Genomic DNA, 72,089 nt, shown 5'->3' on the forward strand with positions numbered 1-72,089 from the left:
AGATGAAGCTAGAGATGCCTGAATGGCTACACCATACAAAACCTTCTAAGCCACGTTAGAGTTTGGTCTTCATTTAGGAGCACTGAAAGCCACTGAAAGATTTTAATTGTGAGATGTGAAGTGTGTCCAACTCTGCCTTTTGAAGGAAACTTCTCTTTGGAGTATGGCTCAGCGCACACGGGAGAGCAGAGGAAAGGCCATGGTGGTGATCCTGGCACGAGATGGTGAGAGCAAGGGTGATACTGATTTCTTGTCTCTGCAGTTGGGTGCATGGTGGTGCCACCCACGCAGATGGAAAGCGGTGAAACAGAAGCACGCTGAATTTTGATCAACTTTGTGGTTTCTGTAAGAGTTTGAAAAAGAGAAGTGAGAATTTGGGGACCTAAGCCATGCCATTCGTCTCGTTGCTACAATAATTATCTCATGAGTTGGACCAGATGAATTCTGGGTCTTTGGAACCTTGGCATTTCATGAGACTATGCTACCTGAGAGTTGAGGTAGACGTGGAAGAGTTGCTGCATCTTTCTGCTTGTGTCTCTTTGTGCTACTAACGGAAATAGAATTTTTCTTTGGCTGGACTTTGAGACTTATCTCCTGTGGTATTGTTCAGTTTTATTTTAATTTTTTTAACGCCTCACCAGAGGACATTTTTCCATTGTTTTTAGAGAGAGCAGAAGGGAGAGAAGAAGGGAGAGAGAAAAAAATCCATGCAAGAGAGAAGCATCAGAGTTGCCTCCTGTATGTGCCCAAGCTGAGGGTTGGTGGCTGCCCAGGAATCTTACCATCCAACTGGGGATCCCATGAGCCATGCCTGGATGAGATCAAACCCACAACCATGTGCTTGATCAGAATTGAACCTGCAACCCTGTGGTTACAGGATGGCACTCCAACCAACTGAGCCACCTGGCTAGGGCGCATATGCTGACCATTACAGATGAGCTGGCAAAAGTAAATTTTGACTGACTTTTCAGCCTGTTGCAGCTTCTTGAGAAATGTGTTTGGGCTGCACAATGTGAGGATATCCTAGATTCCACACAGAGGAAAGAAAAAAATGTAAAAACAAACATTTGTTGAGGACCAGCTCTGGGTCTGACACTGTGCTAGGATCCAGGGCACAATGATAAATGAAACACTCCTGGCCTTAGGAGCCTCACAGTAATTGGGAGAGATGTAAACATGCAATTTCATTGTAATGAGGGTTCAGAGAGGTGAGGAAGCCAGTGTAAATGGCCAATCCTGACATCCAGAAGGGCCCCTGGGTCAACTGTGTTACTTATCAAAGAATTTCAGATCAAGAGGAATGCAAGAGATGAAACACAGAAACCCAGAATAGCAGGAGCTGTATAAGGAACTATAAGTATTTGGTCTAGTTCAAGTATGAGACTGAGCAGGAGAAAGACAAGGCTGAGAAAGCAGAGAGGGTCATGTAGAGCCAGGTACACTGTGACAAGGAGCTCAGACTTGACCCTGTAGACCAGTCCGTAATGCTGAGAGTACAGCTGGATGCAGGACCACTTAACATTGTTGTGGCAAAAAGGGGTGGAGGAAAGGTGATGGTGAAAAAGATGGTATTTTTCTCTTGTTTCTCTTTTTTAAATTAACTTAAAAAAAATACATACATGTAGTTTTTTGAAATCTTGCAACACAAACTCTGATCCTTTGCTCAGATTGTCCCCACTTTCGGCCTTATTTCCCAGAAACAATTATGTTCAACAATTTTAACTATTTCTTTCAGAACTTACTGCCACATTTCTAAATAATATGCTTATACTGAAATATCTTTATTTCTCCATTTTCATGATGAGAGTGTAGCACTCTTGAGCCAGCCTGCCTGTTTTAGGGCCCTGACTTTGAATAAACTGTGTGTTCTTGGGCCAAGCACTTAACCTCTCTGTGTCTTAGTTTTTCATTCCATAAAACGAGGGTAACTGTGTCATAGGAATTAATTTTTAGAAAAGAGCCTGACATGTGAAAATCTGTAAAGTAAATTAGTGATAGAAAATGTTATTTTTTTACTTCCTGGGATGGTGGGTGAGAATCTAGCCCTACAACACCCCTGTGGCCACCTGCCCGCCCCAACTACACCCCTCCCATGTGCTGCTGCCCATGCACAGTTGCATCACAATTTTTGGATAAATGAAGTCAGCATTTCTATTATTATGACTATATGCAGGTTATCACTGCTGAACCAAATATATACTACATTCATATTTCCTTTCTTTATTTTATTTTTTTTTTGTTTTTAATAGAGTTAGCAGTTTCCTAATGTCCCTACAATTCTAATTTCTGCTCCAAGATGGACTGGTGTTCTTTAACTTGGTGCACATCAGTCGTCCTGGGACTTCTCCAGTGTCAGGCCCCAACTCCTGAATCACACAAGCCTCTTTCTAGGCCTCTCTCATTTTACCAGAGCACATTCTTGAGAAACTTTCTAAAATGAAAAGAATAATTGATTAATCATTTTAGTCTCTACACTTGAAAATGGTCTCTGTGGTATCTTTTATGGACCAAAGGTATGTCTTCCCACCAAATTCATAAGTTGAAGTCCCTTCTCCCAATGAAGCTATATTTGCAGTAAAAAAGTAATTAATGTTGAACTTCCAGGCAAGAAGGAGGTGTAGGTAAACACACTTTGCCTCTGCGCACAACTACAGAAATTGCAACTAGACTACAAAACAAGTATCACCCCGATTCATCTGAAAATTGAGCTGTATGGAAGTCCAACAACTAAGGATTTAAAGAAGCCACATTCATCCAGACAGGTAGGAGGGATGGAGACACAAAGATGCTCAGAGAAGCAGAGTGGCATGGAGAGGCAGTGGAACAGCTGGCCCCACATTCATATGTGGTAGATCAAAATTGGGAGGGGTACCTTGGGAGAGAATGATCCCAGCCTTAGACCAGACCACACAGTGCAGGGTTCCAGTGCTAAGAAGGTTAACTCCCCATAACTTCTACCTGTAAAAACTAGTGGGGGTAGGGGCAGCAGAAGAAACTGCGGGATTCTAAAGGGACTCCTCTTAAAGGGCCCTCAATGGACTTAGGACTCATGCAGACCCAACCCTTCTGGGATTTAGCACCAGGGCAACCACTGGAAGGACACCAGTGGCCTACAGGGAAAAAGTGAAGTGTAAGTGCCAGGAGACAGCTTCCTCCTGGGCAATCTCCAGAGGCCAGGCAGTGGCATTGTCCTCTCTTTGAGCCCTCCCCCACATAGAGCCACAAAGTGGTGAAATGGGTTGCCTTGTCCAGGGTGAATACCTGAGGCTCTGCTCTGTCCAACTTACAGGCGCCTTTTCTACATCAGGCTGTGCTGCTAAGACAGGGAGTCAAAGCAGCCCTACCTCATACACAGAAACAATCACAGTGAGGCTGCCAAATTGAGGAGACAAAGAAACATGGTCCAAATGAAATAACAACAAAACTCCAGGAAAAGGACTAAATGAAATGGAGATAAGCAAACTATCAGATGCAGACTTTAAAACACTGGTTATCAGGATGTTTAAGGAAATCATTGGGTATGGCAACCACACAAAAAAGACCCAGGCAGAAATGAAGTTTGCATTAAGTGAAATAAAGAAAAATCTACAGAGAACCAACAGTGGAGGGGATGAAGCTGAGAATCAAATCAATGATTTGGAACATAAGGAGGAAAAAAGCATTCAATTAGAACAGCAAGAAGAAAAAATAATTTTAAAAAATGAGGATAAAATAAGAAATGTCTGGGACCATCATCTGAATCATAGGGGTGCCAGAAGGAGAAGAGGAAGAGCAAGAAATTGAAAACTTACTTGAAAAAATAATGAAATAAAACTTCCCTAATTAAAATGCCAAAGGTTAAACATAAAAAACCTTAAAAGCATCAAGAGAAAAGCAGAGAGTTACCTACAAAGGGGTTCCCATAAGACTGTCAGCTGATTCCTCAAAAGATGTTTTGCAGGCTAGAAGGGAAGGCAAGAAGTATTCAGTCATGAAAAGCAAGGACCTACATCCAAGATTACTCTATCCAGCAGAGCTATCATTTAGAATGGAAGGGCAGATAAAGTGCTTCACAGACAATGTAAAACTAAAGGAGTTCATCATCACCAAGCCATAATTATATGAAATGTTAAAGGGACTTATCTAAGAAAATGAAGGTTATAACTATGAACATTAAAGTGGCAATGAATTCACACTTATTAACAACTGAATCTAAAAAACAAATTAAGCAAACAAGCCAAACAAGAACAGAATCATAGATATGGAGATCATTTGGAGGGTTATCGGCAGGGAGGGGGAAGGGAAAAATGGGGGAAGAGGCGCTGGGATTAAGAGGTACAAATTGAGCCCTGGCTGGTGCAGCTCAGTGGATTGAGCTTTGGCCTGCAAAGCAAAGAGGTACAAATTGGTAGGTACAAAACAGACAGGGGGATGTTAAAAGCAGTATAGGAAATGGAGAAGCCAAATAACTTCCATGCATGCCCCGTGGAAATGAATTAAGGGGGGCATTGCTAGAGGGAATGGGGGGTACCAAGTGGAGGGAGGCAAAGGGAGAAAATTGGGATGACTGTAATAGCATGATCAATAAAATAATATTTTAAAAAGTACTTAATATTAATAGGGTCATAAGGGTGGGGCCCTGATCCCATAGGATTAGTATCCTCATAAAAGAGACACCAGAGAGCTCACTTGTCCCCCCTTCCTCTGTGCATGCACAGAGAAGAGATCATATGAGCACTCAGAGAAATGGCAGCCATCTGCAATCCCAGGGACAGCTGTCACCAGACACCAAGCCTGCTAGCACCTTGATCTTGGACTTCTAGTCTCCAGAATCGTGAAAAAGTAAAATACAGTTCTGTTATTTAAGCCACAAACTCTAAGGCATTTTATGATGGCAACCTGACTAGACTAATAAGTTGGCAAATACAGAATTCTAGTTTGAATATCACTGTCTTTCTGAATTTAGAAGACGGGAGGATTTGATTCCCACATCTGTGTTTTTTTCTGTTTGGAAGCTTTTTTTTTTTTTTAAATATATTTATTGATTATGCTATTACAGTTGTCCCATTTCCCCCCCACTCCACTCCATCCTGCCCACCCCCCTCCCTCCCACATTCCCCGCCTATAGTTCAAAGCTTTTAAGGACATCTTTGACTCCCCGGTGCTCTGACGTTCTGCAACAATGTGGCTCTGGCACTTGCGCTTTTCATTGATTCATCACGCCGGGCACTTGGTAGTTCTTTTTGATCTGGAGACTATTGACTTGAAGTTCTGGACATTTTTCCCCATATCATTTCTTTGGCAATTTTGTTGTCTCCATTTTCTTTGTTCCCCGTTTCTGGGAACTTTATTTATCACATGTAAGAACTTAGAGATTGATTCTCTAATTTTAGTTTTGAAAATCATTTCTCTGCTTTCCTCCATATCTGTATTTTTATTCAAGTTTCTGGAAGCTGTTAATTTTAATTAAAAGGCTTCTACTAAGTTTCTAAATTCCAGGTACTATATTTTTAATTTCTAAAAGATCTTTCATGTCCTCTGACTTTTTTTTCTCACAGTATCTCGGGTTTGTTTTATAAGTACATTGTTTCAATTAGAAGTTGTTTTTCCCCCCTTTGCTTAATGTTCCTTCTGCTCTTCTGTTCCACACATTGTCTCTGCTTCCTTTTTCTACTTGTTTATTTTGGTCTCTATCCTGCAGTCCTGCAGGCTGGAGCCTTTTCTCAAGGGGCTGCTGATCTGAAGACCCAAGCACTGAACAATAGTTTGGAGGATCTGAGTGAGGAGGACAAAAGGGTGAGCTGCTGATGGTGGGCATCACCGTGGGGCAGTTGGGCTTTAAGCCAGCTTTTTTTATTGGGATATTCCTAAACGGGAGAGTCTGAAGTCTTTTCTCCGGGGCTGTTCAGTATTTTGTTTTGTTTTTAAAGAAGAGTCCCATGGTCTCCTGTTTGGGAGACTTGGCTGCTGGCATCCAGGGAGTAAACTGGGTGGGGGTGTGTCTCACAATTCTGTACACAGATTTTTAGTTCATTCCTCTGTGTGAGCTCAGGCCACTGATTCCAGGGGATCCAATTCAAAGCCTCTTTGAACCGCCCTATGGGATGAACCTCCACGTTCCCATAGGGTGGGTGGGGCTCAGGAGAGGGGGCTGTCCACTGATTCTCCATTATCTCTCTGCAACACCTTCCCTGTTAACTCCCTTAGCTCTGCTGAGTTGGCGACCAGCTCTTCAACTCAGTTTTCACCTTCAGAACAACAACAACACCACCACCAACAACTGGTTGAAGTCTCTTTTTTTTTTGTATCCTCTTCTGTCCTCACATGTTAATACTTTTTTTATTCCTTCATTGCTATTTTAGGGAAGTTTGGGGAGGAAGAGGAGATAAATACATGTTATAATTCTGTAATATGTAACTTGAAACCTCTACTTTTTTCCATTTTAAGATATAGAATCTATATGAGCAAATAAAAAAAGATTATAGCCTATGTAATAATTGTTAATTATCAGAATGGGATAACTTCTTATTCATATGAATCAGTTACCAAAAACAAACCAAAAAGAGAAATACAGGATTTTCCTTCCAATCTTCCAATTATACCACTATAAAAGATATTCTATTAATCAGACACTGTTATCACAATATATTTCTAGATAGTGTCAACAGGGAATAAATTCGAAGAAACAAATCCACCTTTAAAAATTGCTTTAAATTTTCTAAAGATGAGCTCTTCGGTATCTGATGTGGCAAATTCTCATGATCACTTTAGGCTATTGGGAGTTTATCTGAGACAAGTCATTTTTATCAGTGTGATGGATTCTAATCATATACATTTCCTCTGTTTGATATATGGTGGTGTACTTTCCGTCTAGGGCCGGGCTTGAGCAGCATTTTTGTTGGCATGTGAAGTGAGATGCTTCTCTGGTGACTCTGGAAAGTGGCAAAGGAGCTGGGGTTGCTGTAAGAAGTGCATGGTTCCTATGATGCAGCTCTGGATAAAAGCAAGAAATTAGCCATCACCCGCCCCAAAGGAGCCTGGCGACTCAGAGTGTGCACAGCCATCGTTCTGATTGAAGTGGCAAGAAGAAGGTAAAAGAGCTCCTATTTGGTATCTGAGTACCAGGGAAGGAAAATAGAAAGGAAAAAGCTTTCAGCACCTCAAGAGCAGTTAACAAATCCTGAAAGGGAAGGAGAAGTGAGCAAAACTGCACTGCCTGAAAGTTTTACTGAGAGAAAGGAGCAAAGAGCTTTCTACACAGGATAAAAATGGTGTTCTTGGGTTTCAGAAAAGAAAATAATGTGAGTAATAATGATAAGGTAAAGATAATAAGGTATGAGCCAATTTCTATTAAAATTCACAAATTTTTATAGAAAGCTGTACATAGCATTCAGTATTTTAATGAAATAGAGTGGATATTAAAAAGGAACTGTAGTTTTAAAATATAGCCACTATGGGGGGGCAAGTCCATTGTAATATTTCATAAGAAAAAATTCTGATCTTGAGGAGGAACACTAGGTATTTTCAGTGAGGAAGAAGTGGACAAGCTAATACTGTCTCGCAAAGACTTGAGTAAGTCAATTCCAGAACAAACTGCTGATGGGGTTTGACTGACAGAATTTGCCAAGAGCAAATTGAGCAAAAAGGCAGGAGGAGGAAAACGTTTTCCTCCTCCGATCAACAGATAAATCCTCCAGGAATGAATCCTCATAATAACAGTGCCCTTGGTAAATTATTTTCATTAGTAAGGGGGAAAAGCCCATCTATTGATTTTTTTAAAGGGCAATACTTAGTTATCAGGGGGCTCAAAAATTCATCTGTTTAATCCAGAGATATTGTGAATAAGAAGAGTAAGTTAGAGAATGAGGAAATCCTATGAAACCAACTGGTTTAATGATATTTTTATTATATGGCTAGTATGAGAAAAATGTATCATTATAGAGAGTTCTAAGACTATAGTAAAAACCATTTATTCTCCATTCCAACACCCCTCCCCGCACCCTCAATTAATTGATACTTCTCTATTTCTAGAGAGCAATGCTAATCGAGGTTTGTTAAAAAGATCTGGAGGTATAGTAAGTTCTCAAAGTGTCCCCAAAAGGGGTGAGTGGGGTTCTGTACAGTTTCAGAATTAGGAATATTTTATAGTTGGGAGTCCTTGCATCTCTGTTCCTGGGAAATAGTGCAGTTAGTTGAAACAATGTAAGTCAATTCTGACTTGACTTATAAACAGTGGTGTAATGCAACCATTCAAAGATCCTATGTTCCAGCTTTCCAGAAATGACTTCCAACACCATATTTAGTGAACTATAAATGATATGCGTAGACAGGGGGAAGCTTTCTAAAGTACATTCAGTGGCCCGAGGAACAAGATTACAAGGTGCCCAATCACCTGATCACATCTCAGGGCGTAGAACACACTACTAAATGTCTACCTTCATAATTCCTGCTTATTTTTCTGGCAGCAAAGCAGAAGATGAAAGAAGAGCTCCTTCAGGGCAACTAAATGGAAGGGCTCCTTCAGAAGGAGAGTCTACTTTTCTTTAAAGGGATTTAATGGAAGATAGGGGACCTTTTTGTGTCCTTTCTATAAAACAAATATAGGTGTTTATTGTCCTATCATTTTTCAGGATCTTCTCCCGTTTTTCTCTCCTTCCCTCCTCTCTTTCTCTCTGGCTTATTTTCTTTCTTCTTCCTCTTCCTCTTCCTCTCCTTCTCCTTCTTCTTCTTTAAAGAATTGCCCTCAGTGAGTATGAGTATGTTCCACTTATGCTAAGTAAGGAAACACCCCAAAACGTAGTGACTTAACAACAGAAAGGCAATTGAAGTAACTTAGGTAGACCACTGGACCAGAAGCCTGAGGTCTTGAGTTCAAAGGCTGGTCGTGGCTCATGATATATTAATTCCCGTGAACAAGTCTATTCACCTCTCTGAGGATTTGCTTTGCCAAATCAGGGTCCTCTGAAGCCTCCCCTGGCTCTTAAATGGTTTTATTCTATAGCTGCCTCTACACTCCAAGCCTTTTGGTGATCAAGTGGTTGAGCCCACTGATTTTTCAAAACAGGTCTCCCTCCTCCTTGAGTGCTGTCCTACTGGGCAATGTGAGACATACCTCCCTACTGTGACCCAGTCCTAGGGGGCACTGGGTATTTGATCCTTTGATCTGCTACCACATGTGTACAAAGGCCAAATGCCTTGAACAATGGTCACATGCAGAACTGCAGAGTCTCACAGATGGAAGGGGTTATAGAGACCCATAGTGCTGAGTTTGACCCTAAATCCATAGACCAAAAAGTCCTAAGTTCTACATCTTTTCTTCAGATCAAAGATTGCAACAACACCTTGGGCACTGATTTTTTCCCCCCACTTTTAGCAGCTTTATTTAAATATCGAATAAAATGTGAGGGTATAAAATTTTAAACAAATCTTATATCACTTCTAATAAAAATTGCCCTTGAAAGGAACCTCTTTAGGATGCTAAATACTTATTCAGAGGAGGTTTCGTTTATTCAAAATGTTTGTAAGCATCTATCTTTTGAATTGCTTTCAGAACTTTTTAACAAATTATCCCCCCCCCCTTTTTTTAAACCTGCTTGTTCATTGGTGTCTCCTTTTTCCCTTTTTGGGAGCATCACCCTGTTAGCCCTCTTAGCCCCTCCCTACCACTCTGGTTCTGCCACAGAAGCCTACAGCTTTGTTGTGTTAGCAAAGGTCCGAGTGACCCAGGAAGAGACTCAGAGGGCCTCGCGGAAGTACGGTGTTGACTAAGAATGAAGTCAAGGGGAGAGTTTCATTAAGCAAATAAAACCCATGGTCTTGGGAGGGTTTATTTCAAAATGTTGATTTCTACTTTAAATATTGTAAACACTGGTGCAACTGCCTTCTAGAAATGGGAAACATTTAATAAGGTGTTCATTCAGCAACAGTTCTAGGTGTTGGGTATACGTTAGTGAACAACATGGGGGGGGGTGTCCCTGCTCTTATTGAGGGAAGAAAGACAATAAATAATTCAAAAGAAAATATCAAATGCAGTTAAGTAGTAAGGAAAGAATGAAAACTGAGATGTTGTCATAGGGGGCAACCGAGTGGTAGCTTTGGATTTGGTACAGGGAAAGCCTCACTGAGGACGGGAACATGAACTGAGATCTGCCTGAGAAGTGGCCCAGGTGCATATCCAAGGGTAGACATCCCAGTGGTGGGAGCAGCTGGTCCAATGACTCTCATACAAGAACAGATAGAATGACAAAGTGAAAGGAGCACAATGCAAGGGAGCTGAGAAGGGCAGACAGAGGCCAAATCAGTAAGGCATGGAAACTTAGAGTAAGGAGTGTGTGCAATGATAGCCTGACATGTTCTGGCTTATACGTGAAAGTCACAGGAACTTGGAAGCAACAAAGGTGTCCTTCAATAGGTGAATGGATAAACAAACTGTGGTACATCCATACAATGGAATATTATCCACAGATAAAAAGGAATGAGCTATGAAGTCACCAAAACACACAAAGGAAATGTACATGCAATTACTATGTGGAAGAAGCCAAGCTGAAAGGCATTCTGGAAAAGGCAAAACTATGGAGACAGTGAAAAGATCGGTGGTTGCCAGGGGCTCGGGGAGCCAGGGATGAGTAGGTGGAGTACAGGGAATTTTAGAACAGTAAAATTATTCCGTATGGTGCTGTGATGGTGGATACATGCCATTATACATTTATCAAAACCCACAGACTTTACAGGTAACCCTTAATGTAAACTATGGGCTTCAGTTAATAATGTGTCATTATTGGTTCATCAATTATAACATATGAATACAAGATGTTAATAATAGAGGAAGAGGAGGGATGGTGATGAGAATTCTTCCTCTAGGGATCTTCTGTACTTTCCCCTCAATTTTTCTGTAAACCTAAAATTCTTTTTTAAAAAGTCTGTTAATTAAAAAAAGTTTAGGTCACTGGAGCTGATATTAAAAACTGGATTGTGGAGAGAGAAGAGTGGCTGCAGGGAGATCTGTTTGGAGGCTACTCCCGCAGCCCAGATGAAACATGCGGCCTGGTCTCTGGGGCGAAGAGGGAAGAGGGAGGGGATGGGGAGAATGGGCAGATTTAGAGCATGTTTTGGAAATCGATTAAACAAACTTACTGATGGTGTGGATATGATAGCAGAAGAAAGATATAACTTGGAGCATAGGCAAGTGGGTGAGTGGTCCTACAGTTCATTGAGATGGGGAAAGGCGAGAAACGCTTACTAAACATGCCCATGCAGATGTGGAGTGGGTGGGTGCTTGGATGCACAAACCTGGAATTCTGGAGTGAGGTCAAGGCTGGAGATAGAGATGAGAGAATCATCAGAATCTGGAAGGTGTGCAATGGCACAGGAAGGATAAAATCAACTAGAAAGCGGGTGCCAATGAAGTGAAGCAAGTACCGTCTGCTAGGCAATTCAACATCAGATGGACGTGAGGGCAGAGAGGAATTGGCAGAAGCAGCTGAGAGGGAGCATCAGGAGGTACAGGAATCCAGGGGAGTGTGGAGGCAAAAAGGCAAGAGAAGAGTTGTTCACGAAGTAAAGGATTATATCTAGATTCAGCTCTCCATGGGGCACAAATATGAATTTACAATGGATGGAACATTCCTTCAAATCTCAGACTGTCCACCTGTCCCCAGGTCAGTCCCTCATCAGCCGAGGGACTAAAATGCATCTTTTCTGTGAATGCAGGCCTTGCCCTTGGGTCCTCACAATTAGTTTTCCTCTTCTGGGAATCACACAAGCATATCACTCTAGACCAGGGGTTGGAAAAGTACAGCTTGTGGACCAACGTGGCCCACCGTCTGTTCTCATACAGCTCACAAGTTAAGAAGTTTTAAGATTTTTAATGGTTGAAAAAAAATCAGAGAAAAGATATTTTGTGACATGTGAAAATTATAAAAATTCAAATTTCAATGCCTATAAATAAAGTTTTATGAAAACATAGCCATGCTCGTTTGATTGCTTGTTTTCTGTGGCTGTGTTACAATGGCAGAGTTGACTAGTTGTGACAGAGACTGTATGGTCTGCGAAAATCTTTACCACTTGTCAGTTTACAGAAGTTTCCTGACCACTGGTTTGGAACACAAAATCTACGTTACCAGGTGCAGAGGAATGGCAGGACAGAAGCTTATCCATCCTCACTATGGATTCTACTGGACACAGCTTAACCTGAAGTCTTTTTTTCTTCACCACATTGCATGTTCCCTTGGAGTACTCTTAGGCCCATTTCATTCCAACATGACTTCTGAATTTCTGCCTTTAGCTGCGGCATCTCCAGAGTTTCTCCTTCTATGTCCAACTGCCTACTGAATTAATCACTTGATTAATCCTTAAACTCACCGTGTTAAAATGGAAAGAACTACCTTCCTCTGAATACTTATTTAAGTGGTATTATAAAGAAATATATTTGGTGCAGAGCTCCTATCACTCAGGTCCTATTCCCTGAGTGATAGGAGCATCTTTTCTCATTTATAATGAGCCCCCTTAATCATTATTGAGTTTATGCTAACAAGGTGAGTCATGGTGGGACATGGGATAGTTTCGGGAGAAGGGCTGGCCATAGGAGAAAGCACGAGATTTGAGATCTAGACCTTTCAGCACCACCCAGCCCACCCAGGACTGGATGCTGAGTGGCTAATCATTAAATCAATTATGTCCACATAATGAAACCCACAAACACAGAAAAGCTGTGAAATGAGGAATCTGGGGGAGCATCCTGGTTGGTGAACATACTGATATACCAGGCCAGCGGTGCACCCCAACTCCATGGGGACAGAAGCCCCCCTCTCAGGACCCTTCCAGTCACACCCTCTGCACCTCTTCATTTAGTATTGATTGTATCTCTTATGATACAGTCATCATTAGGTATATCACTTTCAATGAGTTCGGGGAGTTGTTTTAATGAATTATTAAACATGAAATGGAGTTGTGGAAAATTCTGAATGTATAGCAAGTTGGACAGAAGTGTGGGGCACCTACCCCATTGATTCTGAGATCTAGCTAGGTCCTACCTGAAGGACAACAGGATAGCTTATTCTGTAGTTTTTGGATCAGACACCTCAAACATTTGTTCTCAGCTACTTGGAATTCATGCTGATGAAAAATTAAATCATGGACTTTTTGAGTTATTACTGATAAGATAAAAATAAAATCACCTTCCACTTAAATGATACTTCATGGAATTTCATCATTCAGAAACAAACAAGTATTTTGCAAATCCTCTACATCCAGGCTATTATTATTATTATTATTATTATTATTATTATTATTATTTCAGGCTGCAATTTGATGATTGATCAAAGCTTGCAAAATCTGAGTTCCAGTTTCCAAATCTGACTGCACCCTACCTGGAGTAAACCCTATCACAAGGCACCTTCTTTAAACTGCCAGAAGAGTGAGTGAATTAAGTAATGGGAGGGTCCGTTTTACTCAGAGGGAACTCAGGCAGGGAAATGTGTTCCTAGGATTCTATGTTAGAATAATGCAAATGTGGTGGGATTCCTTGCCATTCTTTATCAGAGATGTTGCTCTACAAGATGGGGATAATTCTGTAATATCTCACCCACGTGGATTGTCTATTCCTTTAACATCCTAGGTAATTTAAGTACTACTTCTACTATTTTAAAAGAAATCATTCATTTTATCAGCTATACACAGGTGACTTGACCTTAAACTTAGGTAATTATAATAATTAAAGAGCTAATGCCACATTCACAAGCATGTGCAGACCCTCTTTCTCTGCCTATTGTCTAGAAGCCATTGTGCTGCGTGTAGCTCCCTTTCTGCTCCCTGTTTCTTTGGAGTGCTTCCAAGATTCAGTCTGTTATTATTTAAACTCTCTCTGAATGTTGGTATGTTGGTATTTTTGTGCTCTGCCTTGTATGGCTTATAGATTTTTTTCTTCTTGGTGAGATATTTTCCATATCCATTCACAACCATTATTCATTCCACATGCTGCAAATATAATGCCCACCTAATCAATCACCACTTCTGCATTTGAAAATAAAACCATCCTTTCTTTATTATATTAGGCAAATTAGTCAAATGAGTGTTTTCTGAAACTTGCTGTCTTTTTAGGGCCCTTGGCTCTCAGCCTGCCTTTCTCTACTGCTGCCTCCTCCCTTCCTTCTCCTCCTGTTTGCAAACAGTATCCATTTCCTTTTGCTGGTGTTCTGGGTGGATTCTGATCCTCCCAACTTGGTCGTCTGCTTTGATGATCAGACATCCTTCCTTCCAAGCACTCCCTTCCCAATAAGGCCGTGGCTTCATCTCCCTCTCCCCAGTGACTGAGCAGCAAAGCTCCTTGGAATTGAACAGAGGAGACTCTCCCCTCTGTCAGGTTTTGCTTTTAGAAAGCACAGCAACCAAACAATCAATATTAATCACTGAAATTACAAAATGCCATTGTGGATGGTTTGCTTGAGATAAGGTAGTAAAAAAGAAAAGAAAAAAAATGGAGGAGCTTACATATTTAATACTTGCCTTACCAGTTTTTCCCTAGTCCACATTTTTCTTAATTTCTCCACTTTAGTTTAATTTTAAGAAAGATTCTTTTGTTTTAAGAAACGAGGGCTCTTTTGTGCCCTCCCAACATTTTTGTCAATCAAGCCCCTTTAAGAGAGAGAAAATAGAGCATAGTGAAGCATCTGCTGCCACATGGAGTCTTGCGGCCAAAGCCTGTTGTAGGGAACTCTAACAATTGTCCTGGCAAAGCGAATGGCTCTTAGAATCATGATTCTTTCTAATGTATGTGTTTATAAGCAATTAAACTCCAGTTTTAGGGAAGACTCACTAACAGCATACATTATTTTAATAGACATACAGTATTACTTTAAACTGTCTTCGCCATCTGCTCGTCATGATTATAAATGCAGAAAGAACATATTTTACATTAGCATCAGAAACTAGTGTGATATTAGGGATTGAAATGCCCATATATGCTCTTTGTACAAAACCGAACGCATCTGTGCTATTTTCCTCTTCTTTCCGCAATGCAAATCAGAGAAAGAAAATGCTTGTTCCTTGTGGACTCTCCTGACATGGAAGATAACTTTCAGGATAGAAATTCATTAGGAGGGGATTTTGACTTACTATTCAGCCAAATATGCTTTTAAAACCATATGAGCTGATGTGTCTGGCTCGTGCTGGCCCTATTTGGCTATCTTAGCTTCTAGCCAATGAGGGAGAAAAACACAATACACCCAGGGCAGTAAATCTACTGTAATCTTCTTTAATGCCCATCAGAAATACAATGCATAATGTATAATGGAGTAAATGTTTCTTGTCTATAAATAAAATTTAAAAGAGGCATGGGATGCACATGTATTGGTGGAACACTTAATATAGAGTTGAAAAAACATCTGAATAGGCATACACTCTGTTTTTCATCTGTATCTTTATGGTTGGATGATATTTTTAGATAGAGAATAATTCCAGCATAATGTTGGAGGGGGCAGGGATCAAACACTCAGTTTTTCCTTTTTCTTTTCCTCCGCTGGGCTACTCAAAGCCACCATATAAACATATTCATCTCCTAAGAAATGGTGGAGATGCGTACATTAGACTCTCTATAAGGAGAATTTTTAGCTATACTCTAGAAATGTGACCCAAAGAAAAGAGTACTCAGGACAAGTTAAAGGAAGTTCAACAGTCGAGTCTACTTGAAAGAATTTGTCCTTCCTCAATAGCAAACTTGATTAATCATTTACTTGAAGAACTCAGTTCACACTGCATTTCCAGTTCGATAAATTTAAGAACAAAGGGCAATAACCATTTTCCCTGAGCTTATTAACTGTATTTCTGATTTTTTTTTGTCTTGCCTTCTGGCTATTAGACAGCATTGAATGATAAAAGCATGCATTCTTTTTTTTTTTTTTTGCTTTTTAAAAAAAATTATTGTTATTCAATTACAGTTGTATGCCTTTTCTCCCCATCCTTCCACCCCACCCCAGCTGAACCCACCTCCCTCTCCCACCTCCACTCTCCCCCTTGATTTTGTCCATGTGTCCTTTATAGTAGTTCCTGTAATCCCCTCTCCTCACTGTCCCCTCCCCACTCCCCCCCCACCCCCGGCTATTGTTAGATTGTCTGTGCTAAAAGCATGCATTCTAAGATGAGAAATGTTACATATGAGTCAAGATGAAGATGTACATGCTCATTAGTAATGGGTGACTGTGGGCTCTGATCAACTCTATGGAACCAGGTAAACATCATGAGAGGCGATGGCCTCCAGGTGGGCAGGACCAAAACCCACAGTGGTAGAAAAAGCTGCTAGAGCTAGAAAGCAATCACTGCTCTCTTTCCTCAATTCTAGATTAAAACCAACAACACTTAAAATACAGTACCCTACAAGAAAATTTATGGTTTCCCTTGGAGTAGCCCCACCTTACAATCCTGTTATAAACTGCCCCCTGTCTGTGGCTGCTCTCATTTTGTGTAAGGGCTGAACTTTTTGAATACCTGCCTCTTAAGTGTATACAATGGGACAACCCATCTACAAGACCAACATCCCTGAAGTACCACATTCACCCCGTTATTTCTTGCTCAGAAACATTCAGTGGCAGCCCTGGCCAAGTAGCTCAGTTGGTTAGAGCATTGTCCTGATATGCCAAGGGTTGTGGGCTTGATCCCGAGTCAGGGCATATATAAGAATCAAGCAGTGAATGCATCAATAACTGGGACAACGAATCAATATTTCTCTCTCTCTGTCTCTCTAAAATCAATAAATAAAAATTTAAAATATTCAGTGGCATCCACAGCTGATATTTAAGGTCATTGTTAAAGCCTCTGTTCACAAGATCTTCCAGCTTTTTATTCTAACTCCAGGGCTTCTATGGTCCACCCAATTTCTCAGGCCTCCCATGCCCCCCATGGGATCATGAGAGGATCTTTTGGATCTCCACACACAGCTTGTGGGACTATGGAAGACTTCATCTCAGACCCTCTCTGGCTAAACACATTGTACCACCATATTCCCCTGCAGCTGTGCTTCTTGATTTACCCATGATAAGATTTCTTCCCTAAATTTCAACAGAAGCAAGACCCATGCCTCTATTTGGGGTTTCTATCATTTTTCACTCTCTCAAGCCCAGGGCTAAAATTGGGAGACATAAGTGAGGTCCTTTCCATAGATGTAATTGGTGCTTTAACCCTAGGCCTGTCTCCTCCAAGTGTCTCTCCCCTCTCCACAGCCCTCCCTTCTTGTCCCTGAAAGGGCTTTTCTCCTTCCAGGGTTTTAGGATCCCCCTACAGCCGATTGCAAAACTCTATTCCTCTAACTTTGGGTCCTTGAAATCCACCAATCCTTTCTTCTTTAACAAAGGTTGGCTCTCACAAATGAAAGCTTGGGCTTTCACAACTTTAGGATGTGAAACAAGAAAGAAATATTGTCCTTCATTCAAGGCTGGGTCCTGTCTTCCTCTAAAAGAAGGATTACTTTAGCTCCAATGGATGGAGAATTGCAAAGCAGGGAGAATTTAGGGGAATAAATATTACCTGGGCACTTTAAAATATTTACTTCATATGCATTAAGATCCAGTCCAAATTCCATCTTTGTCCATCACATAGATTAGCAAATCAATGATTTTTACCACCTCCAAACAGTAGCCCTCATACAGGGCCTAAAAGAGGCTTGCCTGCAGCCATTTTTCTCTTCTCTCTCCAAGAAAGAGGAACCCTATTATCCTCCAGCCTGCCTCCTGCCATGCCACTTCTCCTCTGTTTAGGAGTTACTCAGCAGTAAGCATCATCTCCTTCCTGACATGCAGCCTCCTGGCTCCTCATTGTGGGTAATCCTGTGTGTCACCTGGTGGTAAGTATGGGCTGCAGGTGATGCTGAGCTAGAAGCCCTAGAGGTGGCCTAAGCCTTGCCTTTCACACTTTGCCCCAATTTTTGGGACTTGTAGATGGCCTAAAGTTCAGGACCACAGCAATGCTTCACTGTTGGCTAGCCTATGAACTTGATTTCTGGACACTGAGTAGAATTACTAAAAGGAAGAGATTTAATATTGAGGAAAGTGGACCCCTAAGCAATGCAGTCTTCCAATGCCCCCAAATTCGAAATTTGGAAGAGTGATTTGAATGGATGCAGTGCACTGGTCACAAGAGATTTTGGAGTATTTAAGACAAACAGTCTAAGTAAAATACTCCTTGAAACATGCAAACTGTTATTTTAATTAAAAAAATGAATTCCTGAACCTGGCCAAAAGAAATTGAGCAATACCAAAGATTATAAACAAAAGGCAAATGTCCCTCTCATCCTAAATTCCCTTCTAGTTCCTCCTTCAGAGGCAATTACTGTTAACAGCTTCTTTTTATCCGTCTAGAAAATTCCTGTGCATATACAAGGTACATTTATGTAGGTGCATAATATGCGTATTTCCCCCACAAAAGCATACATTATACAGTTATAAACTTTGCTTTATCCACTTACAAATGAATCTTGAATATGTTTATATGTCAATACGTACAGCTCTCATTCATTCTTTTTAATGGGTGCTCACTATTGCATTAGTTGAATTTTTGACCAATTCTCCACTGAAAAACATTTAGGTCAATTATATTCACAAGAGTTTTTGTAGTAAAATTTCTTAAGCAAGACCGATGCTGAGAGATCAAGGATGCTCAGGTTTTGCTAAATTTCAGTTGGCTCACACCGTCACACAGTTGAACTCTACAGGACCCTTGAGGGAGCGGGTGTCTCTGTCCCTTTTCTGTGCAGAAAGGAAAACACGGTGGAGGGGTAGTTTTTCTGGCCTTATGAGGGACATAGAGGCACTCCAGGCTGACATGGAAATTTGTTTTATCTGTATTTCAGTCCTTGTTTAATTCCATTTTAATGCCAGATGTCCTCTGACCCAGACGTTGTGCTTGCCCGGGCCTGCTGGGTCAACATGACCTGCTACTCTCGCCTCCGACTAACTGGATTCTGTTCTGCTCACTACCCAAGGTTGTCTTCTCAATCCGCTTTGTGTGCTTTCCTTTTTATTTTCTTTTTTTGCATCCACAAGGCTTACTTGAATTCTAGGAGCTGGCTACTGCAGCCTTTTGGAGACAGTTTCTTCTGCCCCTGGGACCCCACAACCATAGTTGGTCTGTGATGCTCGGGCGGCTCCTCCCTTCGGCCTTCCTCATTGGTTCCTTCTACTCTTCCTAGCCTGTAGTGTTGGAAGGCCCCAAGGCTCTGAAATGAGCAATAGCTGCTTCTCTGTCCACACTCTGTCCCTAGATGATTGTGCCCATCCACTTCTAAAGTGGTGGAGCAAGGAAAACACCAGGAAACACCCTTGGCTCCTCTTTTTTCTCATATGCAGTGTTATTAAGCCCCATCAACTCCCCCGCTGCTACTCCAGTAGAAACCACATTTGTCTTCATGAACTGGACTGGGCTGAAAATAAGGAAAAGCAGCAAGGGAACAACTGGCTTAAGGAATAGGAACGTGGCTAGTATGGATAACATGGAAGCTGGTGTGTTTTAGGAGCTTTTGAAGTTTTAATTTGAACAAAATCCCATTGGTAGCCTTTGCTTCCACTGGGAAGAAAGGGCACAGAAGCTCTGAAGTGACCACTCATGGTACCTCCAGTCATTGCCCGTTGCTGCCCCCTGCAGTCCACCTGAAAAGGTGGAAGGCCCGGGTCAAAAGGACTGCAGCAGGTCGAGGACTGCGCGCTAAGTGGCAGCTACCATCACTGAGGGCGGTTGAGCCCTTGTCAGGTGGCCAGTGCCCGGGGAGCTGTGCTATCGGCGTAAAGCACACAGGAAATTTAAAAGACTTAGTGGAACAAGAAAAGAAGTGAAATATGCCATTAATAATTTTAAGTAATTATGGGTTGAAATAGTAAAATTTTAGCTATATTGGGTCAAATAAAACATCATTAATATCCAATTAAAGGTGGATATTAATAATTTCACCTGTTTTATCTTTTCTTAATGTGGCTACTAGAACATTTTAGTGGCTTGCACTACATTTCTATCAGACAGCACTGGTCTAGGAAGTCTGATAACTGGGGCTTTAAGAAACCTAACAGGCTTTTCACATATCAGTGACACACTGTCCCCACAAACACTAATTCCTGAGAGGTTTCTATTATTCAAAATGTCCAAGGAATGAAAAGGCATGAATTAGAATAGGCTTCAGAGTCCAGAGCCCTCATGAGGTACATCTTTGTCGTCTTCCAACAAATTTAATGTCGAGAAACCACTCATTCACTTGTTTATCAGCCAATACCCGTTGAGGGCTTACTATGTGCCTGACACAGCTAGATGGTGATGGATGTAGAGGTGAAAATGAGAATTTTATGACCTCAAGAAGTTTATTATACTGAATCAATCCATAAATAAACATCCCAAATAATTATTTTAATAAAAGGATGCACAAAGTATGTGGAAGGTCCATGCATTTGGAGCCATGCCTGATGCATAAAATAGGTGATTAAGCTGAGGTTGAAGAGAAAACATGAGTATAAAGTAATGAAACATTGCTTTGTGTGGCTTACAGACAAGATGGACGACAACGTGAGAAATGGCAGCATCATGTTCATTTGAACAAGTGCTATCATTTACCTTGCCAAGGTGACCACTTTGAAAGGCACATTGTCTACTTCATCTGTCATGTATTAGCATGTTTGTTAAAATAAAATCCTGTATCTGTGCCCTGTTCCCTACGTTTCCTCAGTTCACCATTCCCATTAACAGCGAGGCTGGCTCCGGGTGGGTGGCAGGTGGGACCAGCTGTAGGACATGGAGCTTCTAGGGATGGGGGCCTCTTGTATGAGGTCGTTAGTGGGCAGGAAGGGGAACCAAAAATAGCTTTGTGTCTCTACCTCTCATTTTTCTTAAAGAAATAGGGGATAAATTCCAAGTGTCTTCTAATCTAGGCCACGCAGCCTGTCCTGTGGGACAGTTAGGACATTTCTCTTAACAGAATGTGTGAAATTTAAGGGACTTTTTACATGGACATCTATCGTGCACCTCATAATCAGTTCTGTTTAAATGAAAATGTTGTGCAAAAGGAATTACTTCGGTGACTATGACAGACTAGGAAATATGTCTGAGAGGGCTCAGAACAAGCGAGCAGGACCAAGCTTCAGGGCCCCGAATTACACACTTGTCTGAATGAGGAACGGTGACACAAACATTTTCTCACGCCGGTAAACGGTGACAACATTGAACAGAGAGCGGCTGGTCAACTCCAGTGCAAACCATTAACCACATTAGAGAAAATAGCTCTGGAGAGGTATGCTCAATGGTTTTTAACTTCAAAAGATGTCACGAGAAGAGCCACAAATTATTATTGCTGACAATTTGTACAATTTGTCCCTGGTGAAATGTGTGTGTCCCTACACTGCACCATTTTACATAACAATATGAAATATTAAAAGGGAAAAACGTTTTGTAATAAACAGCAGTTTTGCTGATTGCGGCTGATTATGTTAAGCAGCTTGTTCCGTGGGTGTCAGAGGAGACTTAATCGCTCCTCTAACTAATCTCCACAGCTGACCTCTCCCCTCCACTGATGAAGCCCATTCAAAAACCGGCTGCCCTTTCTCATTTTCAGATCTTATATTTCTGAACTGTTTTGATCATGCATATATTTGCTGAAGTTATTGTGTACAGGATTTGTGTGTGTGTATTTTAAAAACTATATAATGCATGAAGAAAGATTCCTGCCAAGGCTGTCTTCTGCATTATTAAAAAGGAAACAGAACAAAACTACACAGACGTGTTTCTAAACATGTATATTTACAAAATTCTTATCAGATACCAAAATGTCATTAATTTACTGCCGAAGATCAGTCCCCTGTGTGAGAGAACCTGTGAGGAGGAACAAGAAATTTTTTTACTCCAACTTCGAAGGGCAAGGATGTCTTTCTGGGGAACACTTTTCTTGGTCATTTTATCAGCCTCAAAGGCTGGTTCTTAGAAGCAAAGTGCTATTCAATCATAAAGCAATTTCATTTTTTCTGATAAAAGTTTTTGATTTAAATGGGATTTCGCAGAGAACATTTTGGAGTGTGGAGAACTCCATCAGCAAGTACGGATGTGCATCTAAGTGCATGTGTGTGAGTGGCTCTGACTCAGTCCACTCGTCCCCTTTTCCCTGAATGCAGAGATGTTCACACAACCGGGAGGGGGAATGGGGGAGGGGCAAATTTTGAAAGAGTAGAGGCATCAGTCTACCCCAGATTATGCAAATGTAGCCAATCTGGAAAAATAAAGACAAAAGAGGGAGAGAGAAAAATCAACAATCCAAAAAGTAAAGTGTATGAATACAATTTGGTGGGGAAAGAGGTGGAGTCCGTATAAGACGGTCACCAAACAGTGCAGCTTTCTATGAGACAAATACTGGCTGAAGCTGGCTGATAAATATTTCCTGTAGGATTTGAAGCAGGTTGCCACCAGCAAAACAAAAATCCCTAGGGGGCAGTACATAATTAACAATTTGAAGATATGGCCGCCTCTCATTGTCTCAAAGGGAGCCAGGGAGGAAGCCCACCCCAAAAGCAAAAACCCGAGTTCCCATGTTAATCTCATGATTCCCAAATAGACAATGTCAGCGTCTCCCCAGAGGCTGGGAAGCCTCCTTTACTCTCGGCCAGCAAAGGGTTCCTGGCTAATGGTGTCATTTTCCTGCGATTTTCTATCAGCACCACCAAACCTGTTCCTCTAGTCTGAAGGAAAGCACTCAGCATGTTTAGGAAAGTGAACGAATCTTTTTTTCTATCAACAAAGAAACGAATAAAATCAGGACTGAGAGAAGAAAGCTGTTTAGACGGTGTGCCTGGCTGAGTGTTTAAAGACATTTAAAACAGTGACTTTTGCTTAAAACAACTGACCTTTGACTAAATCGAACCCACAAATAAAAACAAAAGCTCAGGAGACATTAAGAGCACCTGGATAAAAAACTTGTAAAGAGGTTTTGGCGTGGTTTTAAAATTTCTTTGATTTGTTTCAAGACAGGTTGGATTTGCGAGGGAAGCAGAGGTTAATTGCCCAGAGTGAAGTATAGCCAAAGAAACACTAACGTTTTTATCTTGGAGTGGCACTGGCATTCAGCCAGGAGAAGTCAGCACTGTTTTCCAGGAGGGTACACGCAAGCCAGCTCCAATTTTGTGTGTGTTCTGCTGCTGAAATTTAGAAGCAGAGTGGACCACTCCTCAGAGCCTGGGTCTGGGGAGAGGAGACCTGGGCTACATTCCCAGCTCTGACACAAAACCCATGTGCTGCCTGGGAAGTTTCTGAGCTTCTCTGTGTCTGGGTTCCTTCAATTGCACATGGAGTTCAGATCACTTGCCACCTGCCTACCTAATCAGAATATTGTGAGGGTTAATGAGATTGCGCTTGCAAAGTGATTGCTTCATCATATAACTCCAAAGTATTATTATTCATCCTAAAGACACAGCTGCAATATTGTATATTGTTACATACCAGACACCATGCTTCTATTTTTAGCAACTTTGAAATGAGGGTGTCTTAGAATTATACAGTGAAAGGGACCTCACCATGTTACCTGCACCAGGCTCTGTTTTGGGGCAGGTGAATGACTAACTGCCCTAGACAGCTGGATTTTAGTCTCGTCTTTATGTCTAAGTAGGAACTTCAGTTCTCCTTCCAGAGGAAATTCCAACATTATCATCCTGATGATTAAGAATCATTGCTTAAGTCTAAACTCTCCTTCTCTTTTAACTATAATCAACTTTTTCTTTTAGTGGTATGTTCACTGTTCTCCCTCATTTTGTGATCTAGGTGGGCAGAAACTGTTTCTTACACATTCTTGTATTCTGTAAATCACCTCCCGGTTAGGCGGCCCATAAACAGTCAAGACATTTGCATTGGATCCAATTCAGTTGTTTGTATCTGTGAATAGAAAGAACACTGCACATAGCACATTTTCTCCACTGAGAGAGCAGGGCCTGCAGTCCCAGCTCCTGGGGACACAGGTTAGAGGATGACATAAATCTAGGGGGTCTGGGCTAAGGAGTGGTGTGACTATGGTGTGTGCCCCCAAATTTGGAAAGAAATTTGCACTTGAACCTTCTTTTCCCTAGGCATTTCAAAAAGCCCTATTGGTTGCTTCCTGGTGCTTTATGCTTTTTGATGCAGTGATTAATGAATTATTCAATCAGGTTTTCCTAGTTTTCAGTGCTATTGGGTCTATAATTACTATTTTAATTTATCTCCACCTCCCAGACCCCATCTTTTTAAAGATGAGCACAACATTTGCTCAAATTTCTGCCCAAAAGGAAACCCTGTCTACCATGTCTGATGTGCATGCAGGGTCCAGCAGGGGTGACACCTGCTCGAGTGTGGTTGGCTGGGTACGTGAATGTCTCACACGAGATGGGCAGCAGTTTGAACATTTCACCTTATGGTGTGCTTGAGTGTGATATTATTATTACAGAATTACATGCTTATGACTTTGAAATAGAAGATTTTGTAATAAAAAAGGGCATTATTTGTGCTGGACCTTGTATATATATATAATAATCTAGGAGCTCAAAGGCTCTATCTGCATGTTATGACAGCTGGCTCACTCCCATATATTAAATAAGGAACTATCAGAAAGTGTAACTAAGAAAACAATCCCATTACAATTGCATCAAAAAAGTAAAATTCCTTAGAATAAATTTTACCAAGGATACAAAAGACCTGTACTCAAAAAATTATAAGACACTGAAGAAAGAAATTTTAAAAGATACAAATAAATGGAAGGATAGTCCTGATGTCAAACTATACTGAAAGGCCACAGTCATCAAAACAGCATGGTACTGGCATAAAAACAGACACATAGATCAATGGGACAGAATAGAGAGCCCAGGGAAAAAAAAACAACCCATGTCTCTGTGGTTAATTAATATTTGACAAAGGTGGCAAGAACATACAATGGGGTAATGACAGTCTAGTCAATAAATGTTGTTGGAAAAATTGGACAGATATATGCAAAAAAAATGAAATTAGACCACCTTCTTATACCATACACATGAATAAACTCAAAATGGGTAAAGACTTAATGTATGACTCAAAAACATAAAAATCGTAGAAGAAAACATAGGCAGTAAAATCTCAGACATTTCTCATAGTAATATTTTTTCTGATATGTCTCCTCAAGCAAGGGAAACAAAAGAAAAATAAACAAATGGGACTACATCAAACTAAAAAGTTTTTGCACAGCAAAGGAAATCATAAACAAAATGAAAAGACAGCCCACTGAATGGGAGAACATATTCATCAATGATATATCTGATAAAGAGTTATTAGCCAAAATTTATCAGGAACTTATACAACCTAACACCAAAAAACCAAACAATCCAATTAAAAATGAGCAGAGGACCTAAATAGACACTTTGCCCAAGAGGACATACAGATGGCCAATAGACATATGAAAAGATGCTCAAAGTAACTACCGTATTTTGCCATGTATAATGTGCACCCTTGTTTTTGTGTACATTAGATACAGGATTATCATGCTCATGGTATATAATCATTATACCCATGTACAATGCACATCCTTATTTTTTCCCTCAAAAATTTGGGTAAAAAGGCACATAGTATACATGGCAAAATATTGTAATCATCAGAGAAATGCAAATTAAAACCACAATGATATATCACCTCATACCTGTCAGAATGGCTATCATCAATAAATTACCAAATAGTAAGTGTTGGTGAGGATGTGGAGAAAAGGGAACTCTTATGCACTGTTGGTGGGAATGCAGATTGGTGTAGCTGCTGTGGAAAACTGTGGAGTTACCCCCCCAAATAAAAAATGGAACTGCCTTATGAGCCAGCAATTCCACTTCTGGGAATTTATCTAAAGAAACCTGAAATAGTGATTCAAAAGAATATATGTACCCTATGTTCATTGCAGAATTATTTGCAATAGCCAATATTTGTAATCAGCCCAAGTGCCCATCAGTAGATGAGTGGATAAAAAAGTTGTAATACATTTACACAGTGGAATACTACTTGGCTCTGTAAAAGAAGGAAGTCTTACCTTTTGTGACAGCATGGATAGACCTGGAGAGTATTATGCTAAGTGAAATAAGCCAGGCAGAAAAAGACAAATATGGACCTGGCTGGAGTGACTCAGTGGATTGAGCACCGGCCTGCGAACAAAAGGGTCGCCAGTTCACTTCTCAGTCAGGGCACGTGCCTGGATTGCTGGCCAGGTCCCCAGTAGGGGGCAAGCAAGAGGCAACCACACATTGATGTTTATCTCCCTCTCCTCTTCCCTTCCTCTCTCTAAAAATAAATAAATAAAATCTTTAAAAAAAGAAAATGACAAATATGACTTCATTTATATATGGAATCTAATAAACTAAATAAACATTCAAAAGAAACAGTTTCATATAGAAAACAGACTGACAGCTGTTAGGGGGAGGGAGTTTGGGGGACTGGGTGAAATAGGTGAAGGGATTAAACAATAATAACAAGAAAACCTCATAGAGCCCTGGATGGTATAGCTCCATTGGCTGGGCATCATCCCACAACCAAAAGGTTGCTGGTTCGATTCCTGGGCAGGTCACATGCTTGGGTTGAAGGTTCAGTCCCCGGTAGGGGCACGTGCAAGAGGCAAAGGCAACTGATTGATGTGTCTCTCTCACATGGATGTTTCTCTCCTTCTCTTTCTCCCGTCCTTCCCCTCTGGCTAAAATCAATCAGAAAAGAAAAAAGTCTCTAGATACAGACAAAGCATGGTGATTACTGGAGGGAAAGGGGGCTGCGGAAGGTAGAAGAGGATAAAGGGGGGTAAGTGGTGACAGGAGGCGACTTGACTTGGGCTCAGGAGCACACAATATAATATACAGAGGATGTATTCTATAAGTGTATACCTGAAACCTATATAATTTTATTAACCACTGTAACCCCAAGAAATTCAATAAAATTTTTTTTAATGTTATCCATTCATTTATTTTTTAAAGTTATTTTGGATGCTTCTTCTTTTTTCTAAGGACCTTGAAAATGATCACCTTGTGATTGTTTCTTCCCAGGACTGAGCAGCATGAGGGTGATAGCTTACATTCATGCAATGCTTTACATTTACAAAATGCGTTTAATCTCATAAAAACTGGAGGTAAGTAAGGTAGGCATTATTACAGGTGAAGAAAATAGGGTTGGGCATTACAAGGAGCTCACCCAAGTTCACACTTCTAGTAAGTGGTAGGATTTAAAAGGAAACTCAGGATCAAACTCTCTCTCAGTGAGATTTAAACTTTCGATTAATAATTCCCAAGTCCTAAGTTTCCAGCTCTTCTGTGGGCCTATGTGGGTCAGCCTGCAGTGCCTACAAGCTGATCCAGAAGATCATGCTTCAACCTCTACAGCGCCCATCCCTACCCTTGGATTAAAGCTTCCCCTTGGGTGCTTAGGTTTTGCTTGAAGTCTTGAGTCTGATGAATACCGGCAGGTGCCCATCCCTGATGTTCTTAGTCACTATCCAGTCTCTCTCTAAGGCTGAAGAGGAGGGAGGTGGCACTGGCCAGAGAACTCTGCACATTGGGCTAAGGACCTTGAACTCTAGCTTAGGTGTCTGCTATCACTGAGGGTTTGCATCCCAGGCTCATCGTGTCTTAGTTTTATAACTGCTGTGCTCCCAAAGGAAGGTCTACAAATATCCCTTCTTTGTTTACACATTCCTCACATTTTCATTCCAATATTCCAGTATGAAGTACGGTTGCTAGCTCTTTTCCTTCTTTACAATCTCAACAAATGTTTAAAGAATTTAACTTGCAAATGCCAAATCTGAGTCAGAGATTGGTTTGAGTTATTTACTGATTTCTTGGAGCTGGGTCCTGTGAATGTGTCCTTGGCCTGCTGGCAGGGGCACAGCAAAGGCAGTGGCAGCATGCCCCCTGGGTTCTGGTCTACGGGAGCTCAGAGAAGCTTGTCTTAGCAAATTTTAGGGCTGCATGTGGGAAGGAAGAGCTCAAACAGGCACTATCACTGCCTCCATTGCTAACCCTCCATTCTCGGAAAACCCGCCTGGGATCTGAAACAACCTTGCCCTGCTGCAGTAAAACACATTTCCTTTACAGCCAAGGAAAAGTAAACACATCTGTTCCTCGCCTCTCCCTTCTTTCCCCTTCAAGTTTAGCCCAGAAAGAAAACCTATTCTTCCTTGGCCAGAAGATTCTGATGTCACACCACTAGAGGGGCCACAAGTTCCTCAGTTTCAGCCTCCGTTGCCAAGGCTTCTCCACCCACATCCGGCATCAGTGCAAAGCGGCATGGGGACAAGGGGGGATGGGTCTAAAATCACTGTCAGACTGTTTAATAACATTAATATTATATAATATGAACAACAACAATGAGAATAATTATAACCACTCACAGTAACCACTAATTGAGTGTTTACTCAGAACTAGGCCCAGTACTAAACCTTTGACATGCATTATTTCATCAGGGACAGATTATTTTTTTCCATGTCAGAGATGAAGAAACTAGAGCTCAGGAAAGTTAAGTAAGTACCCAAGGACCCACAGCGAGTATGTGAATGGAGAGGTTCTTGTTCTCAGCATGTTTAGAGACTCGTGGCCTCCAGCTGGAGCCACAGCTGCCAAAGGATGAAAGTCACTTGAGGGGACCCAGAGAATGAAGCCCTTCTGCCTACGGGCTGGGTCTAGTTAGGTCTCTTCCAGAACAGCAGCTGTGCTAGGTCAGTGGTTCTACACACTTGGTGTCTCCAAGGTCACCCAAGAAAAGGTCAAAGTTTTCTGAGCCTAAAGGTGTCCTTGTCCTGCTCTCAGGTCTGTGCAGGCCATAGATGTCTCAGAAACTAAATGACCGCAACTGCTCTCCCACATTAACTGCGGCAGTGCTCATGAGGCACAGCACTCCCATTCCACCCTCCTCACTGGAGATCTAGGGCTGATCAGGGGTGGGAGTAAGGGAGTGCTGAAGGGAGAAACAGCCAGGCCAGGTGAGGAATTGCTTCTTAATCTCCTTTCCCTTCTTTTCTGTTGACTCCACCCTCACCCTTAACTCTGATGCAACAAGATGTCTGAGGACCTGGTGTCCACCACCCTAGACCTCTTGGGGAGACTGGTGTGCTTTGAATGGTTAGGACAGAAGCCATTAGAAACTGCAGGTCACATAAACACTGCCGATGCATCAACGCACAGCCAGCAGGTGCACACTCCTTGGGCACATTTACGTGCAATCTGCATTCTGGTGACGAGTGGTTACAAGACCTAGGTGAGGTGAGGTCTGCCCCACACTCTTCATGCTATTGTTGTAGTGACACTTGTGGGGGGAAATGCAACTGTAATTAATTTCAGACCAGAAACAAATGGGGCCAGCCCCTGACCCTGGCTCACTCCTTAACAAGTACTCAATTCAAAGTGCTCTTTTGCCCTGACTGGTGTGGCTCAGTAGGTTGGGCATCATCCCACTGACTGAAAGGTCATGGGTTCAATGACCTGTCTGAGCACATGCCTGGGTTGTGGGCCAGGTCCCCAGTTGGGGGTGTGCAAGAGGCAACCTATCGATGTTTCTCACATTTATATTTTCTTCCCTCTCTTTCTCCCCAACTTCCCCTCTCTCTAAAAATAAATAAAATCTTTTAAAAAAAAGTGCTCTCTTCTCAGGGCTTTCCATGCAAACCCCTGCCTTGAATTGCTGGTGAAAAGGGACAATAAGATCTGAGGCCAACAGTCATGAGGATCCAAGGAAAACCAGAGGTTTGCTCAGGAAGCCGACGATTCATCGCTGGAGCATTATCCATCCGCTCAGCCCGTGGGAGTCTTGTGGGCAGTAATAGAGATTCTCAGCATGTGGATCAAGTGAGGGACACAATGAAAAGGAAATGCACGCAGGACAGAACATGGTTCTCTGCTCTTTCAGCTCTTTGTACTTCAGATCGAATGTCTCTGCCTCCTTTTGGAGCTCTCTACTCTGGCAGGAGGTGTGCTAGGTCAAGGGCTTGGTTGCCTGCTGAACGTACATTTTATGTCCTCCTGCAGATACAACTGCGGTAAGAGGAGACCTTTTGGTCATTAGGTTTATAATCCAAGTGAATCACAGTCTTTATTAGACTTCTGGTATATGTTGGCTTGGGGAAAGGCTTATCTTTATTTTGAGATGGGCACTTGAGTGGCTTTTGGTGGAATTACCCATTCTGCTTGTGTTCAGAATTCCTTTTAACACCTATGTTCAGGACCTATATTCAGAACTCAGTGTGAAAAACTAGCCAACATACACCAGACACACACACCCCTCGCCGAGTTTTCTTACGGAATAATAAGCTACCCAAAGCCAAGTTGGTGGCAGTGTGGTGCGGGGAAACCATGGAAATCGAAAATCACCACTCTAGCGCTGGCTGGGCGGCTCAGTTAGTTGGAGTGTCATACCATACACCAAAAGGTTGTGGGGTTCAATCCATGGTCGGGGCATGTACGGGAGGCAACCGACTAACATTTCTCTTTCACGTCCATGTTTGTCTCTCTCTCTCTCTCTTCCTCCCTCTCCGTAATCTATACAGGGTCCAACAGAAGTAAGGCCTACCTGAATGTGGTTGGTAGGGTAATAATATGGGTGTAATAATTTATACTTTTAATTTGAACATTTTACCTAAAATGTCATATGGTGTGCTTTAGTGTGATATTATTATGTTACAGAATTACCTGTTTATGATTTTGTAATAAAAGAGATTGTAATAAAAAGGGGGCGTTATTTGTGCCAGAACCTGTATATCCTTGGGTGAAGCTTAAAAAAAAAAAAATCACCACTTGACCCAAAGTTTGATGTACCAATGTGATCTGGTTAGAGTTGGCACCAGATATTGTGATAACGGGCAAGAAGTCATCATAGCATTCTTACCCACACCTAATGAATAATACAACCTTTCTTTGGGCTATTTTGAAGAATCCCAACAAATATAGCCCCTTCCACACCAAGTAGGAGGACGTTCCCATAAGAAGCTTAACAACTAACTGATAAAACAGCTAGAGAAAATAAATTAAGTCATTCTTTTTATTCACTTGCAAATGTTAAATTCAAAGTCAGTGTTTCCCACAATGTGGTCTGTGAATCACCTGGGATTCTGCTGGGTCTCAAGGGTGAATCTGGAGAATCTGGTAATAGCTCCCTCATGGGATCCTGGGACATCTTAAAGTTTGAGAATGCTCTGGAGTAAGTAATCACCTCACAGCCTAAACATTTATACCTCACAAAACCCACCACCAGGTCGATACCATTTTCTTTCTGGCCAGAAATTTATAAAGTTAGAGTCACTCATCTCAGTCAATTCATTGAGAATTTTCTGAGCAACGTGGATGTTCTCTCAGGGACACAGGATACGCAGAGTCCAGTCCTTGTCCTCACTACTCATATTGAGTAAGGAGAACCAGACGAATGCACAAATAAATATAATGCAAGGCAGAAAATGGTGAGATCTTCCAAAGAGAGAGCTCGATCAAGTAACAGAGGTTCAGAGGAGAGAGTGGCCACATTGGGCAGGGAGGAAAGCCCTGGTTTTTGTGCTGGGTCTTGAGTGATGAGTAGAATTTCACACATGGAGGTGTGGGGTGTGTTGCAATTCTGGGCAGAAGGAATGATATAAGGAAAGTTGTGGTGACAGGATGTTTGGGGACCACAAATTAGTGAGTTTGAGCTAGAAAGCTGGTTTAGAACAATTTCATTACTGAAATGTTGGCTAGTTGAATTTTTAAAGTATATTTTATTGATTATGCTATACAGTTGTCACAATTTTTTCTACCCTTTGTTCCCCTCTGCCTTACACCTACTTCTCACCAGCATTCCTGCACCTTGGTTCATGTACATGGGTCATACATATAAGTTGGCTTCTCCATTTCCTATACTATTCTTAGCCTCCCCCTGTCTATTTTGTACCTAGCACTTATGCTTCCTTGTACCTTTCCTCTCATTCTCTCCCCTCCCCGCTGATAACCCTCCATGTGATCTCCATTTCTGTGAATCTGTTCCTGTTCTAGCTGTTTGCTTATTTTGTTTTCATTTTTTTTAGTTTCTGTTGTTGATAATTGTGAGTTTGTTGTCATTTTACTGTTCTTATTTTTTATCTTCTTCATTTTCTTAGATAAGTCCCTTTAATATTTCATATAATAATGGCTTGGTGATGATGAACTCCTTTACCTTATCTGGGAAGCACTTTATCTGCTCTTCCATTCTAAATGATAGCTTTGCTGTGTAGAGTAATCTTGGATGTAGGTCCTTGCCTTTTCTGACTTCAGAATACTTCTTTCCAGCCCCTTCTTGCCTGTAAGTTTTCTTTTGAGAAATCAGCTGATAGTCTTATGGGAACTCCTTTGTGGGTAATTGTCTCCTTTTCTCTTGCTGCTTCTAAAATTCTCTCCTTATCTTTAATCTTGGGTAATGTAATTATGATGTGCCTTGGTATGTGCTTCCTTGGGTCCAACTTCTTTGGGACTCTCTAAGCTTCCTGGACTTCCTGGAAGTCTATTTCCTTTGCCAGATTAGGGATGTTCTCCTTCATTATTTTTTCAAATAAGTTTTCAGTTTCTTCCTCCTCTTTTCCTTCTGGCACCCCTATTATTTGCATGTTGGAATGTTTAAAGTTGTCCTGGAGACTCCTAAGCCTCTCCTCATTTTGTGAATTCTTGTTTCTTCACTCTGTTCTGGTTGAACGTTTATTTCTTCCTTCTGCTCCAAACTGTTGATTTGAGTCTTGGTTTCCTTCCCGTCACTGTTGGTTCCCTGCACATTATCCTTTATTTCACTTTTCATAGCCTTCACTTTTTCCTATATTTTGCAACCATACTCAACCATTTCTGTGAGCATTCTGATTACCAGTGTTTTGAAGTCTGCATCAGATTGGTTGACTTTTTCTTTATCACGTAGCTGTATTTTTTCTGGAGCTTTGATCTGTTCTTTCATTTGGGCCATATTTCTTTGTCTCAGTGGGCCTGTTACATAGTAAAGGGTGGAGCCTTAGGTATTCGCCAAGGTGGGAATACCTAAGGCTGTGTTGTGGCCCTGTATGTGGGGGAGGGGTCAGAGAGGGAACAATGATGCTTGCCCTGCTCTTGGCCAGCTTCCAGTCACTACCCACTACCCACAAGCAAATTGGGCCCCTTCTGGTGCTGATTCCTGGGTGGGTGGGTTTGTGTACATTCTAGGACCCTGTGGGTCTCTCCAACAAACTCTCCTGTGAGGCTAGGAGTTTCTCTTGCTGCCACAGCCCCCACAGATTTTTACTGCCAGAGGTTTTGAGGCTTTCTTTATCTGTGCTGGAACCCTGGGTTCTGCTGTCTGTCTCACTCCCCTGTTGTTCCTCCGGTTTATCCACACGCAAAAATGGGACCACCTACTGCTGCCTTGCCTGTGTGGTCCTCTGGCCACCTCCTTGCCACGTGTCCTCTCTGCCCTGGCTGCCTTCCTCCTACCAGTTTTGGTGAATGTTTCTTCTTTAACTCCTTGGTTGTCAGACTTTCATACAGTTTGATCTTCTGGCAGTTCAGGTTGGTTTTTGTTTTTAAATTTGTTGCTGCCCTTCTTTTGGTTGTACAAGGAAGCAAACTGTATCTACCTATGCCACCATCTTGGTGTATGGTATTTTTTTAATGGAGATTTAATTTTTTTAATAGAGATATAATTCACATGTCATAAAATTCATCTTTTTAAAACATGCAGTTCAATGGGTTTTAGTCTATTCACAAAGTTGTGAAACTATCAACATTAGCTAATTTCAGAACATTTTCAGCACCCCAACAAGAAACCCCATACCTATTAGCAGCCACTCCCCATTCTCTCCTTTACCAGCCCCTGGCAGCTACTAATCTACTTTCTGTCTCTATGGATTGGGCAGATGAATTTGCACATAATTAAGTAGGGAGTAGCGAGCTACTAATCATTTTAATTGAGGTAAAATTTGCATCTAGTGAAATGCTCAGATCTTAGATGTACAATTCAATGAATTTTGACAAATACATACAATTATCTTACTAATTCCCAAAATACAGAATATTTTTAAGATTCTAGAAAGTTCTTTTGTGACCACTTCTAGGAAATCCCTGCCCCACAACCATTGTACGGATTTATATTACCATAAAACAGTTTTGTTTTTTCTTAAACAATATAAATGAAGGCACGCAGTATGTGCTCCTTTGTGTCTGGCTCCTTTTGCTCCAAATAATATTTTGAGATTAATTTCTGTTGTTGTGTGTTTCAGTACTTCTTTCTTCTTTCTTCTTTTTTTGCTTTTGCTTTGTACATTTTGTTTACTCATGCTACTGTCAATGGGCATTTGAGTTGTTTCCCATTTAATAACGACTGTAAACAAAGCAGCTGTAAATTTCTTCTTTTTGGGACATATGATTTCATTTGGGTGTTGGAGGAAGGTTAAGTACCTGAAATTGTTGGTCAGGGACCTACTGATTTTTTAGAGCAAGAACGTTTTCCCACCAGGACTAAACTTTAAGAGAATGAATGCAGCTGCTGTATGCAGGGAGAAGCAGGAATAAAAGTTGGGAAAATCAGTAGAGATGACACCCTTTGTAATTGGGAGTCAGAATACGCAGAACTTGGAAAATGAGTGGATGTGGGTGGACAGTTGAAACAGAAATTTTAACAATTTAATGGGTTTTTACTCTCTAAGGTGTTCTAAGATTCCAGGCAGTCTGACTAGTAGAATGATAGACTTACTCTTTTTTGTGGGAAATATAAAGGTTTTGGTTTTGCACAAGATGGACCACTATTCCCAAAAAGTTTTTTTCCAGAACCTCCCAGGGCACCTGGCTCTGAGTGTCAGTTGAATGAATGAACTGCAGACAATCATTTGATACTTGGAAGAATGAAAGGGCATTGGGGAGAGTGGGTGGGCTGAGGCAGAAGCTCACACACTAGAAATTAGCCCACTTGCTGGACTGGTTGATTAGATTAGTTGCTTGTGTAATGAGGTGGAGAATTTTATTCATCAGAAATTCTCCTCTGGAATTGCTCCCAAGAAAATCAGTCAGAGCATGCCCTGTGATTCTCCCTCCCTCCCCCACTCCCTAGGGAAGCTCATGGAGCTCCCAGGCATGTTTATTCAAAGAGCATATTTATGGGCATTAGAGAGCAGAAGAAAGAAGTTGTATTAGAATTTAGAAAATGTGGGGTGGTTTTTTTTTCAGTTACCATGCTGATTGTGAACAACTTTATCTATTTCTTAGTTTCGTTATCTGTAAAATGGGAATAACATGTTTTATTTCCCTTATAAAAAGTCAATTATAAAAATCAAAAGAAATCATAAGGACTAAAATACTTGAAAAAGTTAGGCTCTCCAATGCCTACCAAATAGGAAAACAACCAAAAAGCTCTCAGCTTGCCTTTCAAGGTTTCCTATGCCCCAATGATCCAAACTGCCTTCTAGCTTATTCTCTTAATAGACTCCCCACAGACAACCCGCTGGACACCAGCTGTGGCCAGCACACATCCTCCCCTCAACCACAGCCATGCCCAGTGTTTGCGTCTGTCTGGGTTGTCCTCTTGCCAACCCTGGTCTCATGAAGAGTTAGTGTAAGTTACTCTCACACACTAACTCCTTCATAGAGTCTATCCTTATGATACTCTCTTCTTCTGCTTTGGTGCCCAGATTATAGCAGAAGTATCTGTCCTTGAGATGTCAATAAAGCCAGACCTATATGAACTACATTGTCCTCCCCTCCTGGGAAATTACAAACTCAGGAGCACCTCTGGCTCTAAGCTCCTATTCTCTTTGAAGTTTTAAACTCTGTACCTTACCTTCTATGACCTTTATTCTTTCAGCAGATGTGGGTCTCATTCCACCCTCGGTTTTTGTAATTTCCACACAAACCACTCAGTGGAGGAGGCCTTCATATGCCAAATTTACTGGGGAGCTAAGGCAATGGAGGTTTATATTTCCACGACATATATGCCATGATAGTAAATCTTATACAGCCCTACTCTTAAAAGTTCTTGGGTCACCCTGGCTGTTAGAATAGCTTATGGATTAACTTGGCTCCAAAAAAAGCCTCTGCCACTTGGCCTGCCCCCTCTTCCTCATTCTTTCCTCCTCTCTTCCTTAGTCTCCTTTCCTCACCCCCAAATTCCTCTAGCTAGTTCTTTGACTCCTTCAAAACTTCAGCTTTAGAGTCTGACCTTTACCCTGGAATAATTTATCATATCTTCCTTTCTAAATATATTTTCCCCTTTAAAATATATTTGCCAACTTAAAAAATATTCTTTCCTCCCTGTTACACTGACTAAAGTTATTTATAATTATATCTTACAGCTCCTACTGGGCTGTAAGCTCTTTCATGGCAGTGTTTATTTTTGATTCATATTTCTAAACACTTTCCCAGAATTTCAACTCAGTGCTTTATATGTAGTAGACCCTCAGTGTTGAATGAATGAGTAAAAGAGTGAAAGCTGGTATCTTCTATTAGCCCCAGAAAAAGCATAGTTGAAGGAATAGAAGCACCTTTTCTCCATGATAGGGTATTAATATGTTTTGACACTACCAGAAGAGACCAATATGGGATACAGAGTGCCCTCCAGAGCTTATCCTAACCCTAATGAGCAAGTGAAAGCTGGGACCAGAGTCTATGCAGGCTTTGTGCAGTGCTTGGTCCCTAGGAAACGAGTATGAAGCACTGATTCCTTCAGGAGGCCGCTCACCTCCAGTTGAATGGTTACAATTGATGGCTATTACCATTGATAACTGGAACTGCTCCTGTGACCCACAAGACTTGTTGTCTCCATTCCACTGGTAACCCTTCAGAGCACATTTCCTCAGTGAAATCAGAATTGTCACAAGGAGTGCAAGTTCAGGACAGAACCCTTATACCAATGATTGGAAACGTGAAACATGTATTTAATTATAGAGACTCTACCACTCATCTTTAAAAATTGGAGAGAGAGAAAGAAGACTATGGCTTCAGCATCATGAAAGAGGCTGTGCAACAAAGAATATGCTCTTGAAATTATCTTTGAATGTTGCAGTTCTTTAGACCCTGAACATGAATAAGCCAATGTTTGTAGAGCTTTATAGTTTGCTAATGAGTTCATTCAAGAGACAAATGATCTTAATATATCTTCACAATAAGTCTATAAATGAAGAATCATCACTATTCCCATTTACTGGTCAGGGAACTGGGACCCACAGAGGTCAATTTTCCCAATGTCAAATACATAGGAAGTGGCAGAGTGGAAACCAGAAGCCCGTCTTCCTGCTGTAAATGCTGCTTGCTTTCCATCACAGTATGCTGCCTTTCCTGTACATTAACTGTCAAGCCCACATGCTGCACATCAGACTTCTGAGACCTAAAAATTTTAAAGGAGCATGTATAATATCATTGACTAAAGGGGTGATGCAATGAGCTTAGTTACTGATAATGCAGTTCTTAAGACCAATTGTTGAAGTCAATAAATCATGTCGCTCTCCTGTATCTCAGTTTTGACCAATTACTTGCAGTGAGGAAACCTAGAGTGTGTAACATGTGATCCAAGAGAACCCAGGGTTTCAGGCAGCTGGAAGAGAAAAGTGTATGCATTCTCTCCTCCTCCAGGAACTTCTTCCCTGGCTTACCTTGCTGGGATGGGTAGTAGAGCATATTGGTTAAGATGCTATGTCTTGAAGTGTGGCTGCTGTAGGTATGTGTTGTGGCTCTTCCATTGACTTGGGGGCAGTTACTTAGCCTCTCTAAGCTTTCGTTTTCTTTTCCTTATCTGCAAAATGGGAATGTGTCAGTTAGGATTCTTTGGTTGCAAGCAACAGAAATGGACTCACTTATGCCAAGAAGGATAATTTATTGAAATGATCTCAGTTATCCCCCAGAATCAAAGGGAAAATTGAGCAATCAGACCTTGAAAAGAATAGAAGCCTGGCAGCTTCATAGATCTGAATGGCAGAAGAAGTACTTGTCAGCACTGTGACGTCAAAATGACACCACCTTAACTGTTTTCCATCCAGGCGTTGCTCAGGGCAAGCTTGACGGGCCTACTTAGAGACCTGTGGATGCACCTGGACAGAAAGGAGGGGGAGGGAACCCTGACTGACAGTTCCACCAGAACCATGTGGAAGATGGGGAGGAGTAATTACTCAAAGAAAAACTGGAGTGCTGTTTTGAGGGGGGGGGGGGGAAAGAAGGGAAGAACAGAGATTTACCACAGGAAAAAAAATAGTATTTCATTGTATTGTTTTTAGAATTAAAACGTAATAAATTGAAAGTGCTGAGCATGATGTCTGATATGCAGTGAGTGCTTGGTAAATAACTGTTGTTAGACTGGAACAGAAGTGAATTGAAAAGGAATATAAATAACCAAAGAGAAAAATAAATCAAAAGAGGAAAGGATTCAACAGTTGGCTTCACAGGGCAAAATAGGGACTGCCTTCTCCCCCGGTACCATGACCACCCCTAAAATACCATGAAATTGCTAATGAATGCCTTTACTTATTTGAACATTCTATTCTGTATAAAGAATGCTAAGTGAAGAGGCACCAGTAAATGGACACAACCAGAGAATATTTCACTGACTAAACCGAATAACAGATACATAGACAAATCTATATAGAAAGCAAATGGTAATAAATGTGAAGTATAAATGATTCATTTTCAGAAAATACAGTTTTAACAATCTAAGAAATGGAATGAATATTTTATAATTATTATGATGGAATCACTTTAAAATTACAGCGAAATGGTTTTCACTTACTCCTCTGCAACATGAATGAAATGTATTGGCAATTAACAATTACCACGCTAACTGCAATGAACATTAATATTTATGTGTTACCTACCCTGTTACTGACTGGGCCAGATTTGGTCCCTAGATCCTCATTCCTCTATTCTTAGAGACATAAATGGGTGTTGCAAGTGAGTACCTGAAGGCACATTTTCAACCGCTGCAGTTTATCATCCTTATAGTTTATATCCTGAAAGCTTCATAACCGTGGCAAATCAGCCCTCACTCTGGGAATGGCCTTAAACAAGTTGGAAGCCATAAACCTATAGAAGTGCCAAATGTATCTGGACAATCACTCATGTTAATGATGAAAACGTGGCTCTATTATTTCTAAAATTACAAAGTATTTAAGTTATAATTTTGAACAAAACAATGATATCTACCTACCTACCTACCTTCCTATCTGCCTATCTGATCAAATGGGCATAGCTTTAGAAATTTATACAGGTAAGTCTTTGTGTGATACTGGAGAATGTGGATCTCAAATCTTCATCTAAACCTGGCCATCTCTCTAGAATCTGTGAACAAAAGAGACTTAATGCACCTGTATTGTGGACCTTCTCTCTCAAAATCCCCTGCCTTGCTGCTCTCAGAACTTGCCTTGTGGGGATTAGGTAGTGCCTACAACACTGAAAACAAACCCAGACTTCAGAAGTGTATTTTGCATCTTTCTTCCCTCACTTTTTAGAAAAATGAAGTGGAAAAATGTTCAAATCTCTAGTTTTGTTTTTATTTAAAAAAACAATTCTTGAATGCTTACAATGAATGAACTTTTTGTTTTAAGATAAATATTATTAACTTGAAATGCTTTTTATAGGCGATATTATGTGATACCCCTCTACATTAGCAAATTGTGTCACTATATTTAGGGGGAGGCAGGACCCAAATAAGTGGGTTTAAGACAACTAAAAACAAAAGAAAAATATGTTTATGTGTGATTTAAGTTGAAATGTGTCTCTTTGGCACTTATATTTCTAAAGTGGTGAGGATTTTTAAGAGCTCGTTTTTGTCTGCTGCTTTTTAACGAATTCGCACTTGAATGCTTATCTTGGCTGGGTCCACAGGACACTTACATGCGCACCGATGGCCTCCCTAGGGAGAATAGGCTTCCCACAGCGCCCAGCCCACTGCATTGCTCCAGTGCATCTCTTCAAAATTCTGGTCAGCCTCTTCCAGTCAGATACCAAAAAGTATTGAGGCATCATGGGCAAAGTGGTAGCAAATTAGTGGTTTATAGATAAATACATGCTCACCATTACCTGAAGGCAGCAACTTATGGGGTAAACAAACAGTAAGTCAAAGTCTTCAACCCTTTAACTACTTAAGATGTTGCATATATCGTTAATCTTCTCTTGTGAACCAATTTTTTATCTATGGAGAATAAATGTCTTTAAGAAATCTCAAAATAAATAAGTATATAAAGTTTCTTCTATCTTTCTTTTTATTTTAAAAAAGAAAGTATCAAAGGGGCTAAATATTCCCTCTGAAGAGTCATGTAATTTTTTATTTACTTAGTGGATCTGGCCCCCCAATATTTTCGGTGACAATGCCACACATATCATGTGGCCGATTCATAGGGAGTAAACATGTTCCCTCTACCTCCCGCAATTTTTACATTTGACTACATCTTAGCAAAAGGCAGCTCTGAATATATGCTCTATTTTACTACTGTTATGTAGTGACTGGTTATGGTAAAAAAAGTTTATACTGGAATAATGTAAAATAGAAGCTGGGAGGGAGAGGAGAATTTAGGGTCCCCAGCCATTGTTTCCCAAACTTGCATCATGCTCAGACCAGCACAAAGCAAGTTTTAGATGATCATCAAAATGAAAACAAAATTTTAAATTTCTTCTAAAATTTTGAGACACTATAGACTTTAGTTTGGTCGATAATGATTTAAGCTATTCCAAGAGGATAGATAGGTTCCTGTGATTATCCTTATTTTTCCCCTTAGAAGTGTCAGAATAAACGTGGGAAATCAATCCAAGTTAAAGTATGCTTATTGTCTGGAAATTGGTTCTGAATTCCCATATGGCAATTTCTCTCCTTTTAATGTAAATAGTTTTCACCTTCTAGTTAATAAACTATATATTCTAAGGTAATAATTAGGTTTACTCGGGTTTGCCTGATAATACATTTCATATCCCATATTCTTATTTAGGGTTCTATTTAAAAAAAAAAACCACAACCCATCTCTACCTGCTTTATCAAAACTGTGTCCCTAGTTTCTACCTCCCACCTTCCAGGTTAAAGAGCCCTAAGCTAGAAAAAGTCTGACCTGGGCAAGCAATGGCCCAGGCTACCGTCATGTGCAGCCTCTGGTAGCCTTAGTGTTCTTCATTACCATTTTTTTAATAGGAGAAAAGTGATCCCACCAAATGTTTTGGGGAAGAATAAATAAATGCTACTTCAGAGTGATCACATTGCTCTTACCCCATGGTTTTGGGATAGCTCCTGGAGCCGTGGATAAACTGAGTTAGCAGAGCACTATCAGGCCAGGCACCCCAGAACCCAGGTACCTGTCTCTTCTACTATCCCATCTTCACTTCATTTGTGTAATTGGCCTTTTCTGAACAGTTTTCTCCCATAGCCTGGTTTTGAAAAGATTCCTCATAAAAGCTAATGATTACTTGATTCATAAAAATGTGTATGTATTGCTTTCTTCACTTGTGTATTTAATGACTGACAGAGTTGCATTACTGCCCAGGAAACATGGATCGCTTTCCTCTCTGACTCATTCTGTAACTTTTCACAATGGCTGAAATGGCATTTGCTGTTTCTTATCTCTGATTTGCTCCCCTCTTCTCTTCTGCTGGGCATCAGTCATCCTGCCTGTCCTCACTGTACCTTCTAATGCACCTTCATCCACAAGCCACGTTTTTGCTCATGTCCAGTCTGTATTTCTAAGTGCAGCGAGGCCCTGCCATTACATGCTCTACTCTCAGAGACTGGCCCCTCTGCAGTCCCTGCACAGCCAGGGAGCGGCCGCTGGCTCTTTCTCTCCCGGTGCAGTGAGGCCGCTTTGGAACGAGCACTTCAGACAGAGGACGTGCTCCCAGCTGAGCTACCTAGGAAACTTTGCTAAGCCTTCAAACCAGTATGACTTCAATTTCGTCACATTCTACACACTTTTAACCCTGGTTTCCGGTTCCTGCCACTGCCCCTAACAACCAAAATAAGTGTTCCTGATGTTCCCGTGTTATCCTCCTACTGCACACAGTCACTCGTGTTGTTTGGTCATGGTCATGTTCAAAGAAGCATGTGTGTGAGATTCAAACATGTTGCAATCACATGATGCAGTATCATCTCTGTATTTGAGGGCCAATACGAGGTTTCCTTGGGGAACTACCGCACTCTGAAAGATCTGATTAAATAGCTGATTTTGCTGTCAGAGTGTCGGGTGTGAATTGTGGCTCCACCACTCACTGGCTCTGTGCTTCGGTCTGTTTCTCGGGTGCCTTCTCTATTAGCTGGGTAGGTGACACCTACCCCGCAGGGCGACTGGGCGGCTTAAATGAGACAGTCATGTCAGGCTCTGAGAGGAGTGTTTGTCAGGGAGTAAGTACTCAGTGATGTGGATTGTTACCAGCTATGACTTCTCTGTCTCCTGAGGAAATGTTGAATTCTGTACACAGAAAACATTTTTTCCATCAGGGAAAAAGAGCTGGCAAATGCTCATCACCTGGAGGTTTCCGTGGGGTGATCCTGTTGCGTGCTGGGAGCCGCTCTGTATTTCCAGCCCTGAGACTCTCTTCCAGCTCACCCTGTATCTAATCAGCACAGCTGCCCAGAGGTGAAATCTGTGTCAGATTCCTTTGCAGATAGTTTTTCAAAACAAAAAAATACAGCAGTGGTTTTTGAAATACGTGGCAAGTCTTGCTTCTCACTCTGGGCAGGGTTTCCACTTAACTGTAAACTGAAATTTTCTCTATCAATAGCACGCTTTGCAGCTGCCATTTTCTGGCTCCCTGTGGGTTCACATCCCATCCAGACGTGAAACCACTGGGCCAATTTCTGGCCTGGGAGGGCTGTTCTAGTGCGTGAGGGTACTGTTCTTTTAAGGGCGGCTGCCACTTGAGTGCAAGTTCATTGTTTGAAACCCCAGCTGCACTTCATTAGGTTAATGACTGCAGACCAAGAGGAAGGCTGCCTGCCAAAGGTGACTCAGTGGAGAGTGAGATGCTGTTCCAAGAGAATGCAGCTTCACAAAGGGCTGCTTAACCTGGACCCTGCCTTTCAAAGGCCCAGGAGGGGAATTTTAGTTTCAAGTACTATGGTTGTTTTCACAGGCCCATAAAGGGGATCTTTGTCAGAATCCAATCATTATCATAACATCTGAGTGGCCCCATAATTCCCCTCCATTCTACAGATAACCAGTGGTGTCAGTTACGCACAGGCGCTGAGCTGGGTCTTGAGGGAATTCAGAGAGACAAGATGTGGTTCAAGCCCTCTAGTAGCTTACAATTTAGTGAGAAGATAAGATAAGTGAAGTCACTGATCATTCAAACACTCTTTGGCTCTCTCTTAGGCGCCTGGGCGTGGGTTAGACTGCTCAAAGCAGGTGCATCAAGTCTCTGCCCCCAAAGGATGAAAGTAAAACACGGTAGTGATTTCTTTTGTCATTTTAAACTTTTTATTTTGAAATAACTTTAAACTCCTCCTCCTTTTCCTCCTTTCTCTTTCTTATCTGAATCAATCGAAAGTTGAAAACTCATATTTCCTAAATTTTTGTAGTTCCTAAATTTCTGCAGTTCCTAAAAGACAAAACAGTCTCTTGCCTCATCACAGACCAACCATCAAATCAGGAAATTTATATTGATGTAATATTACTAGCTAATCTTAGAATCTTATTTAAATTTCACCATTTGTGGCAATAATGGTCTTCACAGCAAAAAAAAAAAATTCCTTTGTGGTCAGTCTATTAACCAATCCAGAATAGCAGACTGCATTTAGTTGTCACACCTTTATGTCCATCTCTTTAGTCTTATAATTCAGGAACTCTTCCTCGGTTTTTTCTTGCCTTTTGTGACTGACATTTTTAAAGTGTGTTGGATGGTTATTTTGTACAGTGTCTCTTAATGTGAGTTTGTCTAATCCTCATGATTAGATTTAAGTTATGCATTTTTGGCAGAAATATCACCAAATTGACACTGTATTCTTCTCAGTATATCATGGTAGGGGACATGATATCAATTGGCCTATCCTGGTCATGTTAACTCTGATCATTTGATTGAGGTAGTGTTGGCTAGATCTGTCCACTGAAAGTTATTTGTAATTAATGAGTGTCTTTTGGGGTGCTTCCTTGGAATCATGTTAAATTTTATTCCTCAACAAACTCTCAGCTTATCATCCTTGGATGATTCTTGCCTGAATAAAACATTACTATAATAGCTGCCAAATATTGATTTTTTCTAATTTTATCATGGCTTCTACATTTATGAGTTGGCTTTCTACTGAAAGGAAGTCATTCATTCATTCATTCATTCATTCATTGATTCCTATCAGCAAGATCCATGGATTTCCATTTTACTCAGTTGGTCATAATCCATTACATCAATATTTATTTTGCTGCACAAATTGTCCCATATTTGGCTAGTGGGAACACCTTCAAGCTGGTTCCTATGTGACTTTTGACAGGTCCCCTTAAGTTTTTGAGATTTCCTTGCTTTCTGAAACAAAAAGATGTTCCAGTCTCATCTTGTACTTTGCCTGCTTCAGTCAGTTCTCCACAGAGCCCTGATTCCTGTGGGCAGAGAATGGGATTTCGAAACCATAGCCTGGGCACTAGGTACGCTCATTGTGTCTTAGCCCCTCAGCGGACAGAGCTAAGGAATGTGTTATGTTTGTGCATGTGTACATATACATGCCTGCATCTACTGCTATATCTAGGTAATGTTAAAAGCTATGAGTTCAGAGACTCATGTGTCATGTGTAGAAGAAATGACTATGAGCAGTAATGCGGGAGAAATAGCTTCCCCATCCTCCTGAGTTAGGAGATGTGTGTGTGTGTGTGTGCACACTAGCGTTAGTCAGGGGATAACAAGACAGAATGACCACTTATCGACCTACCACCATGGAACAATAGACAATTTACTGCTTCCCCTCTCCTTTCCCTTTCCAGTAATATCCCCAGTGGCCTGGCTCACTGGAGAAATCATAGATAATTGCCCCAAGCAAAAAATATTATCTGATAAAAATAAGATTTTCAAAAATTTCCTAGTGAGGTTAAAATTGTATAAATAAACATATTGTTTGGCATAAACATGAGTATATATCAAGTGTGTCGGTGCCTGACTCATTTCAGCCAGCTGTCTGGTGGGATTTTCCTTTTGTTCATTCTCAGGATGGAGGGCAGCTCCTCTGTGGGACTTGCCGCCTCTTACAGAGAATGAGTCACACCATCCGCAAAGAGAGATGTGTGGGGATTTCGGTCTTGTATAGCAACAGGAGAAGAAGGGCTACTTCCTTCCTTACCCAAAGCCAAAAGCAAAAGGGCCCCAGTAGCATCTAAAAGAAGCAGAAAGGTGGGGGCTGAGAATCTGTCCCTCCCCCTACCCCATACAATTCTATCCTGGCTTAGGAAAGAAAGGAGATGATTTTAAACCAAATTTAGGGTTGAAGTTTTATAAGAACAGGATGGGAAGAACATTGTTTTGTTATTAATAACTAAAAATGGCTAAAAATGTGTGCAATCCAGCTGAGTAGTCAATAAGGAAACTACTACGCAAGAGTAAAAGGGGATGATGAACATAGTATAGTTGGTGTCAATTCTTATAAAATAAAATTCTTTAATGTTTATATGCCAAAGAGGTGAGATTTCTCAATAAACTGTTTCCACAGACATCTGTTGGAAATGATACTTCAGAATGCTGCTCTGGCTCACACAATTCTGCAAAAGAGTTTCCAGAATGCATCTAATACAGATATCGGCTATGAGATGCAAAAACACGTTACTAACCGAGTGCCACAGAAGTGGAGAGGAGGGAGAGATGACTTCCACATGGAGACTCCCATGGGCTCTCCTGACAATAGGGAAGTTGCCAGATTGAGCCCAGATGAACTGACAGCTTCCTCTTACTTTGATCGTTGTAGAAGGGAAATTCCTCAGCTTCCTCCCCCGAGTTCAGCCCAGTTTTGAACTTACCCCTAAAATACACTTCCTGCATTGAAGACTGAGGCCTTACATGTACTGGCCTTAGTTTGCTAGTTCGAATGGAAGAGGGCAGAGGCCGACTCTCTTTGGCTCTGTTGTCATAACGCTGCTTGTGACATTTGCTGAGTTCACTTGGGATAATATAAAGAGTTAGAGCTGCAGGGTGCATATTTTCACGTGCATGCCTTTAACACACGTAGAAAGTTTTTGAAAGGAGGTTAAGACTTAGAATTGGACAGATTTGAAATAAAATTCTAACTCTGCCATTGCCTGGGAAAAACAGTTAACTTCTTTGAACCTCAGTGTCTTTACCCATGAACACAGGACATAAGACTGATGTAATAAAATCACTGGATGCTTATGTGAGATAATATTGAAGTGCTAGCAGCGCCTGCCACCCTGAGCACCTCAATAAGTGGGTGGTCTTTCTAGTCCTCACACTCAGCACGAGGCCCAATGGTGGGGACTAGAGAGGGTGTTCGATAATTATTTTCCAGCATGAATTCTAGCACTGTCTCGGGTTTGCCAGGCACAATAACCCATTCCAACTTGCTCGAGAGGAAAGGGGATTTATTGTAAGGACCTGGCGGAATCTCATGGACCGGCCCTCCCATACCCAATGCTGGTAGGTGACTGCCTTGTGATGATGCTTACTCCTGCTCGGTTCTACGTGACCTTGCCTTTCAGCTCCAGAGAGTTAGCACATTCAGTGTTTCACTTCTCCCATTTTAGTTTTCATAGAGAAAGATTCTTTTTGTTCAGATTTAGTCAGGATCTGTGCTGCCTCACTTGTCTTGGCTGGCCCATTATTTCCTGGCCCAACCAGCTGTGTTCAGAGCTGCAGCTATGGCCACGTGGGCCCACCTTCTCGGCTAGGCTGTGAGTGAGGGAAAACTGCCTTAGCCAGGGGAGTGGCTCATCAGGATCGAACTCTCATCTCCACTGAGATCACAGTGATTGAATGAGTTTCATTATTCGCTCTGTAACTAAGGAGACATCTCATAGGATGAGTCCAGAACTCATATTGACTACAAAAAACACTACGTATACATTTAATAATCAACTTTTTTTTTTTTTTTTACTTAAAAAACACTTCTGTATCACTTATTACGTGCCAGGTACTGTCTCAAAAGTTCTACAAATATTAACTCATTCAATCTTACCACTGGCTGAAGAAAGGTCCAATGAATGACACTGGCATTTTACAAATTTTACTAGAGGCCCAGAGAAGCACAGTGATTTGCCCGAGGACACACACAGCTAGCTGGCTGCTGAGCCGGGATTTGAACTCAGGCAGTTTGATGTGCAGAGTCCATGCTCCAGACCACTATGTGGTGCTGCAGCTCATACTACAACAGCCAATCACTGCTGTGCAAGGCTGCCTCTCAGGACACAGATGCAGCATATTTATTTATGATCTAATGATGTGAGATTATTTCAACATGTGACCATCCTCTCTGGCACCTTCTGATATAACCCACTGCAGGCTGGTGCTCACCTACCGTTTTTCTTTCATTCTTGTCCAGGTCAGTGGGGGTTTGTAGGAGCTCTGCCATGTACTGCACACTACCTCGAAAGGGTTACATGAGCTAGTGGGTTGGTTTTACATTCATGTTTTTAAAACCTTTTCACCTCAGTAACATTTTCCATCTTCTACAACACTTTAAATTCCATTTCTATTACTTGAACATCAGGCACAATTATGCCATTTTGAGTTTCTTCTTTGCAATTAATGCAATCATATGACACATCACTAATGCCAGCCAGGAATCTTATCACAAAATAGTATAAATTATCATATTTCTATATACATTTGCAAATGTCTTATCAACATTCCAATCCTGTATACATTTTTATTAAAAAAAACACTCTCTGTGTTGGATTCCTGGAACTGTTAGCTATCAGTCACACTAGCTCAGTTTACGTGACTGCCTGTCTCGCAGAGGGAAACTCTGATTGAAACTGGCAACTTAAATCAGGTTACATAAGACTTCTTATCCAATCAAAGAAGCTCACTGAGCTGCCAGAGTTGTTCGTAGGACTGTAGGACCACTTTCTCTTATAGATGTATAGATAGAGATCATCTGCTTATGTAGGTATATAGGTGAATAATATCAGGAAGGCCACTTTCTCATAGAGATAATACTGTATATCCATATGTAGATATGCACAATGAACAATTTTTATGTATAAATTCTGGTACTTAGTGATGAGAATCTTGGGTTTTATTTATATAAAAATGGGTATATAATCATAAATTTGTTCCAGAGGGTCAGTGTCACTTTAACCTTGGTAGTCACAGTTCCTGTGCTCCGCATCCTCTGCCTGTTAAATAAGGATCAGAACACCTCCCTATAGACAAGGCGATATGAAAGTACAGGCTCCCTCCTTCACCTTCAGCTCTGTCTCATACCCTCTCTTGGTTTTGGTGGCCCCTCTTCCCTCTGAAGAGATACTCCTTAACGCTGATCTTACACGTAGCTGGGTGATCCAGCAAACACTTATGGGTGGGGTAATCTGCTAAAAACTTGATTTGTAACTTACTACTTGACATTTTGCAAAAAGACACTAGAAAGTAGCTCCTGCTCAGCCCTTGGTGTATAAACTCTTGAGGAGGAATGGAAATATTTCCCACTGTCTGCCCCCCCACCCCTTCCCTAACTAAAAAAGGTAAACAGGACTTTCTGTTTCTAAGGTCAAAGCCTTTCCGAAAGCCAGTGAGCTCTATTCTATTAATGTAGAAAGGAATAGCAGAACATGGATTTACTTCAGAAAATAAGAAGGGGGAAGGAGGAGGAGGAGGAAGGTAAAGAGAGGGGCTCTGGGTCTGCTGGCTTGCTAAGTCATACTGGAATCATTTCCAGGCTTGCACATGGTCCAGGGAGTGCTGGTGCTCATGGACCAGGGAAGGATTTCTGAGAGGGCACTGAGCAAGTCTCCTGGAGCACTGGTTGGACCAGTGGACCCAGCCCAGCACTGAAGCTCAGGAGCAGTCTCGAGGAATACTGTCCCATTGCGTGGGTAGGATTCTTGCTATCCCTATAGTGCAGGGTCTTTACGTATCCCCCTTTCAGTTACTGCAGTGAAGGTCTCCCCATTTCAGGATACAGCTGGATAATTTTCTAGTTGCACAATAGCATGGACCCCAGGTAGGGCCAGCTTTGTGAATGTGCTGCCTGGGCAGTTGCGTAGGGTCCCCCAGTCAGAAAGGTCCCATGCTAATTTAATGCTCTGCTGCTGCCACCTTGAAATTCTTAAGAGTTTTATCTTTGAACTTGTGTTTTGAACATGAAATCCAATGGGACAATGGGTCATGTGTGCGAGCAGAGGAGATGTCACGATATGCACGTCTATTGTTCTTGATGCCCCAATCACACATGCCATTCTTGAAGTTCCATGAGCACAGAATTCCCATGAACCCCTGATGCTTAGGAGTTCTGGGAGACTCGAAGACAGTACAAGGTAAGAGCATTACATCTATGACTGAGTAAATGTGGGTGCTGACACTAGAACTTGCCTCCAACACAGAAGGAAGGAAACACCAAGGAACACTAGCATATTCTTCCTTATCCATATTACTTCCCTGTGTTAGCAAATCACTTATGCTGAAAATGATGACACTGAAGGAAAGAGAAAGAGCAAAATACAATTCCTTTCCCTTGAAGTCCTTCCTTACTCATCAATAAGTGGAAGATAGACAGTTTTAATACAACATGTGTGTATTGAGAAGGAAGCACAATAAAAAGAACTGGGGTAGTTTTACGCAGCATTTCCACAGTTCTTCTAAGAACAAAGTACATGTGCATGAATGAGCTAGGAAATACAAACTGTATCATTTCATTGATTCCACTGACAAGTTATATTTGAATTTAAAAGTGGAATTGCATGATATAAAAATATACAGTAAAAATTTTAAAAAACACAAGAGAAAAAGACCATAAAGAAAAGAAAAAGCTTTATATTTTTAGTATCTTGACTCACACTTTCATTTTAAACTAGATTCCACAAATCATGAGCGAGTAGCATGCATTATCATTTTGCACTGGGACCTGCAAATTACATAGCCATCTCTTACCCCAGTGCCCCTCAAAGGCACCCATTGTGTTGGATGGCACATGAGTACTGGTACTGGGGCGACGAGCCGGCCTGCCAGGGCACTGTGAGCTGGGGTCAGAAGAAAATACACACAGACCCCTGTCAAAAGGGCAAGCCTGTCTGACTGAGAAAGAATTGAACAAGACGGGGATCCTGATAGAAGGAACGGGTTAGAGACTCAGAGACCTTCACCCGATGCCAAAAATGGGTGGAGTGAGGGATTTGAAGACTTCTGAATGACAGTCAGAGAAAGACAAGTTCAGTATAATTTCACTTACATGTGGAACCTAGTGAAAACAATAAACTAACAAAGTAGAGACAACCTCACAGATACAGAGCACAGACTGACAGCTGTCAGAGTAGAGGGAGTTGGGGTCTGGGTGAGAAGGGTAAAGAAATTAAGCAAAGAAAAAGAAGACTCACAGATACAGACAACAGTGTGGTGATCGCCAGGGGGAAGGGGGATGGGGAGGGTAGAAGAGGGTAAAGGGAAGTAAGTGGTGATGGAAGGAGACTTGACTTGGGGTGGTGAGCACACAGTCCAATGTAGAGATGATATTGTGGAATTGTGCACCTGAAACTTATATAATTTTAGGCGGGGGGGGGGGGGGGGGGGGAAGCTCTGATGGTGAAGCTGCTGTGCCTCCCTAGTTCAGCGTTGAATGGGAGTCAGGGCAACACCTGGTGCTGGTGTGAAGGCTTGTGCAGGCCCAGGAAAATCAGCACATTTGGGAGCTGAGAGAGACCTCCCCAGGACTATGTAGCTCAGCTCTTTTAAGTTACACAAGGCGAAACCAAGACGTTAGGTTTCATGTGAGAGGAAACCTGATACCTAGTCCTCGCTTTCTTTGTAGGTAGTTGTGTAACCTTGGGCTAGCCACCTACTTTTCCGAGCTTCTGTTTTCTTAACTTAATTGAGGGGATTAAATTACAAGTCCTCTAAGGAGACGGGTCCATTTCTGAAAGCCTAATATTTAAATGTGTCACACTGAATGTAAATGTTTATATTCGTTTAAGTCTTACTCTAAACGGCACACTATGCCATTGAAATTAGACATAAACATCCACGCTGCTGCTTTAATAATGGCTTCTTTAGGATAAAAGGCACAGCTGGGAGGATTGTGTGCTGAACCTGCGCTCTATCCGGCCACAACCCAACTTCAGCTGATGACATTTTGTCTATAATTTGTGAAGTTCTGTAGGAACAAATAATACAAAAATGTGAGCCTGGCCTATAAATTTAAATACATAAGCAATATTTTATGCAATAAGTATTTATACTTATTATGATTCTTTCATACCTCTTGGGAGACTAGAGACCATTAATTCTAATTTCCACAGGAAGTGAGATGATTACAGCCATTTTGGTCAAATATCAGCAGTATTAGGGATTCTGTTGGTGTCTATAGGAAACAAAATAATGAACTTTTTAGACCTTTTTTTTTTTTTTTTGATGTGCTACGGGGAAGGTGAAAAACAGATCTAGATTGAAGGATAATTTGTGTAATTGGCTAATTAATAATTATCCCATTTATGGTCAAAACAAAAAAGGAAACAGCCTGGAGCTATGAAGGAGCTTTGTCAGAGGTTGAACTGGTGCCCCCGAGGCACTGGTCTTTGTTCCAGGACTGCGAAGAAAGCTCCAGACAGACAGTGTGCTGCCCCCAGCCCCACACCTGAGCCCTATTTGTCATAGTTCTTGGGTTTGGCTTTGCCCTGGGGTCATAACTTGCTGAATGGAGATGCTCCCCATTTGTGTGGAAGCCACCCTGTCTCTTCCTTGCATATGCATAGGCCTGCCTTGTCCCAGCTGTGGTTTCCATTGTGGTTGAGCAGATGTTACCCAGAGCTCACGGAGTGACCAGTTTTAGAGTCGTGCGAACTCTAGTCACAGAAATGTATAAATATGAAGCTCTCCACTTTTATTATCCTTTGGTAATGATTCTTCTCATTGAAAAAATAGATTGGCAGAAGTTCAGTTCAAGCTCTTTTACAGTCCCAAACATTTCTTTCTTTCTTTTTAAAAAACAGGAGCTGGACCATCCACCAGGATTAGCATGTTGAGCTTCACAATTAGAAGGGGACACCAGAAAGAGAAAGACCATGGTGCCCCCTGAAAAGGCCCTCCGGTGGGCTCTGGGGTCTGCGGGGGCCGATGGAGAGTCAGAGCTTTCTCCCGTCTATTTCCTGACCAAGACTCACTGTCAACCCCCTGCAGCCTTTATTCCTGGTCTTGTCCACAAACTCTCTTTCTTGCATTAACCCCTGTTTTGTATTGACTTGTTGTCCTGCTGCTGAGCTTACCTGACTCTTCCTAACTCCATTTTTTAGTTTTAAACTAACCTTTAGCTCCAGCCCTCCTCACCAGCCTCCTCGCCTGGCCCATTACTAGTTTGGGGTTCACTCACTACCTGCCTGCCCTGTGGTATTCCAGTTGCTGGAACAGGAGACAGTCCCCATTCTCTTCTCTGTTGATAACCTTTTCTTCTCAAATCATGACTGGTGGCCGCAGTGGTAGTAGGGAATATTGGGAGAAAAACACTGGGTTTTGGTTTCCTGGACTCACTCTCCCTGGAACAAACTTCTTAGATGAGCCTTAGTTGCTGGAGGAATTACCTTTTTTAACTCCATGAAGATCTCATAAATCTGCTATACTTAGGTTTTATTTATTGATCCTAATGAGTTTTAAATTGGCTTTTTCTACAAGGACATTGGCAAATGTCCTTGTCTGGAAAATGGAAGTAATAGCAGTACCGACCTCATAGGACTATTGTGAGTTTTAAATAAATCAATATGTAAAAAAGTGCTTAGTTCCATGCCCTGCATACAGTAATTACTTCATAAATATCAACTATCATCATCATTTTTTATTACATACAGGGAGAATAGGAAAATGGAATAGAAATTCTGAAAAAGATTTTTTAGGGTAATGAGAAGTCTTTGGGAGATTAAGAAGAGGAAAATGACAAAGTAAACTGGAAGAAATAGATGTATTTCTTTTGCTTTTGGAAATTCACAAATAACTTCAAAGACTAAAATGATTTCAAGTAGTTTTATTTCTTGGCCAAGCATAGAATGCTGTCTCATTCACTGACCATCTCACTCTATGGAGATTATAATTACTATCAAGTTGGTATTAAAGCAATCAAATGAGTCTGTCCTGAAAGCCATACATTACTTTTCAATGTCCTCATGTTCTAAATAGTAATAAAGTAAGAGCCTGCTAATTTATGGTAATCTAATATGTGCACAATGCTTCAGATATTCTACAAAACCAGTGCAGTCGAAACCCTAAAATTTCAAGCATTCTCAGACACAAGTTGCATCAGCCAGCCTAGGGCAGTGGCTCAAAAAGTGGAGGAGGGAGGGTGAGAGAAAGAAGAGAATGCTTTATAATAAAGGGCTATTATTTCCTTTGTCATATTTTGGTTTCTTTAAAATTGTCCAGTTGCATTTAAGTCCCTAAGAGCCACAAAAATTATGTCGAACAATAGCGGGGATTTGTGAAAAGATTCCTTGGATAGCATTTGAAAAACACAAGCAGCCCTTGAACCTTTTAGTGTCCAGTACATCTGACAGGCTTTGTGAGCTGCAGCCACCTGCAAGAGTTCTAAAATAGATGCTTTCATAAAACAGAAAATTCTCAGAATTGATGTGTTAATATCATTCTCTTAATTACTTGACATCTGACCTAAGTAGCGGTAACAAGATGATTCTGGCCAAAGGGAAAAAGAGAGATGGGGTGTCATTCATATATTTTTGGCTACAAAAAAGAAAAAAAAAGGACAGCTATTGAGGAAAAAAAGCATGGTATAGTTAGGCAGATTGTCTGTCCAGCTGAAGTTCACTAACTAATGACTTAATCCACCACTTCACTGTTCCTGCGTATACCCGCTTCGATTTTGATTTTCAACAATACAAAGAGTTTACTTATCTCTTGGAGGTGCTGAGAAGAGAATGGGTTGTGTGTGTGTGTGTTGATGGGGTGGGGTTCAAAGGAAATGTGTATTATAGTGATTTTGTTTGTAGAGATTTTTTAAAGCATAAAACAGAACATATAGAAATCAATGTTGGTTTAAAAAACCACTTAGAAGCCCTGGGAGGAAGAAAAACTCCAAATAATGGGAGCATCATTAAAAGATACAAATTACAGGTCTGAAATTCAAGTCAGATCAGTAACTTCTACCAATCAAACCAAGGCTCCTAGTGTGGGTCACATCCCATCTGCTTCTCTCCCAGCCCGAGACAAGGTTTTATTTCCTATTTGTCTTTCTCCTTTTTTCACACTGTCAACACTGCAAAGCCATACAGCTGTGGGTAAAGCAGCTGTGTGATATTCTGCCTCCCACATCATCAACGAAATTGCCTGCTCAGTGTTTCTTTATTACTGGTACTGATGGGATAAGAGTGCCAGGGGCTGAGGGCTGATTTATGTCAATTAACTCTCTTTCTCAGGTACCTATCTCTTTAGGACCTCTCTTTTTGCTAACCTTTCCCTTCCCCTATATTCTTTCAGCCTTTTTTCCTCTGCCCTTTTTTTTAGGTATAAAAAATCATGTTAATGATGCAGTTTTGACTCCTGATTACTTCCCTAATATGTAGCTATAAGCATAACCATGAACTTAAAAATTCCCCTTCCTTTTTTGAATGACTATATAGTACCACTGCAGGGAAGAGTCTTACTTCATTTAACCATTTTCATACTTAACCATAAACATCGGCATGGTGAATATCTACACATAAATCTTTATCTTCATTTCTTATTCTTTTTATAAGGATCCTGGAAGGGGCATTACTGGGTAAGGTTTTTGATGCATAATGCCAAATTGCTTTCCTTTCTGGGTCCATAAGAGTAGGAAAGTCTAAGCCATTTTTAGTTCATCCCACATAAGAAAGAAATGTTTCTCCCTCTCCTTGGTGCAATGCCGGTGCTGTGGAAGACCTCGGAGCAGCATTTGCTGGTACCACGTGACATAAACACCCTCTACAGTGCTGGTTACCAGTATGGGTGTCTGGTGCCCGCGTCTAGAGATTCTGAGGCAGCAGCTGTGAACCAGTTTCTGGCAGACTCAGGGGCAGCATGGTTAGGAGGCTCCCTGGGGCATGCGTATCGCAGACACAGAGGACAGGTGCTCCTTGAGAGCTGAGGTACATAGAGTGGGGAAAGAAATAGCAAATAGAGTGAGGTGCTAGGCTTGTGCCTGTGAGGTAGAAACATTGAACGAAATGTTGCAATTGTGTCTGTTCCAGGGATCTATTGGGCAGGACCCAACGAGATGCTGGGAGGGGAAAGAGGTGCGGTGAGGAGAGGGGTGATGTTGAAGATGGGCATTCAAGAAGGGCAAGGCCAATGTGGGCATAATAGGTAGGGAAGGCTGCCCCTAAGAAGGTGAGCTGAGCTTGCTGACAGCTTGCCTCAGGATTATTCTCCAGTTGTTGAAAGTTCACACACTGAAATTTCTTCAATTACACTGTGAATTCTTGTTTTGGGCAAAGGTTTTGTGTGTGTGCACCTGCATAAACACTTTCCCCTAAAACCTCGTATGTATGAACTGTATGGCTCCATTAGACAAGAAATACATGAATCCATTCATCCTCTAAAACCTTAAAGCACTGCAGGCAAGCCTAAAATGATCTCTAACCGTCACTATCCAACACACACCTTCCATCTCCTGAAGTAACCATTGCTACCAGCTTGGTACACATACTTCCACACCTATCTCTGTGAACTTACTTTCATATATATCTGTACAAAATATATAGGATACTTGTAAGTGTGAACACATTTTATATAAACAATACCACGCTGTATGCATTGTTTTGCAACTTGCTGGGCAGGGGAGGGAAACAGCATTTTGGCCCATTCTAACTGAATTTACTTCCAAGTTTTCTGGATTTCAAATAAATTTTTAGCTGCACAATTAATATGAGAGTGCAGTCTCCTTCCAAATAGAAAAAAGAAATTATAGATACAGCTAAAATCTTCTCCTCCTGTCACCTCAATCCTGCCCCCCCTTCTCCCTTCCAGAGGCACATCCCGTCACGTTTTGAAGGGCATCCTTGGCAGTGGCTAACGTTTGTACCTTCTCTGTATCTCCATTACGTCCTCAACATCTCACTGCAGTTGCTGCAGCCGTAGAATCTTGGAACCGAAAGAATATTTTGTAAATTATCTGGGACAGCCTCTTACGGTATAGATGCAGAAATGGATCAAATGCCTTGTCTCAGATCACACTAATTACCTTGGCCTTGGTTTTTGATACCCTTAGCTAGTGTGCTTTATCCATCCGTGTTACTTTATACAACACTTCATATAAACACATAAATGACACTTTACCAATCTATATTACCTCTAGCAACTTCTGCTTAAATGGTTTAAATTGAAAGCATCCTTAGTAGTGACTTTATTCAGAAAGAGTCTGTGAAATTCTCTGTTTTACTAAGACCTAGGCTTTGGGAGGAAAGAATGAAATAACTGAGGTCAAGCCACACTTCCTGTAACTTTAAGCAACTGAGAACACCAGGAAGAGTATGGCCCTTTGGGTTGACTCCTGATATTGCAGGTGAGAGGTGGCCTTAGCCTCAACTCTCTGAACCCTTCAGTCGGGCAAGATTTTCGTTTTGAGGCCAATTGTTTGAAGACCAGCTCCCCCCTTCTAGCTTTCTAACAGCATCAGAGGCAGAAAGAGCACAGCTTGATTCTTGAGTTTCAGGTTTAGTTCATTTCAGGAATAAGCAGAAAGGGGGAAAAAAGGGGAAAAAAAGAAAAGAAAAAGCTGTTTGGCTCACAAAGTAAGACTCTTTGAAATGAAAGTTGTGCAGAGTAAATATGGAGCCCACAATGCCATCTCCAGGGCCGCATTTCAGGACACAGGCCACTTCCACTCGGCGACAGTTAAGAGATTTCATGTTCCTTAATTAAAACACACCTCAAGAGTCAGTGGGAGGCGCCCGTTCAGCCCCTACCTGAAGATGCCGATTTACAGAAAAACTTCCAACCGTGGGATTCATACAAGGGACACGCTGGCAATTGTGAGTTTCCTTTCAAATCTGCCTCTGTCTGTCATACCTATGTAGTTACAAAATCAAAAGAGATAATAAAGTTCAATTGTATATTCACAGTTTGATATTTCTATTGACAGGTCTTACACAAAAACACACACATTTCAGGAAACTCAGCTTCTGTGTCCCTCTATGAAAGTCTCTGAAAGGCTCTCTTGGGCTGCAAATCCCCACCCAACAATCCCTCTAAATCTGAATCTATAAAGTGGCCATCAAAGTTCAAACGTATCAAATTGGGCCTCCTCTCCCCAGGTTCTGTTTGTGATTTTAAAATATCACTCTGAAGGCAAGGGAAAAAGGAAACCACCGAGGCCAAACCACGGCTGAGCTAACCCCCCAGCTCCACCGCAGAGAAGCGAAGTTAACCCAAGCTTCCCCGCACCCGGAGGCAACGAAGCTGCTGCCCACACTGAGGCCTTGGGCAGACCTGGAACAACCCTCACATCTGCCCTGTTGCCTCTTTTAACCCAGAGAGAGTCCAGATCAACTCTGAAGAGTTCTCAAGTTTTAAAAATGTCAATATATTTCACTTCTATGGAAATAGTCTTCAGGCCCACTCAAAAAGCAACATGCAGGTGCCTCTAATTTTTAGAGAAGATTTTTCTTGGAAAATAGGAGTGTGTGTTTGGCCGGATTCAAAACCAGCAAGTCTGTCCCTGTAATAGTGTATGGGACTAGGCTTACGCAAGAGCAGAGCACATCTGAATGCACAAACTAAATGGAGGAATGGGAGGGAGGGGAACAGGTGCTCTTTTATAAAGGCTAAATTCCATATTTACCAAACTGATTTGCATGAGGCATATTTTCAATGAAAATATTGCTACTCATTTTGCTGCATTTGTGCAACAGAAACATAAGGATGGAGCAGAAGAGGAGTGCGGCTCTCAAGCTGTCTTCTTGTACCTACCCTTCAGCCAACAGTTAAGCGGCATGTTTGGGAGATTAACTCTTAGAACTTCTGGCTTCCCACTGCTGAGAGAGCAGGTTTGGGGGTCCGTTTAATCCCGTGATCCAGCCTCTGAGTCTGCAGTTAGATGAGACTCTAGAAGGGGTAGTGTGAGGTCATTTACTCCATTAACTATCACCAAGTGAGAACACCTAAATTATCTCAAGAGAAGAATTCTATTCTGTTTTAATTCCATGCCTCCTTCTAGTAATTCAAGCCAGCATTAATTCTTTTTATTAAGAATATCTTCCTCCTGTTTTAAATGTTTTATGTACGCTTTACTTCCTTTTCATGTAAACCCAAAATGAAAAAGTGTTGTCAGCTACATAGATGATCTCATTTACATGTTTAAATCAACCCTATGGTGTAGGTACTATTATATCCTATTTTATAGAGAGAGAAACTTGGGCAGAGAGAGGTACAGAAACTGGCCCTAGGTCACCCAGCTGATATGCAGTAGAGCCATGATTTAAATGGAGGCATCTGACTCTACATTCATTTCACCACGAGAAGATACTACGTGGCATTCTCAGATATGGTCAGTTGCAAATGAGGTTACTAACAATGCACTAAGGAAGGCCCAGAGAAATTGAACCCAGGCAAAATATAAGAGGTAGAAATTGGAAGTTTGGCTGAGCACTTGGCTGATGGAAAGTGCTAGAGCAATGGCTGGTAGATTGCACACACAAATATCCACAGATTCACTTACAGGTGGACAGGTGGTGGATGGTTTCCAATGAACAACGCTGGTCTCTTTCTTGGGTATTTACAGTCAGTGTCCCCAGACTAGTCCAGAGTGGGTCCAACAGGGCAAATCCAGTGGACCTGTCTTTACGGGACTCCCCAAGGGACTGCAGAGTTCCAGAGTCATCATGAATTTCTATTTATGCTTGAGAGCTTGCTCTGAAAAGGTCACATAGAGCATCTTACAGAGAAGTGAAGCTCCCAGAATGCGTCACTCTTTCTCTGTGGAAACCGGTCCAAGCCTGTTGTGGGTTTTCTTCTCATTAGGTAACAAGAGGCTTCAGGCAGAGCCTTGAGTTTCAGAATGAGGTAGAGGCCGCTCCTGCTGGTCGTCTCCGACCTCAAGGGAGAACAACTGAGGCTATGCTTCTTCCTGGACTGTGGCTAAAGTGAAGACACCTGGAGAGCTGCCCACACACCCTTGAGGAAGCTGACAGCTTCAGTGCTGGTGTGAGAAGCCAAAGAGAACTATTATTCCTCACTACTCAATGGGTTTGAAATAGCAGCTCTTCTTTCCCAATAACTATTGAATCACCTAGTTTACCCTACAATTTCCTTTGAATAGCTGTGGAAACTCCGTACGGATTTGCATTTGCTGAGGTAAATGGCTTGTTTCATCTAACATCTTGGCCACCTAACATTTCTGCTTATACAGGTACCAAAGCTTAAAATGGGTGAAATAGACAATGCACAGAATCAGAGCTTTCAAAACCACCCCACATCGGCCTCTAATACTCCCTTAAATGTCCCTGGACCCACAGTACCTCACTTTCTGGGGTTTTCATACTGAATCTGGCTCTGCCCGAGGAAGACTACTAGGAAAATGTGCTATGCATGGATATTAACAGTCTCAAGGAAGATTTAATCATTCCCTGTGTGTGTGTTGCGGGGGGACCAGGGTCCTCAAACTGTCCACAATCTATGACAAACACAATTTTAACTCTGCCTGTAAAATTCCTTATTTTTTAAAAAGCAGGACTGTAAATATGTCGATACTCAGTCCTTCAGCCTCTGCAGAGAGTCCCCTGCTCACTCACAGCCCACCTCAGAGACACCCTGATTTCTGTGACCTACACAGTGCAGGCTGTGATCTGTTGTTACTGTTGCTTTCTGGTCATTTTGCTCTTTCTTAGGGGAGAGCTGGTGGCTCTGTTGGTTGGAACATTATCTTGATACCAATGAATGAATAAATGAATAGAACCACAAATTGATGTCTCTCTCCCCTTCCTCTCTCTGGAATCAATACATTTTTCAAAAAGTTTCTGAGTCTATTTCATCACATTTAAATTTTTTACAGTCATTGCCAAACTAACTTACGTTCTCAGCAGCTGTATACAGCACTCTTGCCTGTCGCACTTCTTGATCTTTACCAGTGTAAGAGGTGAAGAAAAGTGGTCTCTTGGAGTTTGCATTTCCTTCATTATGAGCGAAGCTGAGCACTTTTTCAAGTGCTACACCATTTTCCTATTGGGTTGTTGGTCTTTTTCTCCTTCAACAGTCTGGTTTTGAAGCCAGAGAGCCCTTATGTGAGTGATTGGATCTGCCTCCTGGTTGATCTCACTTAAAGTCTCATTAGCCTGTGCAAAAAGGTTTCACTGTGGTAACTGTATCCAAGACGTTGCGCAGTACAAACCCGACCACTGTAAGGACCTGTCAGCAGTCATGCACCCTGATCAGTCAGGCTGGGGAACGAGGGTGTAGTGCATCCTAAAACGTTACCCTCCGCTTGTCTTAGGCAAGTAGTGAAATTTTTGTGAGTTCTTCTTAACCCAAGTTGTCAATAAATAACACACAATTCTTGACTGGGCTAATCCAAGGTTGATGTGACTTATTTGCTGAATCAACACCATAAAGAAATTCTTGACTCAGTGGCCTGAGTGTTCAAGGAGAGAAGGAAGATTTCAACTCCGAGTTCCCAAGTTCTACTCCAACAATGAGAAAATGGGCATTTTGGGCCTTCGGAGAGTTGGTCACCACTGGTCAAAGGCATGGATACATCGCTATGACCAGGTTCCCTCTGCACCTAAGTTATCACACACAGTGACTCCCTTGGAACCGTGTTGTTATTTGATCTGCCTCAGAAGAGGCCACGTATGTAAAGGTCCTTTCTGATGGTTCTCACACTTTAATGCTTACCAGGATCATCTGGGAAGCTACACTTTTAAACAAATCTGCAGGTGGTTTCAAAGCAGGTGGTCAGAAGGCACACTGGGAAACTCAGCTAGCAAAAACCATGCCGGGTCACTAGATCAAAATGTCACGGGACATGCCCAGGAATCTTTATTTTCACAAACACACCGGCTCATTCTCACATACTCTGAAGAGAAGATCCCCAGTGCTAAGGAGGCATGCCAACTCTTATGGAGTTGGGAGGGTTTTTTTCCAATTCATTTAGAATTGTTGGAAAGAGGTGGTGTTTTAAAGTCTTTAAAGTTTTCCTCTTCCCTGCAGCTACTCGCTGGGGGCTTAGTATCTATTTTATCCCCAACCCACAAAATCATAAAATGAGTGACAGGAAGCATGTCCTCAAGGGGAACTGGCCACAGTGGGAAAAGGAGAGCAATGAGGGACTTTTTTCTGAATGACCCTCTTTGATTGCTGGCCTTTCACTGGGGACACACAGCCTGAAACCTCATCTCAGCAGGTGTTCCCTTTCCACATGTAGAGTTCCTGTTTTTTCCAAGCTGTGCTGAACCTGAAAAAGGAGACTCCCTTTTGAGAATCTTCCACTAAGAACATCAGCTAACATTGAGTTATGTCTGACACAGTGGTAAGTGCTTTTACACATATAACTATAATCCTAAGAGGTGGTGTTGTTATTGTGCCCATTTTACAGTTGAGGAAACTGAGGTTGAGGGAGGTTGGGCAACTTGCCCCAAGTCACACAGCAGGTAAGTGAAAAAAGGATTCAAACCCGGTAGTCTGACTCCAGGGTGCCTGCTCTTCATTACTCAGGGTGTGTTCCCACCAGTTGTTTCTGATCCTCACCAGGTACGTTTAGAACGACTGCTCATACTGACCGGGCAGTGTGATCTAGCAGAAGAAGAAGAGTTCAAAAACCAAAAGCTCTGGAATTCCTCTGGCACTGAAATCCCGTATAAATCAGTTTCTTTTACTACCTTCTTATTGCTCTGTGTAAGAAGTGGTGATGGTGTTATTAGGGTATTTGTAAAACCGTTTGGCTTGTAAAACTGTGCTTGCATGTGCAAACACGGTGCGGCTTAGTTTAAAATCAGGACCCTCCCGAGGGCAGCAGAGATCCCTTCACACGAGTGGGGACGCCGCCAGGGCAGCGGGCGTGAGCGAAACGCCGGAGACCTGCTGCGGTCTCGCCTCTGCCAAGGCGTGTGACTTGGACAGTTACGCCACATCTCCGAAATTCACTTTCTCAACTGACCAATGAAAAAAATCCATGAAATCAGTAGTTTGAAATTTTTTAACTTAATAAATAATGCCTAATGTAATCCCACTGTTGAAAAAAATCCAAACAATGTGGGTAAAGAGAAAGCCCTCGCTGACTCGCACGCAATCCCATCGGTCCCCGAGGGGTGAGCGGTCCCTACTGTAAACAGCGGGTGCAGTAGTCGTTCCCCTCACTGCGGTCAAACGTGCCATTCTTCTACCAGTATGTGGGTGCTTGTTGTTTTACACAGCAGGTCAGCGCTTCTCAGTTCAGTTCGGGGGGGGGGGGGGGGTCGGGGGGAATCCTAAGAACACAATGAACCTCGAGTATCTCCTTCCCTCCCTGAAAATGTACATGTTCACAACACTTTGAATGGAAAATCTTCAAGGATATTCATGGAGCCCCTTGAGCCTCCTCCATGGGTCCCTTCATCTCTGCCTCCCGGATTACGAAGCCTGGACTAGAAGGTTCTAAGGGCTCTCTAGTTCAAAACTGACATCCTGTACTTTCAGGTTCAGGGCCATTCTGGGTTTCTGAGCTCTCCATGCCAGCCTTTCCCCACTCCTCTCACACTAGAGCACTTGCTTTATTTAAATAAATTGTATTTTTTTTATCAAAGTCTCCTATGTATACAGTTTTTAAAGTTTTGTGAGCAAAACTCATTATGGAAAAATACATTCTACTCCAACTCTAAATCATGTTCCCCAGAAGCAAACTCTTCATATTTTAGCTGTTTCTTCTGAGATTTTCCTCTATATTTCTGAATAATATACTTATAAATGGTTTATTGAAGAGGCTCAACTAGATGATGTATGAGCAGAAAATATTTTTGCTTTTCTCCAACCACAGCCTTTGATTGTTCCCAACCTTAATGCCATCTCAGGCATATCCCCTACTTTTTAATTACTATTTAGACATAATTTTCAGGGATAAGTTTGTCTAGACCTACTTGTATACTTCAATCAAATCTGGTTTGAACCTTCTCCCTTCTCCCAGTTCAGGCCTGGCCCACAGCTGAGGGGCAAGCAGGGTCTAAGGTGAGGAGAATGTGTTGGTCAGGGCTGAATGTCCCGTTCGAAACAGTAGCTCCTTTCTTTGCCTACTGCTTTCTGGCCTGAGGAGCCCAAAGTAACCCAGTGGCAGTCATAATTCCTAGGTCCCTGGAACCCTACTCCCTGGCACCTGAGTGTTTGAGAACAGACCTGGCTGGTGTTCACGAGAAGAGGCATACTGCCTACCTGGTTGAGAACCTCCTCTGCGATAGGTGCTTTTTGGTGAATACAAAGATCTCAAAGATACACCATGCACCCTTTCCCCAGTGCTCCCTGTCTCTGATATTGCAGGCATTCACTGCTGGCTCCTGGCCACACTAGCCCAGTCATTTGCCACTGACCAAGAGTCCCTTCATAACCTTCCCATGTAAGAAGAATTTATACTTGAAGAATATCTGCTCAGCTCTGTTTTGCAGAACCATCTATGAGTGAGACTGCTGTACAGCACAAGTCTGCTCTCAGCCAGCACAGACATATAATGCCAGCTCATCAGTAAACTTGCCTAGGTTCTCTTCTGTCCCTTCATTTGCCAAAGTGAGTTCCCAAGAGCACACAGAGGTCAGTTGAGGGTACGACAATGTATGCGATATGGGATTCTAGACCCCCATCCAGAACTGCCCAGGCTAGAGCCTAAGAGTATTGTTTCTGTTTTAGAATGGATGACTGCTATGTTCCATCTCCCATGCCATCTCATAAGTTCACTGAATTATTAGTTTTATTAAATACCATAACATGGGAAAATACTGCAGAAAATCTGCATTCATTGGTTGATTCTTGTATACGCAGGAGTCAAACAACAACCTTGGTGTATCAGGACGATGCTCTAACCAACTGAGCTACTCAGCCAGGGCCATTTTATTTTTTAAAAATACATATTTTTACAAGTAAATTTCTGTCTAACCCATACCATAAAATTACATTTACCCACTGCTATGAAATCGGTCCCAATATTCACAGAAGAAAAAAACTTCCAACAGTAAAAGAAAGTACGGACAGAGAAGATGAGGGGTGTGTGAAAGGTCCATAGCAAAAATACAGCTTCTCTTTATTTTATAGCCCTAGAAAAGAACCGAAAATATATTTCAGCTCCATTAAAAGATGGCAGGGCATCATGTAATTCGTGATTACTTACATTAGCACAGTGTTCTAGTATCTTGCCAAATATAGTAAACTGCCCAAGGGCCTGTTTTTCAGAAGTTTGCTTTCATTTCGGGATGTGTTCAAAAAAGTTGGACTCTGTCAGAAGCCTTCGCAGGCTGAGCAGGATGGCTGTCACAGCGCCAAAGCACACATCCCACATCTTCTTTTACAGTGTGTCATTGACACTGCTCCCAGAAGAAGTACGGTTTGTGTCCCCTCTGCTTGAACCTGGGCAGTCTTTTGATTTGGTCATAACCAAGAGAACAAGGGGAATGTAACTCTGCATGATTTCTGAGGCTAGGTTGTAAATGTCAGGCAGCGTCTGCCTCGTTCCTGAAACACTGACACTGGAGCCCTGAGCTGCCATGGAAGCAGTCCCACTGCCCCAAGGCCACCATGCTGGAGGAGGCTAAACTGGTCCATAGGGAGGTAGCGCATGAAAGACCACAAGAATAGAAAGAGAAATGCCCAGCCCTTGGTCGCTCCAGACACCACACTGGAAGTAAGTGACTCCAGACACTGTCTGACTGCGACTGCAGGAGAAAACTGCCTGACCAAGCCCTTCCTGAATTCCTGGAGCACAGGAATCATGGGGTAATTTGTTGCTCAGCAATAATGACCAGAATAGTTATGGAGTCATAGGAAGGGATTTTTAGTTACTACCGAGTCTTCTGATGTCCTAGAGAATTTGTCAGACCCCAAATCTATTTTGCCCACTCTAGAATGGACCCTCTGTAAGCATACTTGACTTCGTCTGCTTCAAAGATCAAATGCATAGAATATTTCACATAGACAATTTGAGCTGCCTATACAATGGCATCTTACTTCTGAAAATAGATATAAAAAAACAGATTAAACCTCTACTAATGATACATGTCTATGCAATTAACAGGACTCAAATACCAATGTAAATCACCTAGATTAGTTTTTAATCCTTTCTCTAACAAAGACAGAAAACATGAATTATTTATTATATTTGCTTTAACTACTAGAAATGTAAAACTATTACATGTATACCAATGTGAAGCTTGTTATAGTTTTAATTTTCCAATAACAATGAAAAATTTTTGACAGTGCACAGATTAGGCACTGAATAAATGTTCTAGTAAGATTACATTATGTAGCTTTTATAACTCAATGTGGTGGAATATTGCATTTTCCTGCCACTGAAAATAAAGTGAAATGCAGTTATTAGAATTATTACAATATCTATATGCACATTTTCAAATATAAATGGCATACTATAAATATAAATCATCCAACTATGGTGTGATTATGTTGAAATAATACAGCATGGACATAAATGAAGAGAAATGATATTGAACTGCCTTCCCAGCTACAAGATTTAAAATTCTACCAAGAAGATCAGAATTATAATTGGAAAACTGGGTAAATACTGTGGCAATAGTTCTAACGTGAGAAAAGCACCAATTCCTTTGAAACTGAAACTGTAGATATACGTTCCTATTTATCTCACCAGGCACTTCCTCTCCCTGCACAAAATAGTCATATCACTAGCAGAAATGAGATAGGATGTTAGCATAAATGGGAGATAAAATTTAAATCTGGCAAGGCGGTTAAAACTAAAATGAATCAATGGTTTTGTTTGAAAGGCTCCAAGTAAGAGGCAAAATACAGTGGCCTGGTAATGTCCCATTATCCACAGCAGCACACAGAAAATCAGGAGGCACTGGTAGCTTACATGTCAAATATATAGACTTTCCACATTTTTCAAAATGAGTAAACTTTGTACCCTCAGCTGCACTCCAGCTGTCTGACCTCCCATGGGGGCCCCAGCACAAGCAAGTGAAACATAGACAAGGAAAGCGTGAAAATTGCTTCTTGTTGTGAAGGGGCTGAGGCAGGAGACTAGCAGGACTTGTCCATTGAGTCCAACGAAACCACTTACAGGGTTTCCAAAGCTGTTGCCCCAGTTTGCAACAGTGGGCAGCGATGAAAATTCATGATGGGGGAGGAAAGGGAAGAGGAGAGACTGAAAAAAAAAAGGAAAAAGAAAAGGGGTAAAAACAGTTCTGCAACTCTCTTGTCCTCACTGATAAAGCAAATCATTGATAGCCATAAAGAACCCTGATGAGCCCTCCAGAATTTCTAGACTAGTCAATCTCAAATCTGTCAAAACAAATGCCAGTGCTCCTTATGATGAATCTCTTGTGATGCCCCTTTACTATCTTGAAATGAAATTCAACCTACCTGGACACGGAATTTTTTACAGCCCATAAAATGACCCAAGTACAATATAAAAGCAAAATAAAAGGCAAGTAATTAATAATGACATAAGATGTATTTAAATATATAGATACTCAGTTCTGAATACTCTATCATCTATATAGGCAATCACCAAGAATATGAGAGCTGCAAACACAGACCTCAAGTGCTTGGTGATTGCTATACTGGCACATTCAATACCATGGGCTGTGCTGCTATTGGTGGTGTGATTTTTCAAAATGAGGAGCAACTTTTGGTTAAGTTCCAAATGAAACAGAGTATAGCCTTACCTTGGTTTATACATGATTCCAAAAAAAAAAGAGCATTATTAAAACTGCAAAATACTTTATGTTTATACATAAAAGGGTATAGGTTTTTAAAAAATATTTTTTGTTATTCTCTTACAGTTGTCCCCGACTTTCCCCCTTTGCCCTCCTCTGCCCAGCCTACCCCCCAATCCCACAGTCAATCCCCACTGTGTTGTCCATGTCCATGGGTCTTTCATACATGTTCTTTGACTAATCTCTTCCCCTTCTTTCCACCCTTACCCCTCTCCCCTCTGGTCATTGTCGATTTGTTTCCTTGTTTCCATGCCTCTGGTTCTACTTTGCTTGTTTGTTTGTTTTGTTCATTAGGTTCCTGTTATAGGTGAGATCATATGGTATTTGTCTTTCACAGCCTGGCTTATTTCACTTAGCATAATATTCTCCAGTTCCATCCATGCTGCATCAAAGAGTAGGAGCTCCTTCTTTCTTTCTGCTGTGTAGTATTCCATTGCATAAATGTATACAGTTTTTTGATCCACTCATTTACTGATGGGCACTTAGGCTGTTTCCAGAACTTGGCTATTGTAGATAATGTTGCTATAAACACAGGGTTGAATAAATTCTTTTGAATTGGTGTTTCAGGGTTCTTAAGGTATAATCCCAGCAGTGGAATTACTGGGTTGAAAGGCAGTTCTATTTTTAGTTCTTTGAGGAAATTCCATACTGTTTTCCACCGTGGCTGCACCAGTCTGCATTCCCACCAACAGTGCACTCGGGTTCCCTTTTCTCCGCATCCTTGCCAGCACTTGTTGTTTGTTGGTTTATTAATGATGGCCATTCTGACCAGTGTGAAGTGGTATCTCATTGTGGTTTTAGTTTGCATCTCTCTGATGACTAGTGATGTTGAGCATCCTTTCATGTCTATGGACTCTCTGTATGTCCTCCTTGGAGAATTGTCTATTCAGGTCCTTTGCCAATTTTTTAATTGGATTCTTTGTCTTCCTGGTGTTAAGTCATGTGACTTCTTCATATATTTTGGAAATCAGACCCTTGTCTGAGGTATGATTGGCAAAGATATTTTCCCATATGATCGGTTCCCTTTTCAATTTTGCTGATGGTTTCTTTAGCTGTGCAGAAGCTTTTTAATTTGATATAGTCCTATTTGTTTATTCTTTTCTTTATTTCCCTTGCTCTAGGGATATATCAGCAAAAAAAAAAAATGCAGCATGGGATTTCTGAAATTCTACTGCTTATGTTTTCCTTTAGGACTTTTATGGTGTCATGACTTATATTTGTCTTTTATCCATCTTCAGTTTATTCTGGTGTATGGTATAATTTGGTGGTCTAGTTTTTTTGCATGTACCTGTCCAGTTCTCCCAACACCATTTATTGAAGTGGCTTTTTTACTCCACTGTATGCTCCTGCTCCCTTAATATTAATTGACCATAGAGGCATGGGTTTATTTCTGGGCTCTCTATTCTGTTCCACTGATCTATGTGTCTGTTCTTATGCCAGTACCAGACTGTTTTGTTTACAGTGGCCTTGTAGTATGGTTTTATATCAGGTAATAGGATCCCTCCTACTTAGTTCTTTCTCAAGATTGCTGAGGCTATTTGGGGTCTTTTTTGGTTCCATATAAATTTTTGAAATATTTGTTCTAGATCTATGAAATATGCCATTGGTATTTTAATAGAGATTGCATTGAATCTATAGATTGCTTTGGGTTGTATGGACATTTTAATGAGGTTAATTTTTCTAATCCATGAACACAATATATTCTTCCATTTATTTGTATCTTCACAATTTCTTTCTTCAGTATTAATGTAGTTTTCCAAGTACATGTCTTTTACCTCCTTGGTTAAATTTATTCTTAGGTACTTTATTTTTTGTGTTGTTATAGTAAATGGGATTTTTTCCTAGTTTCGGTTTCTGATATTTCATTGTTGGTGTACAAAAATGACTTTGATTTCTGAATATTGACTTTTGTATCCTGGTATTTTGCCAAATTCACTTATTAGGTTGAATAATGTTTTTGGTGGAGACTATAAGGGTTTTCTATGTACATTACCATGTTGCTTGTGAATAATGACAGTTTTATTTGCTCCTTTCTAATCTGGATGCCTTTTATTTCTTTTTCTTATCTGATCACTGTGGCTAGAACTTCCAGTACTATGTTGAATAAAAGTGGTAAAAGAGGACACCCTTGTCTTGTTCCTGATCTTAAGAAGAAAGCTCTTAGTTTTTGCCCATTGAATATTACGTTGGCTGTAGGTTTCTCATACATGGCCTTTATTATGTTGAGATATCCTCCCTCTGTTCCCTCTTTGCTGAGTATTTTATCATAAATTGGTGCTAGACTTTATCAAATGCTTTTTCAGCATCTATTGATATGACCATGTGATTTTTGTCTTTCATTTTGTTTATGTGGTATATTACAACTATTGATTTGCAAATATTGTACCATTCTTGCATCCCTGGGATGAATCCCACTTGGTCATGGTATATGATCTTTTTACTGTATTGCTGGATCCAGATTGCCAATATTTTGTTGAGGATTTTAGCATTGTTCATCAGTGATATTGGCCTGTAGTTTTCATACTTTGTTGTGTCTTTAGCTGGTTTTGGAATTAGGATAACCCTGGCCTCATAAAAAGAGTTTGGGAATCTTTCCTTTTCTTGAATTTTTTGAAATAGTTTGAGAAGAATAGGAGTTATCTCTTCCCTAAATTTTTGGTAAATTTTGTCTGTAAAGTGGTCCAGTCCAGGGCTTTTGTGTGCTGGGAGTTTTTTGATTACTGCTTAACTGGTTATTATTGATCTATTCATGCTTTCTGCTTCTTATTGATTCAGCTTTGGAAGATTGTATGTTTCTGGAAATTTGTCCATTTTGCCCAGGTTGTCCAATTTCTTGGCATATAGTTGTTCATAGTAATTTCTTACAATCTTTTGTATTTCTGTGGTATCAGTTGTAATATCTTCTTTTTTGTTTCTGATTTTATTTATGTGGGTCCTCTCTCTTTTTTTCTTGATGAGTCTTGTTAAATGTTTGTCAGTTTTGTTCTAGTCTTCAAAGAACCAGCTCCTGGATTTGTTGATCCTTTGAATTGTTTTTTAGTCTCTATGTCACTTAATTCTATTCTGATTTTTATTATTCCCTTCCTTCTCATTGCTCTGGGATTTGTTTGTTGTTGTTCCTCTAGTTCTTATAGTTGCAGGGTTAGGTTGTTTATCTGAGATTTTTCTATCTTTTTAAGGTGGGCCGTAAAGGTATTGCTATGAACATTCCTCTCAGGACTGCCTTCACTGTGTCCCATAGATTTTGGGCTGTCTTGTGTTTACTTTCATGTTTCCAAATACTTTTTGATTTCTTCCTTGTTCTCATGGTTAACCCATTCATTATTTAACAGCATGTTATTCATTCTCCACATATCTGAAAGTTTTTGAGCTTTTTTCCTTGAGATTGGTTTCTAGTTTCAAGCCATTGTGACCCAAGAAGATGCTTGATCTGATTTCAATTTTCTTGAATTTTTTGAGGCTTGTTTTGTGTCCTATTATGTGGTCTACCTTTTAAAATGTTCCATGTGCATTTGAAAAGGATGTATACTTTGCTTCTTTGGGGTGAAAAGTTCTGAATTCATCACTTAAGTCCATTTGATCTAGAGTGTTGCTCAAGGCCACAATATCCTTGATGATTCTTTGTTTGGAAGAAATATCCATTGTTGACAATGGGGTGTTGAAATCCCCTAGAATGAGTGTGTTGCTGTTGATATCTTTCTTGAAGTCTTCCAGTATTTTCCTTATATATTTAAGTGCTCTTATGTTGGGTTCATATATGTTTACAAGGGTAATATCTTTTTGATGGACTACTCCCTTAAGTATTATGTAGTGATCTTCTTTGTCTCTTTTTATGGCCTTTGTTTTGAAGTTTGTTTTGTCTGATATAAGTATGTCCATTTGCTTGGAATATTTTTTATATCCCTTCAATCTCAGCCTGTGTAGATCTTTTGCTCTGAGGTGGGTCTCTTGTAGACAGCATACATGTGGGTCATGTTTTCCTGTCCATTAGGCTACCCTATGTCTTTTGATTGGAGCATTTAATCCATTTACATTTAAGGTTATTATTGGTAAGTACTTATTCATTGCCATTCTTTCCCTTTGTACCTGTTTCCCTCTGTCTCTTTTTCTTCATCTTTTTAAAGCAGTTCTTTTAACATCTCTTGCAATGTTTGTTTGGTGGAGATGTATTATTTTAGCCTTTTTTTTTTTTTTTGTCTGGGAAGTTCCTTATTTCACCTTTCATTTTAAATGACAGCCTTGCTGGGTAGCACAGTCTTGGCTGCAGGCCTTTGCTTTTCATTACTTGGAATATTTCATGCCAATACCTCTGGCTTGTAGTGTTTCTGTTGAGAAGTCAGCTGCTAGCCTTATTGGGGTTCCCTTGTATGTTACTAGCTGTTTCTCCCTTGCTGCCTTTAAGATTCTCTCATTGTCTTTAAATTTTTCCGTTTTAATTATGATATGTCTTGGAGTGGGTGTCAATGGGTTCATCTTGTTTGGGATCCTCTGTGCTTCCTGGGCTTGTATGATTTTTTCCCTCACCAAGTTAGGGAAGTTCTGTCATTACTTTTTCAAACAGGTTCTATGACTTGCTCCTCTTCTTCTCCTTCTGGTATCCCCATGATATGAATATTATTACATTTCATGTTGTCCTGCAGCTCCCTTAAACTATCTTGATTCTTTTTGATTCTTTTTTCATTTTGTCGCATTTTCTGGGTGTTTTTTTTTTCTACCATGTCCTCCAACTCACTGATTCAATCCTGCTTCATCTAGCCTGCTTTCAATTCCTTCTAGTGTATTGTTCATTTCAGATATTGTATTTCATTTCCTCCTGGTTCTTATTCATAGTTTCTATTTCCTTTTTAATGCTGATGTAGTTCCCAGTAAGTTCCTTGTAGCTTCCATAGTGTTCCTTGTAGTTCTCACTGAGCTCCTTGAGCATCCTTATAACTATTATTTTGAACTCTATGTCCAATAGATTGCTTGCCTGGATTTCATTTAGCACTCTTTCTGGGGATTCCTCCTTTCCTTTTGATTGGGAGTTGTTCCTTTGTCTCTCCATTTTAGGACACTCTTCTTGTTTGTTTCTGTGCATTAGGTCAATCTGTTTTAACTCTGTGTCTTTGTGGGGTGGCCTTCTGTGGGAAGATAGCTGTGGGACTCCATGCTGTCGTTTCTTTAATCTCCTGAGCTGGATGCTCTTGGAGTGTCCTTTATGCCATTTTTGTGGGCTCTCTTATTGTAACTGGGTTTTGGTTGTTGGGTT

Source organism: Desmodus rotundus, chromosome 2 (genome assembly GCF_022682495.2).
Source record: "Desmodus rotundus isolate HL8 chromosome 2, HLdesRot8A.1, whole genome shotgun sequence".
NCBI classification, from domain to species: domain Eukaryota; kingdom Metazoa; phylum Chordata; class Mammalia; order Chiroptera; family Phyllostomidae; genus Desmodus; species Desmodus rotundus.